Source organism: Euleptes europaea, chromosome 5 (assembly GCF_029931775.1).
Source record: "Euleptes europaea isolate rEulEur1 chromosome 5, rEulEur1.hap1, whole genome shotgun sequence".
NCBI classification, from domain to species: domain Eukaryota; kingdom Metazoa; phylum Chordata; class Lepidosauria; order Squamata; family Sphaerodactylidae; genus Euleptes; species Euleptes europaea.
In genome coordinates this window covers 5242215-5299518 of record NC_079316.1, presented here as the reverse complement: position 1 = coordinate 5299518, position 57304 = coordinate 5242215, and the positions used below count along the sequence as shown (strand labels likewise).

The window sequence follows — 57304 nt, the reverse complement described above, 5'->3', positions numbered from 1 at the left end:
CATCAAAAATCTCCAAGTATTTCCCAACCCAGAGCTGGCAACCTGAGACCAGCACTCCAATAACTACATCAGCTCAAGCAAACGTTCTCACCCAATTCCATTCATATCAGGATTTCCATGATTTTTTTTCTTTCCAACATTTCTTTGTAATGAAGTGCAGCTCCAAGAGTCTGGAATTTAAAGGGTGTCCCTTGTTCCCAGTGGGGTGGGGGTGGGGGCAGAAATTGGGATACTAAACTCTCCTCTTCCTAGATTTGCCAACCTCCAGGTGGTGGCTGGAGATCTCCTGCTATTACAAATCTCCAGGCGACAGAGTCAGTTCACCTGGAGAAAATGGCCGCTTTGGAAGATGGATTCGATGGCATTAAACCCCACTGAAGTACATCCCTTCGCCAAACCCTGCCCTCCTCAGGATCCACCCCCAAAATTTCCAGTTATTTCCCAACCCAGAGCTGGCAACCCTACCTCTTCCACAGGCTATTTTTATGCCAAAAGTTGCCATTTAAAGGTTCCATAGCAGGGGCAAAAGAAACTGGGTGCAGCCATTTCTAAGGAAGACAAAGACCAGCAGGGGAAAGGAGCCGGAAAGATTCAGATAGCACCTCTTCCTCCCCACCTCTTAGATCTTCAGCCTTCTCATTTTATAACAAAAGCATCAAGAACAATAATCATGGATCTGCACCCAAAGCATACATCTGTCTTTCCTCGATTATTTGCGTTTTCTTCAATTAATGGTTTAAGTTGGCATATATCTGCATATTAAGCTGATTAAAACACAGGTTTTTTTCAGTGATGACCAAAGTTACTCTACAGGAGCCTTTTTAGCATTGCCTGACCTGGATGGCCCAGGCTAGCCTGATTTCACCTGATCTTAGAAGCTAAGCAGGGTCAGCCCTAGTTGGTACTTGGATGGGAAACCACTATGGCAGTCCTGGGTTGCTATGCAGAGGCAGGCAATGGCAAAAACACCTTTGTTAGTCTCTTGCCTTTATCAGGTTACCATAAATTGGCTGTCACTGATGTAAGAGAGAAGGGGAAGTTGTTCTACTTTGGTAACCATTTCCAGCTTTTTTTTAAGGGGGGGGGGGAGTATTAAAAATATATTTTTTTCAAAACTATGCCCAATTAATGGGCGGGTGGTACCTCTTTCATCAGTCAAAAGATTTTTAATTAATTAATTAACCACTGTAGTATGATCCAAAGCCTTGGGGAGATTGTAAAATTGAAAGGCAGGGTACAAATGCTTACATAAATAAAAATTATTTAATAAACTCACTGAGTTAAGCCTGTGCTTAAACCCACCAGCTTACACCTGGCACCGAAGGTCCATAATCACGTTAACAGCTTTCATGTGTCACTGCAAAGTTCAGAAAACTTTTTAATGGTTTAGCTTTTAATCATATTGTTGGCCTTGTTTTTTGCTTGACCTTCTAGGTACTTAATTCCATTTATAGGGTTAAGTTTTGTGTGTCCCCCCCCTCTTTTTTGGTCACTGCAATGGTTCTTCATGCTAGAAATTCCTGCTTTAGTGTCTGTATTATACTGTGCTTTAGTGTAATGGCGTCTGTTCTGATGTGTACATCACACTGTTCTTATGGCAGTTGTAACCTACCTTGAGTCTCGGAGAGAGAAGCCAACTATGAGTAAAGCAAATAAATATTAGATATGATAACTAAAGGGAACCTATGATGACAGAGGCAGGACACGGGGTGCTGGGGCCAAACAGCAGGAGATTCAAGCCCCAGCATATTTCTCCACCTGTTTCAGAGGGAACTTGTTCTGTCAGAATGAGGATAGAACTGGTTCATTTTGACAGGAAATAGTTCATAGCCTGGGCCTCTTGCACTTAATAATTTCTCAGAAATTAATCAAATAATTTGCATAATGTTCCAGTGGCTTCAAGACACGCTTAGGCACCTGAAATGTTAACTTCGAGTGTGAGAAAGCATGTTCTATGTATTTAAAACCACTTAAAATAACAGGACTTCAAAGGAGTTTCTTTAGGTTCTTTTAACATTTGCAGAGCAACGTGTTGAGCTGCAATGTGACGGTTAGCAGCCCTACGAGTGAAAATAACAGAACTGTGTTCGTTACAGGCAAATAGTGCCAAGCCAACACAATTCTGTTATTTGCACTCATAAGGTTGCCAACCCACAGGTGGGGCCCGGAGACCTCCTGGAATTACAACTGACAAGCAGGCTATAAGATCAGTTCCCCTGGAGGAAATGGCTGCTTTGGATGGTGGACTGTATGGCATTATATCCCTCTGAGCTCCTCCCCTCTGCAAATGCTGCCCCCCCCAGCCCCAAAACCTCCGGGAATTTCCCATGCCTGAGTGGCAACCCTATTCCCCTGCACTGGGAATCTTACCATCAACACCTGCCACTGTGAGATGGTGCAAGGCTTGATTTTTTCATGGTAAGGTTGCCAGCTCCAGGATGGGAAATACCTGGAGATTTTGGGGGTGGAGTGTGAGGAGGGTGGGGTATGGGGAAAGGAGGAACTTCAATGAGATGTAATGCCAGAGAGTCCACCCTCCAAAGCAGCCATTTTCTCCAGGGGAACAGATCTCTCTCCTGGAGATCAATTGTAATCCCAGGAGATCGCCAGCCAACATAGAGGTTGGCAACCTCATAGGGCCTGAAAGAACTGGACTTATTTATGATTTTGTTTTAATACAATGATGAATTTGATGGGTTTTTGAAGATTTTCAGAGCTTTCTGTTATATGCCTGATGGGATCTGAATATGGCAATTTTTAAGAAGCTGTTTTGGTCCTTGTATCTTGCTGAGTTAAGGAATATGATTTATTTATCCTGAGATAGTTCCTTCTAACAGCAAATGCTAGCTTCTGTTATGTATGCAACCTTATACATATTTACTCAAAAGAAAATCCAGTATTTTATTTTTATCCCTCATTTCTTCCAATTATTTCACTTCATATAGTCTCCCACTCCATTTTTTGTTACCTTACTTTAAGGTCACCCTGGGCAGTGAGCAGTGTGGGTATTTGAATTCAGGTCTTTCAGAACTAGGGTTGCCAACCTCCAGGTAGAAACTGTAGATCTCCCACTATTACAACTGATCTCCAGCCGATAGAGATCAGTTCACCTGGAGGAAATGGCCGCATTGGCTATTGGACCCTATGCCATTGAAGTTTCTCCCCTCCCCATACTCCACCCTCCTCAGGTTCTACCCCAAAAATCTCCAGGTACCGTATTTTTCCGTGTAAAAGACGCCCCCATGTATAAGTCACCCCCTATTTTTGAACCTAAAATTAAGAAAAAAATAGGGGTCATCTTATACATGGGGGCGAAAGAGTCCTGTTGCCCTGGCTGGCCAGCGTCTGACATCCACCACCCACCCGGGCAGAATAGAGAGCAAGCAGGTGGCCCTGGCAATGGCCGGCTTCCGTGTATAAGACAAGCCCCAATTTTAGGGCAAAATTTTAAAGAATTTTTAAAGAAATTTTAAAGAAAAATACGGTATTTCCCAACCCGGAGCTGGCAATCCTATTCAGAACCTACTCGGACATTTGAAACACTGCATCACATTACTCCCAGGTAAACGCACATTGCAGCCCAAGATATCTTTTCTTCAGTAGTCTCAAAAGGCAGTTACTGAAGTACTAGTATCATGCAAACATACTTAAATTTCAGAAGATGGCCATGTTGGTTGAGTCCAGGTGCAGCTTACAGACTAACAAGATTTTCAGGGTATAAGTTTTCCAAAGTCTAAAGATGAATGTTCTTCCAAGATTAAATTTTTTATTTCAATTTTTACCGATTGACATTCCTGAAAGGATATTAGAAAACTGGCAAAAACAAATCAACCGATTTGTATGGAATGGGAAAAAACCAAGAGTAAGATTCAAAGTCCTTCAAGATGAGAAGAAAAGAGGAGGGTTAGCAATGCCCAACTTCAAACTATACTACCATGCAGCCTGCCTATCCTGGATAACAGAATGGATAAAACAACCTAGAAGTCGGCACGTTGCCTTAGAACGAGCAGATTTGGGACAAGGTTTCCATAAAGTTCTGTGGGACCCCAAATCAAAAATTCAAAAAGACAAAGTACAAGAAGATTGCGATGTTAAATCAACGTTATTGAAAGTCTGGAAAAGATATAAAAAGAGAATAAGTCCATCTCCACCTTCTATAATGTCACCAATTGAAGCCTATCATGACAATGTTAAACTAAAACCGGGTGTTCACTTTACTTACAAAGACATGATAGAGCCTACGGGAGAAATCAAAAACATGATCAAACTACAAGAAAAATTTCAAAAGTTGAATTGGTTAACCTTTCTGCAACTGAGGTCAAACTTGCAAAAAGACTGTTCATATCCACATCCATTTCGTGAACTAACTGAATTTGAGCAGCTAATATCTAAAAATGACTCTCATATATTAGGAAAAATATATAAGCTCCTCCTGAAATATGACACAGAAGAAGAACAAGTGAAGATAAACATGATAAAGTGGATGCAAAATTTTGGAGAAATGATTAATATCGACCTCTGGGAAAAACTCTGCTCTTCTGAATTGAAATATACTGTTTCCCAAGAAGTGAAAGAAAACTGGTATAAGACCTTCTACAGATGGTACCTGACTCCAAATATGCTTTCTCAGATGGCAACTCCTGGGAAAAAGGGTGCATGTTGGAAATGTCAAGAATCTGACGGTTCCTATTTCCATGTTTGGTGGACCTGCCCTAAGTTACAAATATATTGGAAAAGAGTTCATTGTGAACTTCAACGGATGTTAGATACCAAATATATATTTGATCCAAAATTATATCTACTTAGCATAGTACCGTCAAGCTTACCTCAAAAACAACATGACGTTTTCAAATATGCCACAACAGCTGCTAGAATAATCTTAGCAAGGACATGGAAACAAACTCATATACCAGATATTGACAACTGGAAAGAGAAACTCTTAGAATATGCAGCAATGGCAAAAATGACTGATGAACTAAATGCTAAATCCAGTGAATACTCCGAACAATTTCAGGAGAAGTGGGCATCTTTTTATTCATATATGAAGTCAAATTAGCATGAATAAGGGACGCTAAAATACTATAACCAACTTTGTTTAAAAAATTTTTCCTTTTATTTAAGCTAACTGTTAAACAAGAACAATATTTTTTTTAAATACCAGAGATTACTTAGAAGTAAGAACAACATACCAATGTCATCTTGTAATCATATTTTATTAGAAATCATTTTACAATACTGCTTTGTTTTTACTATGTTAACATTTACCCCTTTCCCTTTTTCCTTTCCTGTACCCTTAATGATATAAAGAAAATTAAAAAAAAAAAAAAAGTTTTCCAAAGTCAAAGGGAGCTTTGACTTTCTCAGAAAACTTGTTGGTCTCAAAGGTGCTACTGGTCTCAAATGTAGATATTTAAATTACTTGATTGGTTGCACTCCAGACAACTGATCAATCCCCAGATCTTTGATTCAATGAGACCTAATTTTAACCGGCTGCAGTTCCGTTTGTTTTTGGGGGCGGTTGCATTTTTCAGCACCTCAGATGGAGCACAATGAGAAAGGTCACTGAACATCTGATTATGCCTTTGTTGCAGCATGATTATATCATGAAAAGTAAGTGCACCTTTTGAAAGACACCAACTGCTTTTCCTCTTCCGGAGAACAACCCCCCCCCCCTCAATAGCTTAACATTTTCCTTTCCTCTTGTTTGATGAGTCAGTTATTTGGGCTGCTGCTGAGCAAAATAAACAGGCCCAAAGGTTCCAGTGTAACCGTTTCCAGTAAGGCCGTGCCTGGGTTTCTTTTTGTATACAGGAGGCAGAAACAAAAAGACTGATGTTTTAAAAATATACATTTCCATGTTGTTTGCATGAAACCAATATCTCCCCACTTGAAAACAAACTCCCTTGAGACGACTCAGTGCAACCGTATGGATGCTGGTTTATTTCTTTTATTTTAAAGCCGTCTTTATATACAGCGAGGGTTCCCAAGGCGGCGAACACAAAAACATTAAAACCTTGGAACAATGAAAAACAACATTTAAATTATAAAATAATGCAATAAAAACACATCAACAAACAATACCACACCCAGAGGGGGGGACCAATAACCGTTATTGGGGGTATGCCAAACTAGCCAAATGCTTTGGCAGAAAAAACAGAGAGGGAGACAGATCAATCTACTTGGGGAGGGAGTTCCAAAGTTTTGATGCCATGACTGAGAAAGTCCTTTCTTGGTTTGCCATCCATCTAGTCTCAGATGGTGGGGGAAACCAAAGCAGAGCCTCCAAAGAAGCTCAGGGCTTTCTCTTCTCCATAAAATTCTGGGTTTACCTGAATTCTGAATTACCTGACCTTGCATCTTAGAGCTGCCAGCGTCCAGGTGGGGCCTGGAGATCTCCTGGAATTACAACTGATATTCAGGCTACAGTGATCAGTTCTCCTGAAGAAAATGGCTACTTTGGAGGGTCGACATTATAATGACATTATACCCTGCGGAGGTCCCTCCCCTTCCCAAACCCTGCCCTCCCCATTCTTCACCACCATATCTCTAGGAATTTTCTAACCTGGAACTGACCAATCTGAAGATGCATTGGAGGCTCTAGAATCCAGCTTTTTTCTGATTCTGTCTGAACATCAATTGTGCCCAGTTTCCGGCTGTTTTTAGTTCTCGTCTCCTTTTCTTCCACTATGTTCACCGATTAAGCCACACACAGTGAAAAGGGGACCTTTTTGTACGGTGGTTTCATCAGTACACATACACCTGCAAGGAGGGGGGGATATGCAGCCTGGAAACTGTGACAAAAGAGATGTGTATCCATTCTGAATTTGATTTCAGAAATTCTCCTTGTAAACTCACAAGGCAGGAGGTACAGGGCAGCACAGATCCGTGGAACACAGTGGGAGAAATTCACTCATAAAATCATAGAGCTGGAAAGGACCACAAGGGTCATCTAGTCCAAACCCCTGCACAATGCAAGAAATTTACAAGTACCTGCCCCGCACACCCCCAGTGACCCCCACTACATGCCCAGAAGATAACCAAGATGCACTCACCTGGAGTGCTTCATCCTTCTGACTCAAGACAAGCTGCCATCCATTGGGATGGCTACCTTCAGGATTAGGACCACCTTGCATGGAACGGGCACTGTCCTGCCAAAACTGGGCACTTTTAGCATGCCCACAGTTTCCCCGCTGAATTAAATGGGACTTGGTTTCAGCTGAATTGTGCCCTACAGCCTTAGGCATGTATCTAATTGTTTTTGAAGTGCCCTCACAAGGATAATCTTTGCAAACCTGGGGCTCACACTGCCCAGGGCCAAATGGCATCCATTATTTATCTATTTATTTATTATAACATTTATATCCTGCCTTTCCTCATGGCTCAAGGCAGCAAACAATAACAGTTAAAAAAACAAAAATAAAATAGCAAACCCCAGATCTCCCCCCCCCCTTAAAAGAACCCCCTGCAAAACCCTGGCAAACAGGCAGGCCTCGCAGTGCCTTCTGAATATCTCTAATGAAGGGGCCTCTCTCTCCTATTCAGGGAGCCAATTTCATAGAGTCGGGGCCATGATGGGAAAGGCCCAGGCTCTGGTTGTTGCCAGACAGGCCCCCCTGAGTGGTGAGATAGCCAACAGGGATGCCTGATAACCATAGCAGGCACAGAGGGACATATGGAAGGAGACGGTACTTCAAATATGTGGGACCCAGGTCATTGAAGGGCTTTAAAGGTCATAACCAGCAACAAAGATTGAACCCCGAAACAGACTGGCAGCCAACGAAGCTGTTTCAAATTGGGCAACATAAGTTCCTGGCGGCTAGCCTCTGACAGCATTGGGGGTCTTGCATTCTGGATCTGTTGTAGCATCCAGATTTATTTCAAGGGCAGCCCCACATACAGCATGTTGCAGCAATCTAACCATAAGGTTACAGAAGCATGGGTCAGAGTGGCCAGATCAGCTGAGTATAGGTAATGAGAAAATTGGAGATTCGGATGCCACTAACAGAAGGGCTCCAGCAGGCCAACTTGCATTTAAAACAGCACCCCCCAAGTTCTTAATCTGCCCAGAAAAAGCCAATGTTACTCTATGAGACACTTTTTAACAGAAAACACTAGAGGTGATTGTACTTGTTTGGCAGAATGCACAGGGAAAGTGGCTCTAAAACCTTGTTCCTGTTAGGACATTGTCATCAATGTAGTACTAGACAACGTTCCCACAGAACGGCCACTTAATACTGAAAATTTGCTATCTGTAAAAACTAAACAGCTAGTGGTGCAGGGAAGCGACAGGCAACCTCTCCTGGGTCTATACTGCCACTAGCTTGACCCAAGTATCACTGTAGAGACCAGACTGGTACCTAGTTAATGGTGCAAGAGGTGCCAATGGTGTACCTTGCTCAGTGCCTACCTCACAGGGCTGTTGTGGGGGCATGGTAAAGGAAAAAAACAACCATGTTCACCCCTCTGAGCTTCTTGGAAGGACAGAAGGCGGGATAGACATGTGATATGACTGAACTGCTTCCAGTCTGCAATGCAGATCTGTCCCTCCTGCGTGATATCAGCATACATCAAAGTGAGGGAGTCATTTCCACCTGAGGTTTTGCATCAAAACAGAATTGAAAGAGACAGTAACGGCCAATAGCTTTTACCTATTCAGCAGGATTTTCACCCTGAGTTTCCTGCGATCATAATTTCAATAAAAAGAAAGCCACTATTATGTGAAACAGCAAGGCTTCATAGACCAGTTAGAACTTGAGAGAGATTCTTGACTTGATAAAAGATTCTTTCCACCTGATTCTTTCCACCAGCTATCAAGAGTAGGAGTTCCAAACGGGCCAAGGTGACTGCCTTAGCTGCATTGTGTGCTATCAAAGTGCAAGATCACCTTTCTGTGCAGAATTATTTTTGCTAAAACACCACGTGCAGGTTCAGATAACAGCCAGATAGGGACTGTTTGGATCCGATCAGAACCACCGAATCTCAAATCACCTATGCCGTCATACAACTCTGCTCTTTTGCCTTCAACAGAGAGAGAGAAGTGAAGAGGTTTTTTTATGTGCCGACTTTCTCTGCCACTTAAGGAAAAATCAAACCAGCTTGCAATCACCTTCCTTTCCCCTCCCCACAACAGACACCTTGTGAAGTAGGTGGGGCTGAGAAAGTGTGACTAGCCCAAGGTCACCCAGCTGGCTTCATGTGTAGGAGAGGGAAAACAAATCCAGTTCACCACATTAGCCTCTGCCGCTCATGTTGAGGAGTGGGGAATCAAACCTGGTTCTCCAGATCAGAGTCCACCGCTCCAAACCACTACTGTTAACCACTACACCACAGCAGCTTCTATCAACAGCCAGGAACCATGGTGGCTAAATGGAACCTCCCTGTTCAATGGCACTATATCTACAGATACCAGCCACTGGGCCAACACCAAGGACAAGCTATTTAGTGCCTCCCTTTGTGCTTGTGGGCTTCCCAGAAGCATCTGGTTGGATCGACCACTTGAGAAACAGGATGCGGGACTAGATGGAACTTGGAATAAAATCAATTTTAAAAGATTACAACCAAAAGTTCAGATGGCAACTGTAATATTAATGCCTAGTTAAAAAAGGCCCATCCTATGGCCTTAGTCCAGTGCTGAAAGAGAGTTTTACAGATAATTGTGGACCGCCAAAAAGACAAATCAGTAGGTTCTGCATCAAATCAAGCCTGAACTCTTCCTAGAAGTGAAAATGACTAAACTGAGGCTATAGCACTGTGAGAAGACAAGACTTGCTGGGAAATACAATAACGCTAGGGAAAGTTTAAGACAGTACGAAGAGAAAAAGACCCAACAGGAGACGGAATGACTCAGCCAAGGAAGCCAGGTCCCCCAGTTTGCAAGACCTGAGCAAAGCTGTTAACAGTAGGACGTTCATTCATAGGGCTGCCATAAATTGGAAGCGACTTGATGGCACTTAACACAAAACTTAACACACAGAATCCAGTGCTGAAATTTAGTGGTAGCCATCTAGAGCCAACGTTGTGCGTTGGCTGGAGTGATGGGCTAAGATGCGAAAGATCCAGGCTCCACTCCGCTATGAAGCTCACTTTGAAATGGTCTGTATTACTGTATTAATTTCCAATGACAATAATACAGTAGGAGGTTGAGAGTTCAAAGCAGTCTATTAGGCCCAATATACATACCAGGCGAAAACTGCCCCAAATGCGCAGGACAATTCACACAGAGAACAAAGGATTACACCAAAGTTTATAACTTTGGTTTAGGGATGTTACAATTACATAGATTCACTGCCCATTGGACGTCTACTTCACTTTAATTAGCATAGCGTATTAGATATTGGTCAAAGCTGTCTCTAAGCAAGCATTAGGTCTTGTGACCACATTCCTAAGTATGAAGGTAAGATACTGGTTTTTACTGGTGAAAAGCCGTACCAGGCAAGCAATGTAGTCTTTCATTCTGGCAGCTTATAATGGCGTCTGCCAGACTCATGCTAACTTAATGATTACACATTAGGGCATCTGTTTCAAGGATTAATACTTTACCCCTTATACCTGGGGCTGCATGTCAATTACATACATGTGCTCTCACATGGTATTGTGCTAGATGCTAACCCTGATATCCTGGGCTTAGCATCTTTATAAGTGCGAGGATGCGGACTGAGCATAAAACATACATTTCCAATACATTTCCCATAGCATACAATGATTTCAGGCATTACAACTTGAGCCAGTCGGATAGTCTTAGCCTACCTCCCAGGGTTGCTGTGAGCATAAAAATAGACAGGCAAACCACATGCAACGCCGTGAGATCACGTAAGATAAAAACGCGTCCTCAAAACACCAGAAGCAACGTTTTGTAGCACAACGCAAGCGGCAAAATGCCTGCTTTAAAAGCGCTGCCCTGCGTGTTGTTTTACGCATTTGCACGTTACGCTTTGATCTGCAAAGGGCAGAGGCTGCTTCCAGTGCTAAAACAATACAGACCAATACAAACGCCCCCCCCCCAAGGGATCGTGCCTCTCTAGCCTTTTTCTATCTCCGCCGTATTAAATGGCCTGTTCCCGTCTCGATGGCTTTTAGCCGGAAGTTCTGAGTGCTTGGCTTGCCGCTCTACCCCTTTGTAACTTTATGGTCCCGCGGCTCTGTTCCCGCCTGGCGGAAGTGGCCGCTGCGGCTTGGGCCGTTGCTATGGCAACAAAGGAGGGCTTCGGGGGCAAGGCCTGGGCCTAAGCTATGGGAGAGCCGGTGTTGACTTCGGTCCTGAAGCCGCCCGGGAGTGCGGGCCGCACCTACAGTCTGAGGCCGGCCTTCCACCACAAGTCAGTCGAGGGGCAGGGTGTGCGAACCACCCCGAGATTTATGTCATTTTAATTGTTAATATTTGGGCGGGGGGGTGTTGCTTATTGTGGATGAGCTTTAATAAATGACACTTTCGGTGTTCAGAATGCTTCGCAGCACCTTATGTTGCTGCAGCCTGCACGACAGCCCTGCAAGGTCGGCCAGTCCCGTCCTCTCCCCCCCCCCCCACCTTCCAGAGAAATTGAGAGGGAGGGACGCTTGGCCAAGCCCACCTAGCAGATGCGTGGCACAGAATGGGATTGCCAAATCCGGATTGGGAAATTCCTGGAGATGTTGGGGGTGATGAGGAGGGCAGGATTTGGCACTTGAGTGGGGTATCATGCCATAGAGCAGCCATTTCCTCCAGGGGGATTGATCGCAGTCATTTGGAAATCAATTGTAATTCCAGGAGCTCTCCAGGCCCCACCTGGAAGGTTGGCACCCCTGACGTTAGAAGTCATTAAAAGGATTCATCAAGGAGACAAGACAGCCGCTATGATTAAGAATTCTGAATAACATGTTCTTAAAATAAGATCCCTGACAAAGAATAATTAATATGTAAAGGGATCAAGTCATAGAATCATAGAGTTGGAAGGGACCACCAGGGCCATCAAGTCCAACCCCCTGCACAATGCAGGAAAAGGGATGGGGGAACTAATCTCTGTTGCCTGGAGACCACTTTTAATCCCAGGAGATCTCCAGCCACCACTTGGAGGTTGGCGATCCTAGAGGGAGAGTTGGCCAATCTCACCCAGCAGACGAGTGGCAGGGCATAGGGTTACCAATTCTGAGTTGGGACATTCCAGGAAATTTGGTGGTGGAGCCTGGGGAAGTTGCCGTTTGGGTAGGGGAGCTAGCTCAGCAGGGCTGTGATGCCATGGAGTTCACCCTTCAATGCCACCATTTCCTCCCTGGGATCTGATTCCTGTAGTCTGGAGATCAATTCTAATTCTGGAAGAACATCAGTTCTCACCTGGAGTTTGTCAACCTTGGGCAGAGGTGAAATTCAAACTCGAGACCTGCAAGGCTCAGGGGCTTAGTCTGGAGGGACTGCATTGGATTGTACTGGTGGCTGCTTTGCCTGTCATTTCTATTACACGTCGATTCCTGTGAGCTACTTTGGAGCCAACTTACTTAGGATGGCCCTGTAAAGTGTGCATTATTTTCTGCCTTTTAAAATATCTATCTTATGCTTATTACTTCCAACAGGAAGAGAGCAAAGCTCATGCTTATAGCATGCTCCGCAGACTCCCACAAGGATCGAAAGTTATTTAGCTTTGGCTGGATCATGCCCACTTTGATTTAAAAGATACTCAGAATCTGATTGTATTTTTCTTCAAAATAGTGTCTGTGACTCTGTTATACTATTGTGCTGATCTGGGGGCAAAATCCAAGTCACGAAATGGCTCAATGGCAATTAATGTTCAAGGCCCAGTGCAGCTGGTGGATGCTGTGTAGACCCTGAGTCTTGCAAAATAAAAGACAAGACAATCTCACAATCTTATAGATGGTGGGTGGAGTGGCTGATCTGAGCTGCAAGTATGCAGTTGGAAGACACGGGGTGCCCTCTGGAAGGCAGAGAGGTTGGGAGTTGGCTGTCGTTGGAAGTTGTGACTTTATTTATTACAATGTTTTAAATCTTGTGGTTTAAGGCAACTTTAGGTGAGGATCCCTTAATCACTGACATTCTAATGCCCACTGGCTACATCCTGTTACCCTGAATTCCTAGTTATCTATGTGCAGAGAGAATGGGTTTGGATTTGCTACGCAGAAGAACTTTTAGTCCATTTATTTATGTAATTAGAAAATGTCTATGCTGCCTCTCCAGAGACCTCCTCAAGGCAGCTTATAATAAAGATAATAAAACAAAACCATTGAAACTCAACCTTTAAAACAAGTGACTAAAAACAACCCAATGCTGTTACCAGGTGCCATCTTGTGCTCTATTCCCATGTGGTCCAGTTGCTGGAGACTGATGTGGGTTCTCTTCAATTTATCAGCAGAGTTGGTTTGCCATTGCCTGCCTCTGCAATTCTGGCATTCCTTGGCGGTCTCTCATTCAAGTACTAACCAGGGCTGGCCCTGCTTAGCTCCTGAGATCTGATATCAGGCTCGCCTGGGCTATCCAGATCAGGGCTTTCTTTCTTTACACCACTGTAAAAACACTGCCCTTCTTTGCTCTTACAGCCTTCCCAAAGATCTTCTGCCCCTCAAACAGTTCTACCTTCTCCTTGCTGCCCCTTATGCCTTGATCACCCTCCCAGAAGACTTGAGTGATGCCACCTCTTTCACTTCCTTCAAATTCCTCCTGAAACTACCCCCTTGCAGGGAAGACTTTCCCAAAATCCCTTTGTTTCCCTCCCTGACTGAAACAGTCTAAGTGTGTTCAGTTAACGTGAACTCTTCCTTCCCTTTGGTGTCTCCTTGATGGCAAAATTAGATCTCAGAGTTCCTTACAGGTCACCTTGTACTCTGTAAAATGCATTGCCTGTTTGATGGCTGGGTACACATCACAAATGCCTAGTCCCCCTGGGTTCTCTTTCCCCCTTTTAGATTCCGCTCTTCTATCGTGAAAGAGTGCATTCATGAGGTGTTAAAGGAGGAGTTAGCTAGCGTGCAGTACAACCCCGAGGAAATCCCCTCCATCACCAAACAGCTGTCAGAGAAAATCCGAGACACCTTGAAAGGTAAGAGGCATGCCTGGGGGGTTCTGCCTTTTTCTTCGTACTTTCTCCATTTCTCTGCCATCAGTCATCATCCTTTCTCTCTCCCCCCCTCCCTCCAGCATAGTGTAGTGGTTAAGAGCAGCGGACTTTAATCTGGAGAACCGGGTTTGATTCCCCACTCCTTCACAAGATTGACAGACTCTAATCTGATGAACCAGGTTCGATTCCCCACTCCTCCACATGAAGCCATCTGGGTGACCTTGGGCTAGTCACAGTTCTCTCCCATCTCTCTCAGTCCTAACTACCTCACAAGGTGTCTGTTGTGGGGGGAGAAAGGGAAGGAGATTGTAAGCTGGTTTTATTCTCCTTAAAAAGTAGAGAAAATTGGCATATTAAAAAACAACTCTTCTCCTCTTCCTCTCACTCGCACACACTCATAGACACAAACCATGGAGTTTTCCAATGAGTCCAACATCTGGATTTGCTATGGGTATCTGGCAGGAGATCTCTCCATTCTTTCTAATTGGTTTGGTTCCCTTCTCTCTGTTTTTAGAAAAAGGATTTCACCGATACAAAATGGTGGTGCAGGTGGTGATCGGAGAACAGAGAGGCGAGGGAGTGAGGTAAGTTCAATTCTTTCTCTACGGGAGGGTCTTGCAAAACATCCTACATTTACAGTTAATCAAATTTAGTTAATGACGAAAAAGCCAGGCGGGGCTTCCCTTGGTTCATTGTACAGCCTGAGCTGAATCCATTGACATTTCCTCTAAAAATAGTTTTGTGATCTGTTGTCAAGTTGTACTCTGTACCAGCAATATCAAAAGTGATTATATCAGGGATGTCAAACATAAAGCCTGAGGGCTGGATCCAGCCCCTTGAGAGCTCTTATCCGGCCCGCGATCCAGCCGAGGCAGCCACGCTCCCCTCCACTCTCAGTCTGGGCTGGCAAGGCATGGCCCGGCCCGACCAAGTGGCATTTATGTCATATCTAGCCCTCGTAACAATTGAGTTCAACATCCTCAGGTTAGATAGCAAATGATATTTGGTGCAACTAATACTATCTTTGTGCAGCAACTGGAGGATAGCTGTCCACATCCTCGCCCAGTTTTTCTTCCTCCAGATGATTACATTCTAATTTTTCTCCAGCTCTTCTCTCACAAATCAGGAGACCTGGGAGAAGGAAATGTTCATTAATTATCCGCTGTGCAATGAATGATGTTCAGATATTGATGGTTGTTACTGGCCGATTCTTTTCCCTTGTTCGCCAATGGTTCCTTGTTTATTTCTTCAGAATGGCTGCCCGGTGCTTCTGGGATGCAGATACAGACAACTATGCTCAAGATGTTTTCATGAATGTAAGTGAAATTTGTGCCCTGACCTGCGTGGCCCAGGCTAGCCTGATCTCGTCAGCTCCTGTAAGCTAAGCAGGATTGGCTCTAGTTAGGGCGTGATGGGAGACCACCAAGAAAGTCCAGGGTTGCTCTGCATAGGCAGGTAATGGCAAACCACCTCTGTTCGTCTGGCCTGGATGTCCCAGGCTAGCCTGATCTTGTCAGATCTCAGAAGCTAAGCAGGGTCAGCCTTGGTTAGTACTTGGATGAGAAGCCACCAAGGAAGAACAGGATTGCTCTGAAGAGGCAGGCAATATCAAACCCACCTCTGTTCATCTTTCCTTGAAAACCCTACAGGGTCAGCATAAGTTGGTTGTGACTTGATGGCACTTTCCACCTCTCAAGTGAAACGTATTCTTGCCATGTGTCATCCCCAGACGAGTATTCAGGAAAAAAATGTGTGCTACCAAGAAGCCAGGCCTCCACCCATTTATAGGATTCTTGTTATTTTGCTGATGACATTAGTCTTCTGTGGACAGTTCACATGAAGCAGGAAACCACTTGCCACTTGTATCAGGAGTGCAATTTGTGTGGTTGCTGACTGCTTTGTATTAGGTAATGTGTGACTTTTCCATGTGCTGAACGTAAGCTGTACCTGCATGGAAAATCCACACATTGCCCAGTTCACATCAGATGGCGACCTCCTGGTTGGGTCTTTAATGGGGACCCCCATGTTCCCGAGAAGTGTGGCTGACACGCTTCTGGTTTGTGAGAACTTGACATCTGATCACTACTGATAAGGCAAAATGCTTCATGTCAAAACATAAGCCAGAAAAGGCAGGTCCCTGCCCCACGGACTGCAACAAGAAAGTGGCAGGAAAGAAAGGGAGAGGCCAGCCTAACAAGGGATGGAAATGCGGCGACCCCTGCCTGGGCTTTGTTTTAGTTCAGTGTGATGCCTAAGGGGCGACGTCTGAGGAAAGAACTTTTGAGAACGATATCAAGGGAGAAAGAGGGAGGTGGCTCGGGGGGGGGGGCACTGAAGAGAATGAGAGACTTTTTGGCAGCTCCTGTACTGTTTGTGGGCAGCCTGCTACTCTTTTCTACTGCTTGTGACAGACTAACACGGCTACCCATCGTGATCTACACATAGATACTATGCACATTAGAACCCTGCTGTTTCCATAACATGAATGTTGGGTCACTGGTTGCTAGCACCTGCTTGGATGCTAGTGGAAAGTGGGTTTCTCCACCCACCCAGCCCGCCACAGCTTTGTGGTGCTTCCGTGACCCTCCTGGTTTTCTCTATCTTTTCCTACAATCTTTACCAGACCTGTTGCTGCAATATTTTGGGGGAAATTGCATCAAAACCGTAGTGGCACTCATGTAGATGGGAAAGTCTGGATCTTCCCAGTCCTACCTACTTCACTATCATTTTCGCTGCTCTAGTCCCCTGCGGCTGCCACTCCCCATAGAGGGCTTTGAAAATTGGCATATCATTACAGCATTGTAATGTTATAATAATATTTCTGTGAAGTTTTCTAAATTCCCAATTTTCACTTTTTAAAAAATGTACATCACTAGCTCCTTTTGTGTAGATATTGTGTGTGTGTGTTAAGTGCCGTCAAGTTGCTTCTGACTCTTGGCGACCCTATGAATGAAAGTCCTGCAAAATGTCCTATCTTTGACCTCCTTGCTCAGATCTTGCAAATTGAGGGCTGTAGCTTCCTTTATTGAGTCAGTCCATCTCTTGTTGGGTCTTCCTCTTTTCCTGCTGCCCTCAACTTTTCCTAGCATGTCTGTCTTTTCCAGTGACTCTTGTCATCTCATGATGTGACCAAAATACGATAGCCTCAGTTTAGTCATTTTAGCTTCTAGGGTCAGTTCAGGCTCGATTTGATCTATAACCCACTGATTTGTTTTTGGTTTTTTTGGCAGTCCACGGTATCCGTAACACTCTCCTCCAACACCACATTTCAAAGGACTCTGTTTTCTTCCTATCAGCTTTCTTCACTGTCCAGCTTTCACACCCATACGTAGTAATAGGGAATATGATGGCATGAATTAATCTAGTCTTGGTGGCCAGAGTCACAACCTTACACTTCAAAATCTTTTTTAGCTCCTTCATGGCTGCCCTTCCTAGTCTCAATCTCCTTCTGATTTCTTGGCTGCAGTCTTCCTTTTGGTTGATGGTGGAGCCAAGGAATAGAAAGTCTTGAACAATTTCAGTTTCCTCATTGTCAACCTTAAAGTTGTGTAATTCTCCTGTAGTCATTACATTTGTTTTCTTGATGTTCAGCTATAGTCCTGCTTTGGCACTTTCTCTTTTAACTTTCAGCAGTAGTCGTTTCAGATCTTCACTATTTTCTGCCAATAATGTAGTGTCATCAGCATATCTCAAATTATTAATGTTCCTCCCTCCAATTTTTACTCCACCTTCATCGAAATCTAATCCAACTTTCCTAATTATATGTTCTGCATATAGATTGAAGAGATAGGGAGATAAAATACATCCTTGTCTGACTCCTTTGCCAATTGGAAACCATTCCGTTTCTCCATATTCTGTTCTAACTGTGGCCTCTTGTCCAGAGTACAGGTTGCGTATCAAAACGATCAGATGTAGATATTACTTTCCTCTTATATCTCAACAATGAAAAGGGCTAGCTGCTCTTCTTTTAAAAAATTAAAGCTTAGAATTCAGAGACCCTGACAGACAGATTGTTATAACATTATAACTCTATAATGGTATTTAAATTGCAAATTTAAAAGAGGTAAAAGCCCCCACCCCAGGAGGCTGCCACTGGGGCAGAAAAATGTGGGAAACATGCCATGCTGAAGCCTTGTTGCCTCTGTGCTGTATCTGCAGCAGCAACAAAGAAGCCACTCAATCCTTTCTCCATATGAAAATGGAGTACAAGATAAATATAAAATTAAATTTGTGTACCATATGATGTTGAGGAAGTGTTTACTGGCCTCTTCCTGCTGTCCTGCTGCTTGGGGAGCTCTGTTGAATCTGCTTCATGCCCAGGCTCAGTCCTGATCAGACTAAGATAGTCCCCAAAACAGCAACCCCACCCCCCAACACAGTTTTTTATGTGCTGTGAAGCAATAGTGTGATCATATGAGCCACGGTGCCGATGCTTCACCTTCATGGTGTGAAAGCCTTGCCGTAGGATACAGGGTGGATGGATGTACTGTTGCATCTTCAATTTGTGAACCAGAATGGGAGCCATCAAAGAGGATAAAAATATTTTTGGCAGTTTTATTGGTGGGGAGAGTCTTGTGCTGAACACAAATGGAACCATGGTAACAGAAGGGATCCTCCATATACGGAGGCAGCAGATGTCTGAATCCCAATGCTAAGAGGCAACAATAGGTGAAAGTTTCGGCCTCTGTGCATGGTTGTTGTCTCTCCAGAGGAACTGGTTGGCCACTGTGTGAGACAGAATGCTGGACTGGATGGACCACTGGCCTGATCCAGTGGGGTTCTTTTTCTGTTCTCATTCTGACCCTACTTTAAGGATTATAATGCAATAACATCTGCAGAATACTTTGACAACTCCAAAGCGTTACATGAATATTTTATTTTATTTATTTAAAACATTTATTAACCACCTTTCTTCCTTACTGAGTTCCAGGCAGCTTACAAACATAGAGAAAACGCATCAAGTCAAATGCATTACAAACAGTTAACCAACATTTAAAACCACTATTCAGGAATGCTACTAAATTTAATCAAAGGCAGTCCTAAAAAAACCCCGTCTTCAACTGCCTCCTAAAGATCAAAAGTGAGAGGGCCGGGTGCACCTCCCTGGGGAGGTTGTTCCAAAATCGTGGGGCTGCCACCAAAAAGGCCCTCTCTCATGTGGCCATCAACTGAGCTTCTTTGATCAATGAGACTGTCAGGAGGGCCTGTGATCTTAGTTCCTGGGTAGGAATGTATTAGATGGTGGCAGTGATAATAACAAGGTCCCCGCTGTCATCTGTCTGCTCATGGGAAGATGTGCGGGTGAGAAGCGACCGCTTGCTAATTGTAAAGCGTTGATCAGACAAGTTAAAGACTCTTGAAGTTTATTTCTGTTCTGCCTGCAGACCTCATTGCTCCCTGATCCTCATTCCTTTCCTTTCCCCAGGACAGCCTCTTCTGTGTGGCAGCTGCCTTCGGCTGTTTCTACTACTGAGGCAGGGAGAAGAGCTCCAGGAAGGAGGTGCCACCATTCCAGAAAGACCCACAAAACCAGCTGCCCTCTGTGCTTCTTCTGCACACCAGTCGACGCTCCTCTGTGCAAAACACACTTGTTTTTTTCATGTGATCTTGTAAAATATTACGGACGAAATTCTGCTGCTGCTTTTAGGCAGGGCCTGGGCACGCTTCGTCAGCAAGTTTTCCTGTGCCAGTCCCGTTGACATTAATAGGAGCTGGGCAGGTCCTATTCAGTTGCGCTTCTGCAAGAGAACTTCCCAAAGGATTGAGCCCAGTCACTGACATGTCACAGATGAACTGGTCTAAAGCAAGGCCAATCCTGACGCAGCCATCACCTGGAATTACCACTTGCAGATTCGCTGTGTACTTAAACTGCTATACAGAATCCCAGTTGGTTTGAATACCCAGAAGACTTCACGAGAAATGTAACATAGGGCACTGTGTAATTTTCATTTTTTAATATATGTCTATATTTCCCCCTATGAGTTTGTCTTGTTGCTGATCCAGCCCTTTAACACACTACGCTGCTTTATACTGAATCAGATCAAAAGTCAATCAGACCAGAAGTCTTGTCTCCTCTGACTGACAGCAGCTCTCCAGGGTCTCAGGCGAAGGTCTTTTATCTCTTTAACTAGAGATGCCAGGGATTGAACCTGGGACCTTCTGCGTGCCATGCAGATGCTCTACCACTGAGCCATAGTCCCTCACCTTCTGCATACCTTTCCATGTTCCACTTTCCGTAAGCAACATGTGAAGCTGCCTTATACTGAATCAGACCCTTGGTCCATCAAAGTCAGTATTGTCTACTCAGATCGGCAGTGTCTCTCCAGGGCTACTCAGGTAGAGGTCTTTCACATCATCTACTTGCCTAGTCCCTTTAACTGGAGATGCCGGGGATTGAACCTGGGACCTTCTGCATGCCAAGCAGATGCTCTAGCACAGAGCCATGGCCCCTCCCCTGAGCCAACAAGCCCCAAGAACTTGCCAGACAAGATTGCTGTTAACCCTAACCCAATGCTTGTCACAGCTGTTCCTTACTCAGGGAAATAAGCTTCCAATCACTCAGTAAACCTAAGCAATAAGACAAGTGATGCCCGTATAAATATTGTATCTTGGCTAAGTCAGGATACCAAATGAAAGCCAGCATTGTGTAGTGGTTAAAGCACCAGAATAGGATCTGGGAAACTCGGGGTTGAAGCCCCACTCTGCCATGGAAGATTGCTGGGTGACCTTGAGCTAGTCAAAGAATCATAGAACAAGGGACCCCCGGGTCATCTAGTCCTACCCCGTGCACTATGCAGGAAATTCACAACTACCTCCCCCCACACCCCCAGTGACCACAACTCTCAGCCTAATCTACCTCACAGGGTTGTTGGGAGGATAAAACAGACAAGAAGAGAACGATAAAGGTTGCTTTGTATCCCCGTTGGGGAGAAAGGTGGGGTATAAATAAGGTAAATAAGTGGTAATGCTCAGCATTTCTGAGCATTCATATAAATTCGTAGGGCTGAAGTAGACACAATGTTGGTGCTTTGTGACTGGAACTCCAGCAGTGTGATTTGCCCTTAACTGCGGCTGTGCTGTGGATCGGGGAGGAGGGCCTTAAAAGCCTTCCCCCTTCTGCCTCACCTGGTCTCTGCAGGTGCTCTTACAGACACAGGTTGGTTGCCAGCCCTATTGCAAGGGAGGCCAGTATTTGAAGCTGCCATTGTGGCCGAGCGATGAACGAGCAAGTCCCCAGAAGGAATCTGACCGGAGCTTCCCAGAAAAGGGTTGCCAGCTCTGGGTTGGGAAATACCTGGAGATTTTAGGGGTGGAGCCTGAGGAGGGTGGGGTTTGGGGGATGGACTTCAATGAGGTATAATGCTACAGAATCCACCCTCCAAAGCAGCCATTTTCTCCAGGGGAAATGATCCCCATGGAGATCAGTTGTAATAGTGGGAGATCTCCAACCCTGGAGGTTGGCAACCCTACCTTAGACAGGCCAGCTCCTTTCAGCCCCCCCCCCCCACTGCCCAATCTGAAGCCTGCGTCTGACCTACCATACAGGGTTGTTGTGAGGGTTAAAACAAGGTAGGGGCTGGGCTTTGAACGTTCTAAATGCAAAGTACTGTATTATGTTTATTATTGGCAGGGGATCGGCAGTGGTCCCAAGTTTGCTTCTTGTCCCTGTCAGATGTTTTATTAATGATACATAACCATCTAAGGCTGGCTGAGGCACTCAGTTCCCCGTGCTGCTGCCAGATTTGAAGCAGGGTCCTGTTCCCCACACTGGACTGCACCACCAACCTCTTTACAGAGTTGTTAGTGCCTGCTGCAGAGCTGTAGAACTCCCTTTTCACAGAGAGTCATCAAACACTGCGCCGCTGAGCATTTCCCAGTTCTAACTCTGGCCAGTCCAAGGCAGCAAGAGGTAAACCAAGGCACAGAGAGTCTGGTTCCATCGGGTTTGTGATGCTACCAGCTGAGAGGTTTGGGGGGTAGGGAATGGCGAGAACTGAGAGCCAGCATAGTAGAGTGGTTAAGAGTGGAAGACTAATCTGGAGAACCAGGTTTGATTCCCCACCCCTATCCATGAAGCCAGTGGGGTGACCTTGGGTCAGTCCCTTTCTCTCAGATGCGCCTACCTCATAGGGTTGTTGGAAGTTTAAATGGGGAAGAGAGAGCCATGGACACTACCTCCTGAGCTGCTTAGCTCAGGATAAAACGTGTGCTCTCTTCTTCCACATATATGTTTCTATTATGGAACAACCTCCCCTGGGCAGTGCATCTGGACCCCTCATTTTCAATCTTTAGGAGACAGCTGAAGATGGTTTTATTTCAGACTGCAGTTGGTTAAGTTTACTAGCAGTCCTGAGGTGTGATTTTAAATTTGGGCTTTTCTGTTTTTAATGTACTTTTTTATGTGCTCTGATCTAGTTTTCTAATTATTGGCTCTCTTAAATTATTTTATATTGTGGGGGAGATTTTAAATGTATTCTTATGGTTCTTAGTTGACACTGTAAACCCCTTTGCGTTCCTTAAGGTAGAAAGATGGCTAACAAATGTTTTAAATATTCTATGATCACATATTTCTATCATCTCATATTTCTATATCTATAAACCTTTCTACATTCCTAGGGCCAGGGATGGATAAAGACATGCTGAGGCCTAACCTATATCAAGTTTAAAAGACCTCATAGCATGAACCCCCCCCCCCCAGCATATTATTTTAACATTGAAATTTAGTAAAATCATAGAGCTGGAAGGGGCCACAAAGGCCATTTAGAGCTTCCCTGACAAGTGTTCGTCCAGCCTAGGGTTGCTAGGTCCCTCTTCGCCACCGGCCATTTTCCCCAGGTGAACTGATCTCTATTGGCTGGAGATCAGTTGTAATAGCAAGAGATCTCCTGCTACTACCTGGAGGTTGGCAACCCTAGTCCAGCCTCTGCTTGAAGACTGCCAGGGAGGGGGAGCTCACCACTTCCCTAGTAAAGTCTTCAAGCAGAGGCTAGATGAACACTTGCCACGGATTCTTTAGGTTGATCCTGCATTGAGCAGTGGGTTGGACTAGATGGCCTGTGTGGCCCCTTCCAACTCTGTGATTCTAAACCAAATCTTTCTTTCCTTGTACATAAATCCAGCTCTGCCTAGGTTTTTCCCCTCCCAGAGAACCCCACCCCACCTATGAGCTGCATGATAGGCCTCCTACCCAACAGGGGGCGTTAATGAAGGGGCCCTGAAGTTCTTGCCAAAGCGCTGGACCAAATTGCAACTGGAAATATCTTGCAACTTCTGAAGGGGCTCTCCCCCCTCCCCACCCATGAACGCTGTCGCCCCCTTGTGGGCTCTAAAGGGGGTGCATATCCAAGAAGAGCACTACCACCGCAGAATCACCCAGAAGTCCTTCCCTGGAGAGGAAAAACTAATTGGCGGCTCTCCCCATCTTTCCCATTAATCCAAATTTGCAATCTGCCCACTTTCGGCTCCCTTTGCCCCCCTCGGGGCACTCCAGTGTGGCTTCCTGATCCTCACCCTACCATGGGGGACAAGCCACGCAAGCACAGCAGGAAATCCAAACGCTGTTTGCTGTGCGAAGCTCGTTTCTCTGGGGCAGCTGAAGGAGATTTGTGCCCCGGATGCTCTTTGCAACCCGTCAGCCCTCTCCAGCCATCGGGGGAGGACTCGGAGTCACGATGGCGTGAGACCCGGGCTCCCTCTCCCACGGCCAGCCACGGCTCAGGCGGTGACCAACAGGATCCAGACCAAGAGGAAGAGGAGTCGGCGACGGTGTTGCGCGTGTCAGATTGGGTAAGTTCAGCCATGACCCTTAGCAGCCATGCCTTGGCCTAGGGCCTGCATCTTGCATGAGCCAGCAAGGTGTAATCTCTGCCTTTCCCTAATCATGGCCTGAAAGTCTGGGCTCAGCCATGGAGGAATGGTGACGAAAAGGAGAGTTCTCTTGAGAATGTACAAAGTGCCCGCCTACACTACAGAGCAGCTACAATTAGCCCTTTGCAAACACGTACTTGAGCCATATTTCAAGTACTAGAACCAGGCCCAGGCTGGACTGGAGTTGCCAACTACGGGTTGGGAAATTTCTGGAGATTTGGGGGTAGAGCTAGGATTGCCATCTCGGGGTTGGGAAATTCCTGGAGATTTGGGGTGGGGTGGAGATTTTGGGTGGGCTGGGGTTTGGGGAGGGACTTCAGCAGGATATAACACCATAAAGACCAACTTTCAAAGCAGCCCTTTTCTCCAGGGGAACTGATCAGTGTTGTCTGGAGACCAGCTGTAATTCTGGGAGATCTCCAGCTACAATCTGGAGGTTGGCAATCCTAGGTGGAGGCTTGGGAAGGCAGGGTTTGGGGAGGGGAAGGACCTCAATGGGGTATGATGCCCTATCCTCTACAGTAGCCGTCCTAGTCTGGAGGCTGGCGACCCTGCTGTAGTGTAATAGCTAAGAGATTGAGCTGTGACCAGGAACTCACCAGTTTGAGTCCTGCCTTGTTAACTTACTTGGAGACAAAATATTGTCGAAGGCTTTCACGGTCAGAGTTCATTGGTTCTTGTAGGTTATCCGGGCTGTGTAACCGTGGTCTTGGAATTTTCTTTCCTGACGTTTCGCCAGCAACTGTGGCAGGCATCTTCAGAGTACTACTTCAGTGTTACTACTCTGAAGATGCCTGCCACAGTTGCTGGCGAAACGTCAGGAAAGAAAATTCCAAGACCACGGTTACACAGCCCGGATAACCTACAAGAACCAATTACTTGGAGACCATTACTCAACCCATTGCCTATTCCTCATCCCCAGCCACAGTATAAGGATCATCATACGGCCACCTGTCAGCAATGATGATTCTATGACCTTAAGCAGATGATGAGAAGGAGGGCATCTTGGCGATCTTCTGGGCATGGAGTAGGGGTCACTGGGGTGTGTGCGGGAAAGGTAGTTGTGAATTTCCTGCATTGTGCAGGGCGTTGGACTAGATGACCCTGGTGGTCCTTTCCAACCCTATGGTTCTATGATTCTATATGGGGGGAAAGTCAGGGTGTAAATGAAGTAAATAAATAAACCTACCTTACATGGTTGCCGAAAGGACTGCAAGACAATGTATGTACTGTGCTTTGAACACCTAAAAACCCTGTGTGCATATCCCATGACCGAAAATCCAGGGATGAATACTAGCACTGAGATTAGAAATCCAGAATTAGAAGTCCAAATTAGAATCTACCCTTGAGGAATTCTCCCAAACTGGACCTAGGAGCTGGGGGGTTGGTCTACAATCCTTATCCATTTGATTCAATCTTTAGCAATTGGTTGGTTATATATCTAATTATAAATTGAGATCTGACGAGATCAGGCTAGCCTGGGCCATCCAGGTCAGATTTAGTCATTACACTTAGGCTAATAAATTAGAGACGCTGATTCAACAAACACCAGGATGATATTTATTCTACCCAAATTTAAGAAAGATCTAGACACACTGACCTACCCTGACCTGGATGGCCCAGGCTAGCCTGATCTCGACAGATCTCAGAAGCTAAGCAGGGTCAGCCCTGGTTAGTATTTGGATGGGAGACCACCAAGGAAGTCCAGGGTTGCTATGCAGAGGAAGGCACTGGCAAACCACCTCTGTTAGTCTCTTGCCATGAAAACCACAAAAAGGGGTAGCCATGAGTTGGCTGTGACTTGACGGCACTTTACACACACACACATAGACACACTGGAATGTGTCCAGAGGAAGGCAACAAAGATGGTGAGGGGTCTGGAGATCAAGTCCTATGAGGAAACATTGAAGGGGAGACTACACTGGGAGATTGCTGAACTTGTTCATTTACAAATTCAGAAAAATGGAAAACCACCCCCAAGGACTGAAGAGGGACATAGGATTCTTATCTTACTACATATGCTAATTGACTGCCCCAAGCATTTTCCTTCCGCTCTCATCTAGCTAATTACATTATGCATGAGTTCCTTCTCAAGACCCCTCCCACCTTTTTTGTGTGTGTGCCATCAAGTCACAGCTGATTTATGGCGATCCCATAAGGTTTTCAAGGCAAGAGACTTTCAGGGGTGGTTTGCCAGTGCCTGTCTCCATTTCACAGCCCTGGTATTCCTTGGAGGTCTCCAATCCAAATATTAGCCAAGGTCCGGGCTGAGAGTGTGTGACTGACCCAAGGTCACCCAGCAAGTGGAGATTTAAACCTGTGTTTCCCAGATCCTAATCCGACACCTTAACCTCTATAGCATGCTAGATTCCCCCCACCTTCTGACTGAGATATAAAGACTCAGAGATCTCCATTCCTACTAATATCTGATGAAAGGAGCTTTGACTCTAGAAAACTGATACCCCAAAAATCTTATTGGTCTCTAAGGTGCTACTGGACTTGAATCTAAATGTTTTCTCCAGGAGAATTAAACTCTAGAGATAAATTGTAATTCCAGAATAACTCCAGGCCCCATCTAGAGGTTAACAACCCTATGACTTCCTTTTGGGGGTTAACTTCTTTTGCACAGATTTTCCAAAACTGAGTCATCAGCAGAGAACTGGAGCCTGCCAGTTCAAAGTCTAATGTTTTATAATAGAGTTTAGTTCAATTAGCATTTTGCAACCCAGCTCTGCTCCTTTGAACTTTTAGCCCAATCAATAAGGCAGTGAGATCAAAAGTGAACTCTTTGCCAGATTGCAGCCATTTTTGCTCATTTAAAGGTTCTGAATTTGAGCAGCTCATATCTAAGATCTTGCAAGCAGCCTTAGTGGAATTGCTTAAACACAGAGTTAAAAGATACAATCATGATTTAGCTTTCAGGCATGGTAACAGGAAGCAAATCAATGTTTTTTTTAAAGAATTTTAGCGTGTGTATTTTAGCCTAAATTAAAATAGATCACATCTCTGTCCTTTCACAGCTGGTCTAAGCAGGACACAGAGTATAAAACTTTAAAGTAACCCCAAAAGCAATTTTTATGTTAATATTTATAGTAGTGCTAGCTGGGTCTGTTCTGTGTCCAATACCCTTTCTCTAAGGTCCAATACTAGACATTATGACTAGAGCTGCCAACCTCCAGGAGGTAGCTGGAGATCTCCCGCTATTACAACTGATCTCCGCTATTACAACTGATCTCCAGGTGTCAGATAGGCTCTCTGCCGGCCCCGGATAAGAAATAAGATGGTTCCCCCCACGGACAAAATGGAGTTTTTGTGCACTCCATTCCTGCCCCTTTTGCACCCGGTCTCCTGACCAAGATCTGCACCTCAATGGAGACCCGCCTGGGTAATCGCTGATCTGATACCGGGTCCCACAAAACAATGCCAGGGAAGATCAGCCAGTTAATGCACGCGTTTATTTTCTGTATGTGTTGCCTTAAGTCGTTACTGGTAGTTCACTTCTGTATTATTTCTTTGTTTCTATAACCTAATCAACCCCATTGTATTTACCCTATATATGTACCGATACTCCCCCATGTCTGTATTCTAGCCTTGTCTCTATGACGTGCTGAACTCGCTGTCTCTTTGAAATAAAACTTTTTACTCGCTGCAACGTCTGGAAAGGAGTTTTCTTTGCAAGGAACGCAATGTGTTGCTGAGGCTTGACACCAGGTAACAGAGATCAGTTCCCCTGGAGAACATGGCATCTTTGCAATGAAGAGTTTTTTGAAAACCCTTTAGCCTTGCAGGCATATAAAACTTGTTTGCTTACTTGTTGACTGAAATTGAACAAACCTAACAAAGCCGCTGTGCTTATGTAGAATTGTACTACTTGTTGTAAATATGTTTTGTCTTGTTACGTAGTCACATGGGTGGTAGTTATACACTGTTGTATTAGTTTGTAGAAATTGAGGTCTTATAAATTTGTAATTTGCATATACTATTGAGCCCAGTGCTATTTGTTCATATTCACTAATTTATTATAGCATAGGTGTTTTTTTCTTATAACCTCCAGGAGGTAGCTGGAGATCCCCCGCTATTACAACCGATCTCCAGGTAACAGAGATCAGTCCCCCTGGAGAACATGGCATCTTTGCAGGGTTGACTCTGCACTGGTATCATACTCAACTGAGGCTCTTCCCCTCTTCAACCCCCACCCTCCCCAGGCTCTACCCCCAAATCTCTAGGAATTTGCCAACCCAAAGTTGGCAACCCTAGGAGGGAGCCAGGGAGTGGGAGCAAGTCAACGAGGAAGCTTTTGGGGGTGTCCATTTATTATATTATTTTTTATATTTATATTTATATATATATATATATATATATATATATAATATAATATAATATATATATTATATATATATTATATATATTATATAATATATATATTATATTATATTATATATATATATAATATTATATATATATAATATATTATAGTATATATATATTTAATATAATATATATTATATTTATATTATTATTATTATTATTATTATTATTATTATTATTATTATTATTATATAGGAGAATTGCAACGCTTGAGGAAAAGCGGGGTCGAAAGGCAATCGATCCATTCTGAAAACCCCCCGGCGGGATGGGGGGGAGGCTGGAAGTTTTACCCCGGAACTTCACTATCGGGCATTAGTTTCCCCGGAGGGACGCCTAAAGGAAGCGGACCAGTGTTGCCGGGTCCCTTCCGGCCGGGTCCGAGTGGAAGCACTTCCTGTTCGGCTCAGCCCCGTTGGCGCTGTGCGAGGGAGTCCCAGAGGCCGGCGACGGGAAGCGGGGCAGCCCGAGGTAGGCTGGAGCTCCGTCGGGGATCGAGCGGGACGTGGCGGGCTGGGGAGGCCGGGCCGGGCCGGGCTAGGCCCTAGAAAGGCAGGAAGCAGAAGCCCTCCGGGGAGAGGAAACGCCCCTTCCCCCCGCAAGACCGGGAGCCTGGAAGGGGTCTCCTTGCCCGGTTGCAGGTCCGGCAACACCGGCCTCCCCCTCCCGGGGTCTCCCAGGTCATCTCTTAAGATCTTGCAAGCAGCCCATGGTGGAATTGCCTCACTCAGAGTTACAAGACACCCTCACGATTGAGCCTTCAGGCGTGGTAGCAGGAAGCAACTTAATGCTGGTTTAGATAATTCACAGTGGGTTAGTCTGTTTGCAGTAGTCAAAAAGGGCAAGAGTCCAGTAGCACCTTAAAGACTAACAAAAATATTTTCTGGTAGGGTATGAGCTTTCGTGAGCCACAGCTCACTTCTGAAGAAGTGAGCTGTGGCTCACGAAAGCTCATACCCTACCAGAAAATATTTCTGAAGAAGTGAGCTGTGGCTCACGAAAGCTCATACCCTACCAGAAAATATTTTTGTTAGTCTTTAAGGTGCTACTGGACTCTTGCCCTTTTTGATTAATGCTGGTTTGTTTTTTAAACTTCGGCATGTTTTACCCCGGAACTTCACTCTCCCTTGCCTCCCTCTTCCCCCAGCCATGATCCTCTGAAAGAGTGGAGGGATCAGGTTGGAGGTTTATGGGGGGAGATGTGAGGGGTTTTTTTGGGGGGAGGGGGCTCACAGTACTTCAGAGGGAGCTGCCAAGAGCCCATTTGGAAATCTGCTGGGTCTGGGGCGGGGAGTCCATGGGATTGCCAGTTTCCAGGTGGGGCCTGGAGATCTGGAATTATTACTTATCCCCAGATTACAGGCATCAGTAGGAGAGGAGCCGTGGCTCAGTGGTAGAGCCTCTGCTTGGCATGCAGAAGGTCCCAGGTTCAATCCCCGGCACCTCCAGTTAAAGGGACTAGGCAGGTAGGTGATGTGAAAGACCCTCTGCCTGAGACCCTGGAGAGCCGCTGCCAGTCTGAGTAGACCATACGGACTTTGATGGACCAAGGGTGTGATTCAGTATAAGGCAGCTTCATGTGTGTTGCCCTGGAGAAAAATGGCTGCTTTGGATGGTTGACTCTCTGGCATTATACCCTACTGAGGTCCCTCCTTTCCTCAAGTCCTGCCCTACTCAGGCTCCACCCCCAATTCTTCAGGAATTTCCCATCCTATTTGGGGGGGCATCCTGTTGTGGGATGTGGGGGCTTTATTAGGGGTGCAGGGTGAGGGGCATTAGACAACTGACAGAGACAGCCCACCCCCAAAACACACACACTCAAACACATGAGTTAAGAAATCAGGTTTGGTTGCAAGGAGAGAGTTATTATGGTGGGAATTGGCAGGGTTTGGAAGTATGTGGCATTCCATTGAAAGGGGCCCATGGAGATAGTGTGGTTTGGGAAGGTGAGGAAAGTTAAGTAGTGGCTATATAGGAAATTTCTAGTGTGGCAGGGGAGTGTCACACATACCAGAGCTAGTACTATGTGACAGGCTAGGATTATAGGGTTAACCTTACTATAAAATGTCCTCTTGATGCCTGGGAGGAATATGATGGGCCATGAGTGGAAAGAACCAAGTGTCATGTGCTAAACTGGAGAGAATAACTAGGGAGGTCTATGAAAATGGGGGCAGGGATGGTGAGGGGTGGGCAATCTATGGAGATCCCCTGAGCATTCACCAAGGGGTCTTTCCTTTGAGCCTGGGTAATGGATTTATTTTCTGCCCTGGCCTGGATGGCCCAGGCTGGCAGGATCTCATCAGATCTTGGAGCTAAGCAGGGTTGGCTGTGGTTAGTATTTGGATAGGAGAATGCAATGCTTGACGGAGTATAAAAACTGGCTGGATTCAACCCAGATCTTATTCATAATTTTACTCCAGCGTGTTTTGTTGTATAACATAAAAAGATAGATAGATAGATAGATAGATAGATAGATAGATAGATAGATAGATAGATAGATAATTTTGTGCCACTCAGTGGTGGCAGATTCTTTACTAGCTGCTTTCTATACTGCCAACCACATTCAATTAAATGGAGCTTTTTAACACAGTTATGAGAAACTGGGGAGGAGTTAGGTTAGAGGTTAGCTTTTGTTGTGGTAATGAAAACCAGAGTTGAGTCTTTTCCCCAGCCTCTCCTTGGGTCGTCCGCTCGGAGCCTTGCAAAGCCCCGCGCCATGGCGAACCTGGATGCCTTCTTGGGCAGATGGTGCTTGGAGTCCAGCAAGGGCTTCGAGGACTTTATGAAAGAGCTGGGTGTGAACATGGCCATGAGGAAGATGGGAAGTATGGCCAAGCCAGATGTTATCATCTGCAAGGACGGAGATATGTTCAAAGTGAAAACAGAAAGTACCTTCAAAACATCAGAATTCTCCTTCAAATTGGGAGAGCAATTCACTGAAGATACAATAGATGGCCGAAAAACAGAGACCATTGTAACATTAGGTGACGATAACGTGTTAACCCAGGTCCAAAAATGGGATGGTAAAGAGGCCACGATAACAAGGAAGGTGGTAGATGGGAAGATGTGGAATGTGTCATGAACGATGTCAAATCTACTCGAGTTTACAAGAAAGCATGAAGACCCTGGTCTACCATTTATATTGGGAGCTGAGTAATGGGCAGTTCAGTTCAAGGCATAAAGCTAGTCAACACTCCATATCGTTTCTCATCTTCATCTCCCCACTTCTTTTTTTAGCATCTTGAAAGAATCAGTACTGTACAGTACAGATGCAATTAAATTTCACATCTGTTATGTATCTTTTGAGAACTATTAAATTTGAAGTATAAGATGTGATCAAAAAAAAGGAAAAAAGAAAAGAAAACCAAGGTTATCCCTGTATTTATTGATGTAGCAGAACACATTTGTTATAGCATAAAATAAGTTAGAAGAATCTGAAGACATTAGGGTTAGGGTTTGTGGAAGCAATAATTAGATAATGTGGTCATTGACATACAAAACCCAGAAAGCTGTGAAATTAGTCTGGCTGCTAATTTTCTGGGGTAACTCCTAGAATCATTTTGTGTGTGTGTGAGTTAAAGCCTATATTGCAGCGTTCACTTTATGGGCTAGGGGCTTCTTCCTCCAATCTGGAAAGTGACAGGTGTGTGTACTCATACACGGAATTTTGCAGATTGTGATAAAAAAGCACAAAAGAGAACAGAAGGGTTGTGAAATTTCTATGCAGACTTTGTGTTGCAGCATCTGACTCTGAAAAGAGACATACTAAGTGAAGGAATGTTTGAGTCCAGCATTGGGAACTAGTTCCTTTCAAAGAAACATTGACCTTCTCTTCTGGGGGGGGGTCTACCTTGACCCCTTTGGAATTCTGCTGCCCTCACCTTGGTCTCTTTCCTGTGCTTTGATTTGAGAGGCAACTGTGGAACGGTTCCTCCAGTCCAGTCAGTACCTGCTATTTCGGTTTTGCATGTCTTTCTTTTGATCATGGTGAGCCCACACCCTAGCATAATCTGATAGCTTTTCTCCCTGAGAATAAAGGTCTCTCCAGGGATGCAAGCTGCAAATGCTCTTTGTTCCACCCTTTGATCTTTTGAATGCCTTGGGGCAGGCCAGGGGTGGACAGAGGTGACCTAGCCAGGGAAGGAGACGGCTGCTGTTGCTTCTCTCTTGCCTCCCCCTCCCCCATCTGAGTAGTTTCAAGGAACACAGATTGATGGGGAACAGTGAGGGGCTGCATGAAAACTGGATGAAAACCACTTTCTGGCTGGGAGATTTGAACTTCTCTGCTCGAAGCTGCCTGCAGGTAAAACTAGTTCCATGTCAGGGTCTTTGAATGGAAGGTGCAAGTGGTTGCCCCCTCCGTGGCGATAGTTCTGACCTGGTGTGCAGATATCTCAGAAGACAGGACAGATATGAAACAGGCTGTAGCCATAGAAAGCGCAGCCACTTCTTAAGAGAAACAGAGCGGCAGTGTATTCTGGTAGAGATGTCCATATTTTCCTGTAATGGTAGAAAGTGAGCTGCATGGGAACAGTCTCAGTCTATACATTTTAAAATCCTGCGGCAGAATTCCAAAGGGGTCAAGGAGCTCAGATTGGCATATGTTGTGTCTCCCCCTCCCATTTAGTCGTCACAACACCCTTGTGATGTTGAGCAAGAGTGTGACTGGCCCAAGCTCACCTAACGGTCTTTGTGGCTAAGTGGGATTTGAATTCAGGTCCCCCAGGGCCTGGTCTAGCACTCTGACCAATGCACCGCAATATTAAAATGTGTAAGTTGCTCAAGGCTTCACAGTAAGTCCATTGGCAAAGGAGACACTTGGACCTGGATCCAAGTCCACCCTGCAGTTTGTTGAACCAAACTGGCTTTAATCTAGCTGCTGATTTGAAAAAAAAAATGTATGCCAGCCTTGCAAATATTTATTAGATGACTACCAGCGTGGTGTAGTGGTTAAGAGCGGTGGTTTGGAGCGGTGGACTCTGATCTGGAGAACCGGGTTTGATTCCCCACTCCTCCACATGAGTGGCGGAGGCTAATCTGGTGACCTGAATTTGTTTCCCCACTCCTACACTCGAAGCCAGCTGGGTGACATTGGACAAGTTACAGTTCTATTGAGCTCTCTCAGCCCCACCTACCTCACAGGGTGTCTGTTGTGGGGAGGGGGAAGGGAAGGTGATTGTAAGCTGGCTTGAGTCTCCCTTAAGCGGTAGAGAAAGTCGGCATATAAAAACCAACTCTTCTTCTATCCCTAACCCCTGCTCTGCTCCCATCCTGGTGGCTAAGCAAAGTATTTGTATTTCCCCCCTGTTTCCACTGCTTTCCTTCTCTCGTATCTAGCATATTCACAGGCAGTGCTAACTTGCTCCAGCTGAGTTGCAAACTGCATCACCAAGTCACATGGGAATTTTTCTCCTGTTAGACCCAAAAGGTGATAGAATTGGTTACAAATGCAAATAAGCCATCACGATACAGGTACTGTTGTCTGTCTAAACATAGGTCAAGTTGTGTTCTCGCTTAGGTCAAGTTGTGTTCTTGCTTAACACTCCTAGGTTGTCAAAGCTGAGTGGTCAAAATGAGTGTGTAAAGTGCCCTCAAGTCGCAGCTGACTTATGACAACCCCGTAGGGTTTTCAAGGCAAGAGACTAACAGAGGTGGTTTGCCATTGCCTGCCTCTGCATAACAACCCTGGACTTCCTTGGTGGTCTCCCATCTACGTACTGACCAGGGACAACCTTGCTTAGCTTCTGAAATCAGGCTAGCCTGGGCCACCCAGGCCAGGGCTTTCATCTCCATACTAAATGGCAAAATTCCATCTTCCTAACAGTTATGCATGTGGCTGAAAAATGTTCCTGTCGACTGCATTTGCAGCTTCAGTGTTGTGCTTGAATGTAGCCTGGACTGGAATTATGCCAAGGGTGTGGGGCTTAGAATGGTCAGGCTTTCCCTAACAGCCAGAGCCGATTTCCTGTTGCTGTATCGACATAAAGGTCACATTTCCTTGTATGTCAAAAGGAGTTTGGCTAGTTTTTACTACCATTTTTGTGGCTTCTTGTTAGGTTAACAGAACAGCCATCACCTGTAGAAACTACTTTTCTGATTCTTGGCCACTGATGTGGCTGTTTTTAATATTAAAAAGCCCCTGTGCATACCTGCCTCATCCATTATTGTTCCTGTAGACCTGCAAAAAATGTTAAGGGCCTAAGACAAGTTGTCTGATAAATTTTCTTGAACTCACAGTCTTGGAGAAGTTTTTCTCTGCTTCTCGCTATTACAAGCCCTGTCAGGGCTTACTTAGAATACTGCAGTGTCTACGTTTGCGGACTCAATAGTTATTTACTCCATTTATATCCTAACCTCTCCAATGGGGACTCAAGGTGGCTTACATAATTCTCCTCTCCTCCATTTTATCCCCCCCAACAACCCTGTGAGGTGGGTTAGGCTGAGAGAATGTGACTGGCCGAAGGTCACCCAGCAAGCTTCCATGACAGAGGGGGGATTAAAATCTGGATCTCCCAGATCCTTGTCCAGCACCCTTTATATGGCTGCAGGGGAATCTGGACTGGAGTCTCTCCCACATAGGTTTGCCAACTTCCAGGTGGGGTCTGGAGATTCCCCAGACTTACAACTACAGAAATCATTTCCCCTGGAGAAAACGGCTGCTTTGGAGGGTGGCCTCTGGGACATTATAGCCTGCTGTGATACCTCTCCCTCCCAAACCCTGCCTTTCCCAGACTTTACTTCCAAATTTCCTGGAATTTCCCAACCTGGAGTTGACAACCCTACTCCCATAAGAAATGCCAGCGCACCAGTCTCTTAAGGAAGGAGAAGTGTGGCAAGGAGGCATGCAGGGAGTTTGGGAAGGAGGGCGGCATGCAGGGAGGGTGTTGCTGTATCGACCGTTGTTAAATGGTTCACATTCAACCTTTCCAGCCATCTGGGTTCTCTATTTTTTCCCCTGGGGAAATAATCAATTCTCCATATGCTGGGATCAGCCTAAGCAAGCAGCTAGTAGAATTTGAGGCTTAGGCGTGGCTTTGCCTTAGATGCGTGTGAGTCAGCAAAGGAACGATTGCAAAATTGGCACCGTCTTGTACCACATGGTGCTGGCATGCAGCTGACCTAACAGCTCGGAAATAGAGAACTGCCCTGTCTTAGAGGCAGAACAGAAAGTTCTGGAATGCTCCCACGTTTACAGGGTACTTATGATTGTGGGCTGAGCAACCGGCTGCGTGCCTTGAGTTCACATCTGCCTGGATACCTTGCTCCTTGGGGCTGCACGTATGCAAAGGGACAGATCTATTTCCCTTCCCCCGACCCTGTTAATCAGTAGCAAGGTTTTCCTTCCCTAGCTTCTCAGCTTCCCTTATCTAAACTAGATTGGTCTCTGCCCCTTTTTGGATGAAAGGAGAAACCACTTCCTCATTCCATTCTGGGATTTTCTGGGTTAAAGAAACAGTCTAGGGGGAGAGAGAGATAATTTGTCCTAGGGGCTTAGGAGGAGAATTTGAATTTCTGGGACTTGTGATAGTCTCTGATCTTAATGTTTGGTACTGCAGACAGAGGAGGAACAGAGAAAAGTGAAGTGACTTCTTAAATTTTCTCACACACCCCCCATGCTTGAGTCATGACTCTGCTCGCAGCAATATTTTGAGTGGCATGGGCAGGTCCTCGCCCAAATTCCAGGTCTGGAGGAGGGGGAGCAGTCCCGGCTTGCTGGCCGATGGGGACAGGGCCAAAAGCTGCCAAATACCCGGAGCAATCTGACAGGAAGTTTAGGTCACACGGCCTGGGGGCACAGAGGGGGCAGCCGAATTCAGTGGGTTGTCATCCCACCCTTGCCTGAAATGCCTTGTCTTCTTTCCTCCGGCTGGCAAGCCGTCCGACTGGCACCCCTGGCCTGACTTTTCCATCTCCTATTCGAAGCCCCATTCTATCTGGCAAGTAGGTCCAGCCCCGCGAAAGGGAGTTAAGTCCAAGGAGAAAGGGAATCGGAAGCAAAAGTCAAGCACAATCTTTCCCCTGGGAGTTTAACTCGCAATTGCCTGAATCAGTCTATGGAGATTCAAAAGGTTTGAGACACGTGGCAGAGGACATGGCCCAAGTTCTGCTTGAACTAGACTTTATTCCTCCACCATTCCTGATAGGTGGAGATATAAGTGTGTGTGTGGGGGGGGGGGACACAAGTGCATGCACCCATTTGGTAAGTCCCATTCAACAAGAGCCAGTGTGGTGTAGTGGTTAGAGCAGTGGTTCCCAAACCTTTTGGGCTACTGCCCCCTTGATTCCACAAACTCAACCCCAGTGCCTCCGACCCTATCCAACAACACAATTGAAGGACCCACCTCTAGCTCCCCCCTGCTGCCCCCTTGCCTCTTGGTGCCCCCATAGGTAATCCTGCTGCCCCTCAGGGGGTGATACTGCCCACTTTGGGAACCACTGGGTTAGACTGTCAGACTAAGACCTGAGAGACCCAGGTTCGAATCCCCACTCTGCCAGGGAAGCTGGCTGGGTGACCTTGGGCCAGTCACACAGCCTAACCTAACTCACAGGGTTGTTGTGAGGATAAAATGTGGGGGAGGAGAATTATGTAAGCCACCTTGGTTCCCCATTGGGGAGAAAGTTGGGGTATAAATGGAGCAAATATAAAAAATAAACTTCCAGCTATACCAGTGCTGCAGAAATGCTGACTTGAAAACTGCCATGCCTAATTTGCCGTGGGACGGGTGTTCTGGATCTTTGGCCTGCTGCCTGAAACTGAGAACTAAAATAAGCCCCTGCTGTCTGTTGCAAACTTCTGTCCGGATTCCAACATTCCGGCTGGGTCATTGGAGAAAGATTTTCCTTACTGCCAACTGGCCTTATTGCACTGCAGCAGATAAGACTGCTTGAGAAAGCGTCTCAGCCAGCTGTATCCATCGTGGGCTCTGTCACTAGCAGGCGTGGTGGCTACGGCCAGTCCCAGTTTGCACCAGGTCTCCTGAGCGTGGAGCTCTTTCCCAGCTGATTTCTCCCCCCCTCCCCCGAGAGTTCAAAGGCAATGCCTTTGTTCCAGCAGGTCTTTCCAGCTGAGCTGCAGGACGCGATTCTTGGGATGGAGCCTCTGGGCTCAGCCAGGCTGAATTCCAGGAAGAGAAGGAAAGAGGGGGTCGGACCCAACGGGGCCACTGAGACTGATGGCATTCCTACCAAGATGCCCCGGAACTGTTTGGTAAGCCGGGTCTGGAGGGAGTGTGAGGGGGGGAATCAACACTGACGTTTCTCGATCAGCTTGCTTTGCACTTGGCACGGATGAGCAGACCCAGAGAAGGGCAGCTGGGATGCTCAAGGAGAGAGGGTGAAGAAAGGCTTTGGATGAGCTTAGGAGAAAGGTGGATGGGAGGGTTTGCTCTTCCAATTCAAAACTGGCACGGAGCTCGCCGGTTCAGTACAGATCAACCAAGGCATCAGTTCACACAGTGTATAATAAGGACATCAGGACCCTGTTGGATCAGACCAGTGGTCCATCTAGTCTGGCATCCTGTTTCACACACAGGCCAACCAGTTCCTCTGGAGGTCCAATCACAGGGCATTGGGGCCCGAGGCCTTCATAAGAACATCAGAAGAGCCCTTCTGGATCAGGCTTATGAGGGTCCATCCAGTCCAGCATCCTGTCTCACACAGTGGCCTGCCAGTCCCTCTGGAAGGCCAAACAAACAGGCCATAGATGCTAAGGCCCGAAGAAGAGAACATCAGAAGAGCCCTGCTGGATCAAACCAGTGAGGGTCCATCCAGTCCAGGATCCTCACTCACGCAGTGGCCCACCAGTTCCTCTGGAGGGCCAACAGGAGAGTATAGAGGCCGAGGCCTTCCCCTGATGTTGCCTTCTGACAGTGGGATTCAGAGTTTGACTGGCTCTGAACGGGGAGGTCTCCTTTAATCACAGGGACTAGTAGCCACTGATGGACATTTTCTCCATGAATCTGTCTAATCCCTTTTTAAAGCTATCCATGCTCATGACCATGAGTTCCTCTACTGGCCACCGGTTCCACAATTCAATTACTTGTTGAGTAAAACGTATTTCCTTTTGTCCGTCCTGAATCTACTGCCCATCAGCTTCATTGGATACCCTTGAGTTCAAGTACTTGGGAAGAGGGAGAAAAAGTTCTCATTGTCAGTTCAGTCTTTGGAACTCATTGCCACAGCATGTGAGGTGCCGAAGTGGTTGCTAAAAGGCCTGGATGGATATGCAGAAGACAAGAGAGTCTTATCTGCAGTCATAATAAGGGAAGCCCACACAAAGTCAGCAGTTTAGGGAATGATCTGTGAGTTGGGTAGCTCCTGACTCAGATCCTTTATCCACTATGAAATCATTGCAAGGCCTTTGGTAAGAAGGAGGGGCAGTGGCTCAGTGGTAGAGCATTTGCTCGGCACGCAGAAGATCCCGGGTTCAATCCCCGGCACCTGCAGTTAAAAGGACCAGGCAGTAGGTCCTGAGACGCTGGAGAGATGCTGCCAGTCAGAGTAGACAGTACTGACTTGGATGGACCCCAAGGGTCTGATTCAGTAGAAGGCAGCTTCATGTGTGAGTGCATTGGCGCACCCCCCCCCCCCAGTTCTGTAACATAGGAGTGAGAATGGAGGCCCACCTCACAGGACTGTTGTTGACATTATTGCAGTTAGATGGGTGCTTTCCACCCTTGGGAAATATGCTATGTGAACACTCTGGTCTATTGCTAGCAGTGATAACCCTAAACACATAAATAACAAGAGACTCCTAGTTTCAGAAGTTGTTTGCCTTTGATCACTGGACACAGGAACTGAACAGCAAGTGAAGGAATCATAGAGTTGGAAGGGACCACCAGGAAATTCACAATGCAGGACATTCACAACTACCCCCCCCAAACCCCCAGTGACCCCTACTCCATGCCCAGAAGATGCCCAAGATGCCTTCCCTCTCATCATCTGCCTAAGGTCATAGAATCAGCATTTCTCGGCACCATCCTCTATATGACAGCCCTTCAAGTACTTGAAGATGGTTATCATATCACCCCTCAGTCTTCTCCTCTCCAGGCTAAACATACCCAGCTCCTTCAACCTTTCCTCATAGGACTTGGTCTCCAGACCCCTCACCATCTTTGTTGCCCTCCTCTGGACACGTTCCAGCTTGTCTACATCTTTCTTAAATTGCGGTGCCCAAAACCGAACACAATACTCTAGGTGGGGTCTAACCAGAGCAGAGTAAAGTGATGCCATCACTTCACATGATCTGGACACTATACTTCTGTTGATGCAGCCCAAGACCGCATTTGCCTTTTTTGTTACCGCATCACACTGCTGACTCATGTTCATTGTTTGGTCTAAGTGGCGTTAAGGATAATTTCTTCAGCTCCTTACACCAGGGATCCCCAGCATAGTGCCTGTGGGCACTGTGGGGGCCCCTGACACTTTTTAGAAACTGGGTAGGGCTGGGTGGGGCTACTGCCCAGAAGGGCTTCTGATGGGCCATTGGAGACCTGACTGGCTATGCAGATTAAAATAACATTGTTTCAGTGGCAGCTGCCACCACAGTGTTGGTTGTATTTTTTCTCTATCAGCTCTCTCCCAACTGTCTCAGAAGAAGAAGAGTTGGTTTTTATATGCCGACTTTCTGTACCACTTAAGGGAGACTCAAACCGGCTTACAATCACCTTCCCTTCCCCTCCCCACAATAGACATCCTGCGAGGTAGGTGGGGCTGAGAGAGTGTGACTAGCCCAAGGTCACCCAGCTGGCTTCGTGTGTAGGGGTCGGGAAACAAATCCAGTTCACCAGATTAGCCTTCACCTTTCATATGGAAGAGTGGGGAATCGAACCTGATTCTCCAGATCAAACACCGCTCCAAACCACCGGTCTTAACCACTACACCATGCTGACTCTCAGCCCCACCTACCTCACAGGGTGTCTGTCGTGAGGAGGGGAAGGGAAGGTGATTGTAAGCCACTTAAAGGTAGAGACAAGCAGGGTATAAAGACCAACTCTTCTTCCCTTGGCTTGGAATGAGGACCCAGATTTCATAATAAGAGCAACTGGGTCACATTTTTTTCTGAAGTTGCCTTTTAGTGAGTCAGACCGCCACAACTGGCAGGGGTTCGCCAAGATCTCAGACAGAAAGTTTTTTCACCTGCCTGAGATCTTTGAATAAGGCCACGTCACAGGCTGATCCTGGGAGCTTATGCAGGTTTCGCTCGTGGCCTCCTTCCCCCAGAGAGCCAGCATTATATAGTGTTTAGACTGTTGGGCTAGGCTCTGGGAGACCCAGGTTTGAATCCTCTCTCTGCCATGGAAGCTTGCTGGGTGACCTTGGGCCAGTCACACACTCTCAGCCTAACCTACCTTACAGGGTTGTTGTGAGGATAAGGAGAATGATTGAAGTTGTTTTGGGGTCCCCATTGAGGAGAAAGATGGGATTTAAGTAGAGTAAATAAAATAAACAGCTCACAGAGTGGGGGGGTGCTGACTGACTGAAATACGCTTTAGCCCATTGATTTATTCAGAGAATTCCACCTCACCCCACAGCATCTTACTAGACAACTTTTGCTTCCCTTTCTAGGTCCCAGTAAACTGTTTTGTCCCTGCAGATGCCTCTTCCCTTGGCTTGGGCTGACGTTTTTTACTTTGTTAACGTAGGGTCTTCGGGAGCCGGCTCCATTTTCTGATGAGCTTAAAGTGGATTACAGCAAGCCATATAGCCGGGTCACATACGAGGAGGCCTTGCGAGGGACCCCGTGTGAGTAGTTCTTATGGGAACCTCGCTGGCGTAAGCGGTGGGCGTCTTTCTCTCTGAACCCTTCCTGCCCTTCACCGGCTGTTAGATAAACTTGACCCTGATCAAGGCAAAAGAGCTCACCTGTCGGTAGGGTTGCCAACTTGAGGGTGGGAAGTTCCTAGACATTTGGGGGCGGAGCCTGGAGAGGGGAGGGTTTGGGGAAGGACCACAGCAGGGTTTAATGCCATTGAGTCCACCCTCCAGAGCAACCATTTTCTCCTGGGGAACTGATCCCTGTTGTCTAGAGATCAGTTGCAATTCCAGGTGATCTCCAGACTCCGTGTGGAGGTTGGCCACCGTACTAAGAAGGAGATAGATCACGATGCGTAGCCGTGTTAGTCTGTCACTAGCAGTAGAAAAGAGCAAGAGTCCAGTAGCACCTTAAAGACTAACAAAATTTCTGGCAGGGTATGAGCTTTTGTGAGCCACAGCTCACTTCTTCTCTTGCTCTTTTCTAGTACTAAGAAAGAGGACAACTTTCTAACATGGCAGATAGGGTTGCTAACTCCAGGTTGGAAAATTCCTGGAATTGTTTTGTTTTGTTGGGGGCACCTGGGCAGGGGAGGGACCACAGCAAGATATAATGCTACAGAGTCCACCCTCCAAAACAGGCATTTTCCCGAGTGGAACTGATCCCTATTGGCTAGACGTCAATAACAATTCCCGGATATCTCCAGGCCCCACCTGGAATTTGGCAACCCAACCTGTGGTACTCCTACACCATCTTGTTGAAACCAGGCTGCCCCCACTCAGAGTAGTTCTGTATAGCGCTTGGCTCCTTTGCACGGGCTGCAGCCCAGTTTCAGTGAGATGCCCTGGGAGGGCAGTGCCCCACGGGTGAGTCCTTTTGCCTCAGTAAGTCACATTTAAATGAGTCCAGAGCTACGACAGTTGCCAAAGCACCTCCTGCAGCCGGCCACGTGGGAGGGGGAGCCAGGCTGGAGCCCACAGAGAGCTGAGCACTGTAGCAGGCACCGTGCCCCCCCTTCCGCTGTTTGCCATACTGCTTGACAGCTCCATGTGCATCAGGAAAAAGCAGAACAGATATTACCGGTATGTTTTTGGAAACTGCTTTGTTGTTGTTGTTGTTTTTAAATACCATGGAAGCCACCAGTCTCAAAATTTGTTTTATTTATTAATGGTGGCTCGGTGGGTGAAGCCAATCACAAAATGGCAGCATGTACACAAAAATTAACATGTTTCAGAGCTGGCCCACAGTGCTTGGGATGTTTTTGCTTTTTGGTCCACGCCCTGACCTGGATGGCCCAGGCTAGCCCAATCTTGTCATATCTCGGAAGTTAAGCAGGGTCAGCTCTGATTAGTACTTGGATGGGAGACCACCAAGGAAATCCAAAGTCATTACACGGAGGCAGGCAATGGCAAACCACCTCTGAACGTCTCCTGCCTTGAAAACCCCACCAGGGGTCACCATAAGTTGGCTTGATTTGACAACACTTCCCACCACCCTGACCATAATAAATTACTTATCGATTGTTTTTGCATCTTTAGTCTCTTCAGAAGCAGGGCCACCCTTTTAAAATCGGGTTCTGGTTTCCTCTGTTTTGCCTAGAGCTGTGAAAGAATAGTGTGGACGTTTCCCCTTCTTTTCTGCTGCAAAGATGTGCCCTTTTTAATCAGTAAAGGTCTGGAAATGTAAGAAAAGATTTGCCAGGGATTCCTTAGGCTGACTCAGCCTCGCCCTCATTCTACACCCCACTTTCACAATGAAATGCAAAATCCCCTTAATCTCCTGTCTGTTAATAGCAGTGTAGTCATCGGAGGGGAAGTCCAGCATTGTTTCATAATGGTGCAGAATATTATAGTTGCTTGGTACCATTTGATGCTTCATTGGAGAAGCACCAGCCCAGGTTTCTGGCAGTCAGGGGCAAGTCAAAGCTGGCAAGCTCAGATCCCCGAACTGTCCAAGCGAGAGTGATCTTGATGCTTTTATCAGGACCGAAGAGCAGTCTTTGGCTCCGGTGTGCCTCGTCTCCCTGCACTTCCCTCACTGGATCACTGGGAACTTGCTGAAGGGAGCTTTGAGTCTCGAAAGCTTACGCCCTGAAAGTCGTGTTGGTCTCTAAGTGCTCCGTGTGTGTGATTTTGCCATCAACTCACAGCTGAATAGCAGCCCGGTAGGATTTTCAAGACAAGAGACGTTTGGAGGTGGTTTTTCCATTGCCTACCTCTGCGTCATGAACCTGGTATTCCTTGGAGGTTGCCTGTCCAAGGCTGACCCCGCTTAGCTTCTGAGATCTGACAAGATCAGGCTAGCCTGGGGCTACGAAGGTCAGGGCTCCCTAAGATACTACTGGACTAGACTCTAGTTATTCTACCACAGGCCAACATGGCTTCCCTCTGAAACAATCTCACTGGATCAGAGGCAGAAGATGGTGGCCAGTTTTGTTGCCTGATGTCCTTCATGTTGCCAGTTCCACTGAAAGCCCCAATTCTGAAGACTCCTTCATGGATATGAGCTTCTCCAGTTTAGTCTGAAGGGGACTGGCCGCACATCAGAAGAAGAGCCCAGCTGGATCAGACCAGTGAGGGTCCATCTAGTCCAGCATCCCATCTCACAGTGGCCAGCCAGTTCAACAACAGGACATAGAGGCTGAGGCCTTCATAAGAACATAAGAATAGCCCTGCTGGATCAGACCAGTGAGGGTCCATCTAGTCCAGCATCCTGTCCCACACAGTGGCTGACCAGTTCCTCTGGAGGTCCAACAACAGGGCCCAGAGGCCCAGGCCTTTATTGGAACATAAGAAGAGCCCTGCTGGATTAGACCAGAGGCCCATCTAATCCAGCATCTCGTCTCACACCATGGCCAACCATTTCCTCTGGAGGGCCAACAAACAGGGCATAGAGGCTGAGGCCTTCCCCTGATGTTCTCCTGGCACTGGGATTCAAGGGTTCACTGCCTTGGAACGTGGAGGCTCCCTTTAGTCACAATGGCTAGCAGCCACTGATAGACCTATCCTCTATAAATCTGTTTGGGCCAAGGATCGGTGTGTGTTGCATGGACTCAGAACCAACTCCCTGGGGTCGGCCAGGTTCCTTATTCATGAACTTAGGTTTGTTTTTCTTGTTCCTCCTCTAGTGGACAGGCCGATCAGGGTTTACGCCGATGGGATATTCGATCTTTTCCACTCTGGACATGCCCGGGCTTTGATGCAAGCAAAAAACCTCTTCCCAAACACATACCTCATTGTAGGAGGTAAGGAAACATTCTGTTCACTTTGGAGGGCGAGGGGGGAGGGATTTGCCTGGCTGGAGGAGCCACATATGTTATGAAGGGAAACTGGCAGAGGTTTTTGCTCAATGATGATCTTAGAACTCAGCTTGGCCTGCTGTGAAATTGATGGATGGCAGGTAGATACAGCAGATGGGGAAAAGAGAAGCCACCTACTTGGTGCTGCGCATAATTCCTTTAATGAATTTATTTATGCTTTTCAGTTATTTACTTTGTTTATATCCCACCTTTTTCCCCACTGGGGATCCAAAGCACCTTTAAATTTTCTCCTGTCCTCCATTTTATCCTCACAACATCCCCGTGAGATAGGTTAGGCTGAGAGAATGTGCGATTAGCCGAAGGTCACCCAGCATGCTTCCATGGCAAAGTGGGCGCATTCAAACCTGGGTCTTCCAGATCCAAGTCATAGGCTGAGAGTATGTAACAGGACCAGGGTCACCCAGCACGTTTCTGTGGCAGTGGTGGAATTTGAATCTGGGCCTCTCAAACCCTAGTCCAACACTTTAACCACTACACCACACCCTCCCTAGCCTTTTGCTTTGCTGCCACCTGGCATGAAAGATGGCCAGGTGCCAAGGAAGTCTTTTTTTATTTGTGCCTCAGTCTTACAACCTAACTTTTAAAAAATTGGTATATTTTTATTTTGTCTATTTTCATTTGTGTGTCACAATCTTACAATCTAACTTTTTTTTAAAAAGTGGGTCTGTTTTTATCTGCCTTTTATTTTTGTGCCGCAGTCTTACAACCTAACTTTTTAACAACAAAAAAAGGGAGTCGCACATTGCTGTACAGGGTTTCTCTCTTGAGCTTTCACATGAGCGCTTTCATGAAAATAATCTAAAAATATGGGTTATTTAGAAAGCCATTGGAGGGGCATGGCATTTTGTGTAGTAATATAAGCAAGGGGCCCTGCCCCAAGGAGATTAAAGTTGTTGAGAGTTGGTGGGAAGGGTTGAGAGTCAATGCAGTGAGGCATGCAAAGGTGTTTTGTGGAGGAGACATGTTGGGGATTGCATCTGGGACCTTCTGCATGCCAAGCAGATGCTCTTGACCCTGGTGGTCCCTTCCAACTCTTTGCTTCTATGATTCTTCCACTGAGCCACGGCCTCTCCCCATTCCAGTGTGGTGTAGTGGTTAAGAGTGGTGGTTTGGTGGATTCTAATCTGGAGAACCAGATTTGATTCCCCACTCCTCCACATGAGTGGCGGATGCTAATCTGGTGATCCAGGTTGGTTTCCCCAGTCCTACACGTAAGGCCAGCTGGGTGACCTTGGACTTTGTGTGGAGGGAAAGGGAAGGTGATTGAAAGCCAGTTTGATTCTCTCTTAAGTGGTAAAAGTCGGCATATAAAAACCAACTCTTCTTCTAAGGTACAGCGGTGAGAACTGGCAGCATTGTTTAAGAGAATAAGAATTGGTTTTTATATGCTGACTTTCTCTATCACTTAAGGGAGAATCAAACCGGTTTACAATCACCTTCCCTTCCCCTCCCCACAACAGACACCCTGTGAGGTAGGTGAGGCTGAGAGAGATATAAGAGAACTGTGTCTAGCCTAAGGTTACCTAGCTGGCTTCATGTGTGGGGAAAGGAATGGTTCAGAGTCTGCCACTTATGTGGAGGAGTGGAGAATCAAACTCGGTTCTCCAAATTAAAGTCCACCACTCCAAACCACTGCTCTTAACCACTACATCATGCTGGCTTCAGGTCGATGTTGCCAGAAATGCAGGAGCCCGTGTGGTTGGGGCGTAATAATGCCCCCAAAGCCCAAGGTTGCCTTTCCAAGGGGTCTGAGATTGGGACCCTTTGCCAGCAAACAATGCCTCTTGCCCACTTTGTTCATGCCTGTTGTTTTCTACTCCTGCAGTCTGCAGCGACGAGCTGACCCACAACTTCAAGGGCTTCACGGTGATGAATGAGGCTGAGCGCTATGACGCTGTGCAGCACTGCCGCTACGTGGACGAGGTGGTGCGGAACGCCCCGTGGACACTCACGCCGGAGTTCTTGGCTGAACACAGGGTAGAGGAGACCGGGGTTGGGGTTGGGCATCCCTTGCATCCTTTGACTGACCCCAAAGGAAGACGTGCGGGGTTCTGACGGCTTCTGTTGTACAACCTGCAGATTGACTTTGTTGCCCATGACGACATCCCGTATTCCTCTGCTGGGAGCGATGATGTCTATAAGCACATAAAGGAAGCCGGTGAGTCTGTGGCAGTGGTAGGAAGAGTAACCAGGCTCAGGCCCGGCTTGTGAATTTCTCTTGAACCAGCATGGTGTAGTGGTTTAAGAGCAGTAGGCTCTAATCTGGAGAACCGGGTTAGCTACCCTGAGTTTCAGGAGAGAAAGTGGGGTATAAATGTTTATAAATAGTGCTGTAGAGGGAGGGTTGGACTCAGAGGAAAGGGGATTTTCAGTTGTTAATCACACACACGTGCAGATTTCTCTGTGGGGGGCCCCATCTTGCACATATTTCTCTGCCCTGAAGGATAACCCTTAAGGCAGCTGATGAAGTCTGCTGTGGCCCATAGAACCTTCTGCTTTAGTAAAGCCCGTTAGTCATTAAGGTGCCAAAGAATCTTTCTTTGCCCTTCTTTTTTTTAAAGCTGGATCCTCCAACGTGAAGAAATTTCTGATGGCAGGTCGAAGGTTTTGAGGAGTAATTGCCGTGGAAGTTCAGGGCTTGGTTGTCTTCATTCTTTCCCTCTCCCAAGCCTTTGCATAACAAGTCCTTCTTCAGGGAGGGAGGAGAGGAGGCTGTGGCTTAGTGGTAGAGCCTCTGCTTGGCATGCAGAAGGTCCCAGGTTCAATCCTCGGCATCTCCAGTTAAAGGGACTGGGCAAGTAGGTGATGTGAAAGACCCCTGCCTGAGACCCTGGAGAGCTGCTGCTGGTCTGAGTAGACAATACTGACTTTGATGGACAAGGTTCTGATTCAGTATAAGGAAGCTTCATAAGAGTCTTTCCATGCTGTAAGCCATTGCTCTACTCTTTGCTTTTTTGACAAACATGATGGTTGAAAATGCGGTTATGGCGACCCCGTAGGACTTTCAAGGCAAGAGACAGACAGAGGTGGTTTGCCATTGCCTGCCTTTGCAAAGTAACCCTGGACTTCCTTGGTGGGGTCATATCTCATATCCCAGTAGAGCCCAGGGCTGACCCTTTCAAGATCTGATGAGATTGGGCTAGTCTGGGCCACCCAGGACAGGGCCTTTTTGACGAACTTGTAGCTCAGCTGTATTCTCATGTTCTCTCTCTCACACCATTGTAGGAATGTTTGCACCAACTCAGAGGACCGAAGGGATTTCCACATCAGATATCATCACCCGCATCGTCCGTGACTATGATGTCTATGCGCGGCGGAATCTACAGAGAGGTTATACAGCCAAAGAGCTCAATGTCAGCTTCATCAACGTGAGTCCAGGGGTGATCCCCCTGCTTCTTTCTGTCATGCGGTTACTTCTGTTGACCAACTGGTTCAAAGAGATGCTGGCCTCTTGCCTTACTCTTGCTTTCATTTGTCTAACTTTTTTTTTATCCTCCAAGAAGCTCAGGGCAGCATTTATAGGGTTCTCTTCATTTTAGTCTCACCACAACAGAGATGGTTTGCCATGGCCTGCCTCTGCTTAGCAGCACTGGACTTCCTTGCTGGTCCCCCATACACGTACTAACCAGGGCTGACCCTGCTTAACTTCCAAGATCTGTTGAGATCAGGCGAGCCTGGGCCAGCCAGGTCAGGGCTTAGAGGCATTAACTGCCCCAACGTCATCCAGTGAGCTTCACAGCTAAGTAGCGATTAGAATGATTATTTACTGTTGTAATTGCCATACTGAGCTATACACGCTCTGCATCCATCTGCATTGCATACCCAAATTCTGTGTCTTCAGGTGCAGATGCAAAATAGATATCTAATTTTCTGCTAAATACAGGAAATGCTAAGAAGCAGAGCATGGAAGTTCCATCCCTTGACCACTGGAAGTCACACTCAGCCTTTTTTCCTGGCCTCAGACATTCCCCCAGGCCCTGCCTGAATGTCTCTGCTATTGTCTGATACAGTCCTGGATTCTGATGAAGGGAGCTTCGACTCTCGAAAGCTCATGTCCCCAACATCTTGTTGGTCTCTACAGTACTACTGGACTTGAATCTGGCTGTTGTGTTGCAGACCAACATGGCTATCCTCTGAAACAGTCCTATACCCTTGTGAGACTTGTTTTAAAAAACAAGCAGAGGGAACAGACCCTGGTACACCCAGGATCTCTGCATCAGATAAAGGAAGTGGTTCATGTGAGCTGTGGTTCCATTTTTCCCCTAGAAAGTCTTTTGAATGTAGAACTCAGCTCCTGTCCATTGTCAGGAAACAAAGAGGGCAGTAGGGAAGAGCTGCCGATATTCCAGGCCAGCTCTGTGCCCTTTAGACACGGCTCTTCTTGCCATTTTTCTTTTGCACAAGATGCCAGACTTTGAGAAATCCAGATCTTGCTGTCAGAACGAAGACATTTCATTGATGCAATCTGTTTTTGGTAACAATTTTGAGTGTTTTTTTCTACACTGAATTTGAACTTGCCTTATGGGGGAGAGTGCATGCCATCCTGGCCTTGTGGGCTTCCGGCATCACTACCTACCCAAATTCCCTATTTTTTTTCCAGGAGAAGAAGTACCATTTGCAAGAGCGTGTTGATAAGGTGAAGAAGAGAGTGAAGGACGTGGAAGAAAAGTCCAAGGAGTTTGTCCAGAAAGTGGAGGAGAAAAGCATTGACCTCATCCAGAAATGGGAGGAGAAATCCCGCGAGTTCATCGGCAACTTCCTGGAGATGTTTGGCCCCGAAGGAGCGCTGGTAATGAGCCACAAAACCCCATCCATCCTAACTCTGCCTCACCCTCAGGCTTGGAGGCACCCTCGTCCTTTGTATTGTGCTTTGCGGCAGGTTCCACGCAGGACCTTCATGTGGTCAGGTCCCAGAGCTCATAACTTCATTGGGGACCGACAAGATCTACTATTATTGGGGGGGGGGGAGTTCTTCCTGTCCACTTTCTCCATCCCATGCCATAACAAAAATGGGAGTTCTCAGGGTTGAGGGTTGAGGGATAGGATGCTGGACTAGATGGACCACTGGTCTGATCCAGCAGGGCTCTTCTGATCTTCTACTGAAGGCCTTGGCCTCTGTGCCCTGTTGTTGGACCCCCAGAGGAACTGGTTTGCCACTGTGTGAGGCAGGATGCTGGACTAGGTGGACCCTCACTGGTCTGATCCGGCAGGGCTCTTCTGATGTTCTCATGAAGGCCTCGGCTTCTATGCCCTGTTGTTGGAACCCCAGAGGAACTGGTTGGCCACTGTGTGAGACAGGATGCTGGACTAGATGGACCCTCACTGGTCTGATCCAGCAGGGCTCTCCCTATGTTCTTATCGGCATCAATAGGCTAGTCTGAGAAAAAGTGATTGATCCCATAACTTTGTAGCTGAGTGGGGACTTGGAACTTCTAGCCCAGTACTCTAGCCAATGACCTGCACTGCCTCTCCAGGGGTCTGTAATGGTTCAAGGCATGTGGATTCCCAAGAATTCTGAGGGGTTGCTTCATTTTTTAAAATTGAGTTTAGACAAGCGGCAACACGTTTACCCATATCAAATGTACAAAAAGGATCTGGAAGAATTTTTGTCCCTGCTGTAATGGGAATTCATGAAATGAATAAATAGGCACTAAATTTTTTGAAAGGACCCTGCAGCATCTCCCTCACTGTTTATCCACATAAATTCTGTGAGTGCATCCGTTTTTGGGATAAGATCCAAGACTTACCCAAACAAGAACATCAGAAGAAGAGCCCTGCTGCGTCAGACCGGTGGTCCATCTGGTCCAGCATCTTTGTCTCACACAGCAGCCAACCAGTTCATCTGGAGGACTGCAACAGGGCATTGAGGCTGAGGCCTTCATTAAAACATCAGCCCTGCTGGATCAGAACAATGATGGCCCATCTAGTCTATCATCTTGTCTCACACCATGGCAAAACAGTTCCATGGCCAAACGGAGCATAGAGGCTGAGGCCTTCCCCTGATGTTGCCTCCTGGCACTGGGATGACTGCCTCTGAACGGGGGGGGGGGGTTTCCCTTTTAGTAACCAGGATATAATCCAGAGAAGTAGGAAAGGTAGGAATCATAATTTTGTCATCTTTAAGTCCCAAAATCGAAACCTGTCAGAACAGGTTTCTGGGAAGGGTTGTGGCTCAGTGGCAGAGCATCTGCTTGGCATGCAGAAGGTCCCAGATTCAATCCCTGGCATCTCCAGTTAAAGGGACTAGGCAAGTAGTTGATATGAAAGACCTCTGCCTGAGACCCACTGCCAGCCTGAGTAGATAGTACTGACTTTGATGGACCGAGGGTCTGATTCAGTATAAGGCAGCCTCAAGTGTTCATGTATGTGTTCATTGCTTTAAAGCTTCAGGCCGGCTTCTTAAACCTTTCTCTTCCCTCCAGAAACACATGCTGAAGGAGGGCAAGGGCCGCATGCTGCAGGCCATCAGCCCCAAGCAGAGCCCGAGCAGCAGCCCCACACACGACCGCTCCCCCTCGCCTTCCTTCCGCTGGCCCTTCACAGCCCGGACGCCGCCCTCCTCCCCGGCCAGCCTCTCCCGGAATAAGTCTACGGTCGCCTACGACATCAGCGAGGACGAGGAGGACTGAGCAGGGAGGGGAGCGTCGCGGATTCGGAACGGGCGGATCCCACCTCCAGAGGCAAAGAGGACCACCGGGGAGTGCCAGGAAGCAAGCGCCCAGAGGCTGGCTGTGTTGCGGGGCCCTCTGGGGGAGACCCTTTCATCTCAGAATAAGGGGGGGAAGTGGGACACGGCGTCATCTTTTCCAGCAATTTCTCCTCTCCCCTTTTATCACTTTTTTCCTGTCGGTTTCTGGGGGAAGAGGGGGAAGGGAAGCGTGGCTCTTCTTCTTTTTTTTTTTAAAGCAAAGGTGTTCTTTTTTTTTTTACGCCTTCTCCTTTTACGCCTCTCCTTCTGGCTGTAAAATGAACTGCTCCAGTTGTTTGGGAATTGTTGGCCCGGCAACGCACAGGGGCTGATCCCCAGACACAGCTCTTTGCCTGCCCGTCTCTTTCACCCGTTGATTGGAGGAGGCAAAGAAAGAAGCAATATGGGCAGACCATAAAACCCCCCCAGGGGAAAAGGCAGCATCAAATGGCAGTTATGAAACGCGGTTTGGCTTCCCTAGATGCCAGAGCAGGGCTTGGCACCTTGCAAGCTCTTGGGGTCCTCCTGGTCACCAAGTTGCCAGTCCTCAAGAGAAAAAGGCATGGTGGGCTGTGGAAATCAGCGTAGTGCCCATAGATTTCCCACTGTGTCCCAACGATACTGTTTTGTTTTATGTCCTGCCTTCTGTGTTTTTGGTAAAAGAAGAGGTTAAAAGAGCATTCCCAAACTGACACCAAAGGGCGGAGCTTGCTCAATTTGCCTGTGGATGTTAAGCAGGGGATTGTGGGCAGAATTGTTGCAAAGCATCCTGGGAAAGCAGCTCATTCCCATATCGGGGAGACTCCGAAGGGGTTGGTATGCCTCCTTTGGCGTATTTCCCGCCAACACTTGAAAAGCCGGGGCCAGATCTATCACACTCATTGTGCAGAGTTGGGATACCTGATCCAGTTCTCTGCGGGGGTCCCTTGGGAAGCCCCACTTCCATTTGGAACTTGCTCTTCAGCAGTCAAACCAAAGAGCGCCGAAAACAGTCTATGCGGTCTTTCTCCCATGGTTTTTATGCTTTCGGCAAAAGTTCGCGGTCCTTTTTCCAGTGTCTGCTGTTGGGTCTTTATGGCTAGAATGCATCCACGCTTTTCTAAATTGTCCGTTCACCCCTCCTCACCCATGTGCGTGCTCACGCATGCATCCGTATCTCCTGGCCCCCCTTCTTGCTCAGATGGTAGCATGGCTGTCCCTGCAGGTCTACTCTCGCCTCTGTGCCAGTGTTCTCAGTGCTGACTGACCAGGGATCTGTCACCTCCTCTTCGTGATAGAGGAGTGACAGCCCCACTGTTAAAAATCTCGCTGAACCTGTGCCGTGTCTTCCCTCCCCCCCGATGTCCAGTAAGACAGATCCGGGGGAGGGTCCGGCGTGGTCCTTATCATGCGTTCAGTGCGAGTTCTCCCGCCTGTTCGCTGTATCGCTTGCAGGGTCTGAACTGACATTACACAGAACAGCTGTTTTCCATCTCGGTGGGGTTGGGTTGTTGAATCTTGTTATTAACATCTTGGGTTTTTGACTTTTGTTATTAACGGCTGTAATAAACGTTCAGATTTTACTGTCTGTTCTGTAGCTTTATGCTCAAATGAATGCATTTACTCTGCCTTTTGGGATGCCTCAGACCTTTCTTTGTAGCCTTAAGATCTGTTGGGGAGGAGCTGTGCCTCAGTGGCAGAGCCTCTGCTTGGCATGCAGAAGGTCCCAGGTTCAATCCTGGCTATCTCCAGTTGAAAGGACCAGGCAGTAGGTGATGTGAAAGACCCTCTGTATGAGACCCTGGAGAGCAGCTGCCAGTCTAAGTAGCCAGTCTTTCCCTTGATGGACCAAGGGTCTGGTTAAGTAGAAGGCAGCTTCATGGGGAGGGGCCATGGCTCAGTGGTAGAACATCTGCTTTGCATGGAGAAAGTCCCAGGTTCAATCCCTGCATCCCTAGTTAAAAAGGACCAGATAGTAGGTGATGTGAAAGACATCTGCCTGAGACCCTGGAGAGCTGCTGACAATCTGAGTAGACAATAATGACCTTGATGGAATGACTAAACGGAGGCTATTGTATTGGTTACATTATGAGAAGACAAGAGTCACTGGAAAAGACAATCATGCTAGGAAAAGAGGAAGACCCAACAGGAGATGGATTGACTATAAAGGAAGCCTCAGCCCTCAGTTTGCAAGACCTGAGCAAGGCAGTTAAAGATGGGATTTTTGGAGGACATTGATTCATAGGGTCACCATGAGTCAGAAGTGACTTAACACACACAGGTTGCATGTATCCAAACCCCAGCAGCTCCAGTTGCCAAGAGACAATCAGTTATTTCCCCCCCAGGGATTTCAAAAAGCAATGAACACGCCAATGGTAGAAGGAAAGCAGTTTTATTCTTCATAAGCTTTCAACATAAACAGAGAATAATAAAGAGATATGCCCACGCCCCTTTCAGCTGTGGAAATTCTGACAACAGCAGCGGGTAGACTCCTGGGTGTCAGCCAAAGTGCTCAGCACCGTCCCTCCATGGTCTGAGCTGAGGTTCTAATGCCCAGCTATGGGATGGGGCTCTCAAAGGCCAAGAGATAAAGCAACTCCCGCATTCCAGGGCCAGGTGCGCCCAATGCAGACTGGCAAACCACCTCTGCTAGTCTCTTGCCTTGAAAACCCCATAAGGGTTCCCCATAAATCACACACACACACGGTGCTGTCACAGGGCAATCCATGGCACAGATGGAGAAACTCACGGTCACCAAGAGGTGGAGCTGTAGTGGCATATCACGGAAGACAATTGTGATAGCGAGGAGATAGAGCAAAAGCCTAGCTCCACCCACTTTGTAAAAGCACTTGGGGGGCACCCTCAAGGGTGTCAGCAGGCACTATGGTCACCACACTGGGGCCCCCTAGTTAGGCTGCATTGTTTCAAAGGTCAGATAGGAGGCCATGCCAGGGATTGAGTGCTGCTCCATATGAAAAGAAAGTCCTTGCACATAGAAAGCTAGTCTGGCAGGGAAAATCTCTGCTGACATCAGGCTTTTCTGTATGGAGTGGATTGGGGGGGGGCATGGAAAGGAGCGTTCTGTCAGGTGAGATCCTGTCTGCGGTGTGAAGGCCATCCTTTGTCACCTTGAAGATAAATATCCCATGCATTCCAGACTCCTGGACTTTATTTCTGTATTCCTATGCCCATGGAAGGAAGCAGCCAAAGATGAATGACTTTGTAACTCAAGGAAGGATGCCTGTTTGACTCTCCAGACAGGCTTTTAGATCCTGTTTTCCCCTTCCACTTATACACACTTGAATGGTCCTAGGACTAAGTCGGGGGGGGGGCTCATTTCACAGGGTCATCTTGCCTTGAGAAATGTTATGGAGGGAGGGGAGAGCCTCTTGTGGCGATTCAGCCATCACCTCAGGAATCCGCTCAGCTGTACTCAGGAGCAAGCAATGCAGAGGTCTCTTGTTTTTAACCACTTTTTAAAACCCTCCTTTAGGAGCCAGCATGGTATAGTGGTTAAGAGCAGTGGACTCTGATCTGGAGAACCAGGTTTGATTCTCCACTCCTCCACATGAGCAGTGGAGGCTAATCTGGTGAACTGGATTTGTTTCCCCACTCCTACACACGAGGCCAACTGGGTGACCTCGGGCTAGTTGCAGTTCTATTAAGAGCTCTCTCAGCCCCACCTACCTCACAGGGTGTCTGTTGTGGGGAAGGGAAGGTGATTGTAAGCCTGTTTGAGTCTCCCTTAAGTGGTAGAGAAAGTTGGCATATTAAAACCAACTCTTCTTAAAAGCCCAGGTCTCTTGCCTGTTCTCAGAATGCATCACAGAGCCTTAGCAGCATGGGGTAGTGGTTAGAGTGTCGGACTAGGAGCAGAGGAGACCGATGTAAGCTGCTTTGGGTTCCCATTGGGCATAAAGGTGAGGTATAAATGAAGTAAATCAATAAATACCTTTGGAGCTTGCAGAAGCCCTAGGGCTGGGGACGATAGATTCCTACTTTCACGAGCATGTCTCTTTTCAATCAGAATTACATGCTTCAGCTTCGTGCCCAAAAGCAAGTTCCTGGGCTGCTGAGGGAGAGTGGGGTTGGCTTTTGGGTTTAGCCAAATAAATCATGTTACCCAAATTTTCCGGATTGTGCTTGATTATTTGAAACACAGTGTAATCTTTCTCTGCTCAGAAGCTGCGCTTGGAAACTCACCACAGATTGGCCTCTCCTCCATGAATCTGTCCAATCCCTTTTTAATCAATGTCCAATCCTCTTTTTGGGAAGGGGCCATGGCTCAGTGGTAGAGCATCCTATTGGCATGCAGAAGGTCTCAGGTTCAAGGCCCAGCATCCCCAGTTAAAAGGACCAGGTGGGAGATGATGCAAAGCTGAGATCCTGGAGAGCAGCTGCCAGTCTGAGTAGGCAATACTGACCTTGATGGACCAAGGGTCTGATTCAGTAGAAGGTAGCTTCATGTGTATTAAAAAAATCTTCTCTGCTTGTGGCTATTACTACATCCCTTGGCACTGTTTAATTACTCATTGAGTTAATGGAATGAATGACAACCATAATCTAGCTCTATGGCAGATTTTATTCCTTGTGACTCCTGTGCATATTTCAGTGGTCCTGGGCTCTTCACACTGAGGCATGGATTGAATGCACACTCTCCAAACAGCCCTGTTTCTTGGCTTTTGCCTCTAATAAATCGCTGTACTGATTTTTGCTTTCGTTGTAGAAAAGAGCAAGAGTCCAGTAGCACCTTAAAGACTAACAAAAATATTTCTTCACAAGGTTGATGGATTTCCATTCTGTACGGCTAAATGTGGTGCCTTCCATGAAGATAATTCACAGTGGGTAGCCGTGTTAGTCTGTTTGCTTTCGTTGTATGTTTGCCTTGTTAAAGAGTCTTTTGCTTAAGTTACTAGCAATGTCCTTCAGGGTTCAGCTTCATCTCTCTCTCTCTCTCTCTCTCTCTCTCTCTCTCTCTCTCTCTCTCTCTCTCTCTCTCTCTCTCTGTCTCTCTCTCTCACACACACACACACACACACATATTTTTTCTCTAGAAGTTAAATCTCTGAGCAGGGAATACATATGCCTCATCTCTAGTGTGCGTCTTTAGGGTTGCCAACTCCAGGTTGGAAAATTCCTGACGATCTGGCGGTGGAGTCTGGCAAGGGTGGGGTTTGGAAAGGACCTCAGTGGGATATAAAGACATACAGCCACCACCACCCCAAACAGCAGTTTTCTCCAGGGGACTGATCTTTGTATCCTAGAGATGAGTTGTAATTCCAGGAGACCTCCAGGTCCCACCTTGAGGTTGGCAGCCCTAGCATCCATGTCAATGCTTACGTAAGAACACTAAGACACCCTGCAGTAGCCAATCTGCCCTTAGGGGAGGGGCTGTGGCGCAGTAGTAGAGCATTCAGAAGGTCCCAGGTTCAGTCCCGGGCATCTCCTGTTAAGGGACTAGGCAAGTAGGTGCCAGAGACCCTGGAGAGCCACTGCTGGGCTGAGCATACTGACTTTGAGGGACCAAGGGTCTGATTCAGTATAAGGCAGCTTCATGTGTTTACACTCTGCAGCAACTGAGCTATAGTTAAGGTAACTATATTGAAATAAATGTTATAGTTATATTGCATATAAGGTAACTATATTGAAATAAATGAACATATTGATACCAATGTTTGCCTCATATCTTTAACAAAGGAGCTAATTATTAGCTTTTAAACTAATTATTAGTGCTGAGTGAATGAATGAGCACTGCATACAGCCAGTGGAGGAGGGAGCCAATCCCGGGTTGTGACATTCCTGGAGATCTGAGGGTGGCGCAGGGCTTGTGGAAGGGATGGACCTCAGCAGGGTATGATGCCATACAATCCACATTCCAAAGCTGCCCTTTCCTCCAAGGGAACTGAGCTTTGTAGTCTGAGGATCAATTGTCATTCTGGGAGGTCTCCAGGACCCACCAGGAGGTTGGCAACCATAACTGAGACAGATATCCATGGTCTGCAAATTGGGGTGTTAAAAGCATGTCACAATTTTAATCTGTGAAGAGTTCGAGGGGATGGTAACAGCACATTGGTACCATGCGCCTGTTGGAAACCGGCCGTAATCTACCCTCCTTCCCCCTCTACCCTGTATCTTCCTAGGAATGGCTGTCTTCTTGCTATGAGGTGTAGTGGTTAACAGCAGTGCTTTGGAGCGGTGGACTCTAATGTGGAGAACCAGGTTTGATCCCCCACTCCTCCACATGAGCAGTGGAGGCTAATCTGGTGAACCGGGTTGGTTTCCCCACTCCTCCA

The 57304-nt window shown here is 46.8% G+C and overlaps 3 protein-coding genes across 4 annotated transcripts; all 3 read left to right on the top strand.

Annotated features, from left to right (window-relative positions):
• The first annotated feature begins 11229 nt into the window (after positions 1–11229).
• Positions 11230–19533, top strand: DYNLT2B (dynein light chain Tctex-type 2B). The gene is made up of 5 exons (XM_056850233.1): positions 11230–11315; positions 13888–14021; positions 14554–14623; positions 15292–15355; positions 19465–19533. Exons 1-5 carry the CDS (start codon positions 11230–11232, stop codon positions 19510–19512), a joined length of 402 nt encoding a protein of 133 aa, XP_056706211.1. The 3' UTR covers positions 19513–19533.
• Positions 19534–30987: 11454 nt separating this feature from the next.
• LOC130477833 (fatty acid-binding protein 5-like) lies at positions 30988–31528 on the top strand. The gene has a single exon (XM_056849908.1). It carries the CDS (start codon positions 30988–30990, stop codon positions 31351–31353), a length of 366 nt encoding a protein of 121 aa, XP_056705886.1. The 3' UTR covers positions 31354–31528.
• A 5807-nt stretch (positions 31529–37335) lies between these two features.
• On the top strand, positions 37336–51010 carry PCYT1A (phosphate cytidylyltransferase 1A, choline). 2 transcript variants are annotated; one of them, XM_056849732.1, is made up of 8 exons: positions 37336–37479; positions 40916–41015; positions 44153–44269; positions 46170–46321; positions 46424–46502; positions 47570–47712; positions 48945–49133; positions 50767–51010. In XM_056849732.1, the coding sequence occupies exons 1-8, from the start codon at positions 37363–37365 to the stop codon at positions 50971–50973; spliced, it is 1104 nt and encodes a 367-aa protein (XP_056705710.1). In that variant the 5' UTR covers positions 37336–37362; the 3' UTR covers positions 50974–51010. The 2 variants fall into 2 exon arrangements, with proteins under 2 accessions (XP_056705710.1, XP_056705711.1); XM_056849733.1 differs by lacking the exon at positions 48945–49133.
• The last annotated feature ends 6294 nt before the right edge of the window (positions 51011–57304 follow it).

Coding starts and splice junctions, on each gene's coding strand:
- DYNLT2B (XM_056850233.1), top strand. CDS start 11,230: ATGGGAGAGCCGGTGTTGACTTCGGTCCTGAAGCCGCCCGGGAGTGCG. Junction 11,316..13,887: donor AGGCCGGCCTTCCACCACAA/GTCAGTCGAGGG, acceptor TCCCCCTTTTAG/ATTCCGCTCTTCTATCGTGA. Junction 14,624..15,291: donor CAGAGAGGCGAGGGAGTGAG/GTAAGTTCAATT, acceptor TTATTTCTTCAG/AATGGCTGCCCGGTGCTTCT.
- LOC130477833 (XM_056849908.1), top strand. CDS start 30,988: ATGGCGAACCTGGATGCCTTCTTGGGCAGATGGTGCTTGGAGTCCAGC.
- PCYT1A (XM_056849732.1), top strand. CDS start 37,363: ATGGAGCCTCTGGGCTCAGCCAGGCTGAATTCCAGGAAGAGAAGGAAA. Junction 44,270..46,169: donor CACATACCTCATTGTAGGAG/GTAAGGAAACAT, acceptor CTACTCCTGCAG/TCTGCAGCGACGAGCTGACC. Junction 46,322..46,423: donor AGTTCTTGGCTGAACACAGG/GTAGAGGAGACC, acceptor TACAACCTGCAG/ATTGACTTTGTTGCCCATGA.